Source organism: Triturus cristatus, chromosome 7, assembly GCF_964204655.1.
Source record: "Triturus cristatus chromosome 7, aTriCri1.1, whole genome shotgun sequence".
Lineage (NCBI taxonomy): Eukaryota > Metazoa > Chordata > Amphibia > Caudata > Salamandridae > Triturus > Triturus cristatus.
Genome location: NC_140590.1, coordinates 1509757362 through 1509829450, shown reverse-complemented (window position 1 = coordinate 1509829450; position 72089 = coordinate 1509757362).

Genomic DNA, 72089 nt, shown 5'->3' with positions numbered 1-72089 from the left:
AAAATCACATACCAGGAACGCCTTAAAAAGCCAAAAGGAGGACTCGCCATCATCTACAAGGTTAACATCAAATGTTCTACATCCAATGTGAAAAATACCCCCGACATGGAACACATGCACTTAAACCTTCAAATCACAACACACACCTAAAATTAATTACAAAATTACCATAATTAATTACCAATTAATTATATACATGTCTTCCCACCTTATTCCCCTATAAACCCACAAGCCGCTACGGAACTAAAAATGCAAAATTCAAATAAAAAAACAATGAATAACTACTAAAAAAATAACACATATATAAAAAATACAAACAATTCTTATACACAAAAACCTACAATACATACATATAAAATATATACTAAAATACATAACACTAATAAGCAAACAATATTTTAAACAACTATATTTTTGCAGATGATATTAAACACTTCGATATTTTTAAAATAAAATAATATTCCTTACCTTAAGTCGATATTCTTGAGCACGATATTCTTGCTGTCGATATTTCTGACTCACAATATTTGCAACTCGATATTTTTGATTCGATATTCTGTCTCTCCACCTAATCCCACCCTGTCCACTTCTACATGACTTTGCTAACACCATCAGATCCCAAGGCATAATCATCATATCCTATGTTGACGATACCCCACTCATCATATCCCTGATTGGCAAGATAAACACCACCAGAATCAACTTCACTAACTGAATGATCAAGGTAGCAGAATAGATGAGAACCAACTGCTTGAAGCTAAACTTCATCAAAATAGAACTGCTGGTGTTCAAGAACAAGTACTATCCGTAGGACTGCACCTGGTGGTCGACAGAGCTAGGAACTACACCAGACCCACTGGCCACTCCATAAACCTGGGAATCATGCTGGGCGGTAAACTTAACATGACAGCACAAGTGAACACAATTTGCTCCTTCTACTTTCACATCTTAAGCATGTTACGCAAACTCTTCAAATGGCTGCCACAGAACACCAGAAGTACCGTCTCATAAACACTCATCACTAGCAGGATTGACTAAAGCAACACATTCTACCCAGGGATCTCCAAATATTTTCTTCACAGACTCCAGACCTTCCAGAATACTGCAGCAAGACTCATACTCAATCTCCCACATCACACCTATTGCTCACCTCAGGGACAAACACAGCCAACTTAAACTCCTGAAGCATGCATACAAAGCCCTGCATAACATTGGACCAGCATACCTGAACAACCACATACAATGCCAGGCACCTACACTCAGCCACACCCTCATTTGAAGACACACCTCGCATCCACAGAGACAGAGCTGGAGGTCATCCATTTTCCTACATCGCATTCACAATATCCAATGACCTCCTTCAACACCCGCCACAATGTTAAATGGCTGTTTCATGCATTTCCCTGCACAACGTGGCAGGCACCACGCGGTGCCTGCCACAAATGTAGGGGGAACCATGGGTACCCCCCATGGGGGGAAATAGGCATTCAGATGGCAGAGGGACCGCCACCACACAGCTGGCAGTAGCAGTCCATCCACCATCATAATCACCCCCATTGTTTCAAGTTTTAAGTGCTGTTTTTAATATTGTTTTGTTAAATATCGTTATTTATAATATTGTTATTATGGGTCATTTATGATGTGTTTTTGTAGTATTTAATTAGAGTTGTAAATTCATTTTAGTTTTAATATGTAGTTTTAATTTATTTTATGTATTTTGAAAATATCAATAATATTGTTCTAGGTATTAAGTTGAATAATGAATCAAACAAAATATGTCAAGATGACGCTTGGATGCCAGGGAACGCACTCGCCCCCAGCAGGTCGTTCCACCTCTTGCTAATTTTCTCCTGTGTGCTCAGGTTGTTTGCTAAGGCATTCAGTCAGTCAACTATTCTGGTCCACATTTGCCTTTTCCAGAGATATGGGTGTTTTTTGACTTTTGTAGCTCTACTCTTATGATTTCATCCACCATGACTGCCTCCCTTATTAAAATGGGGATTTTTGTGCTGTGGCATTGTGCATAGAAATATGATGAAAATCTATTTAATTGAGCATAAGGATATAAATGAAAGAATATAAAGAGACAAGAAACAGGGACAAGAAACAAATTAACCTCACTTAACTGGAAAAAGTTCTGTTAGAAAATACGGTGCAGTGAAATCACAAAGGATCATGTTCTGAAATGGAATGTGTTTTATAGTGGGTATGCAGGTGCAAAGAATTAGCCAAAACACATCAGGTGTGTGATGTTAGCATCCAACCTACAGCCACAGGTATAGTCCAATGCTGAGCACGCCCGCAAAGTATTTACTCCATTGGCAACCTGCCGCTAGAACACTGCCATTACAATTGATCAATCTATGTTAGCTCGGCACAAACCCACCGGCCTTACGGCGGAGGTGTACTATTCTTTAGCATTGGAGTCTGCTGCAGTGGCAGCTGTAGACCAGCTTATGTGTCAGTGAATACTCTGTCAACGTAGATGGAGAGTCAACCAGAATATGACTAAATACGGTGGGTGGACCACTGACAGCTCGATGGACTAATTGAGACTACTGTTGGGGCAGGACTACAGTAGTACTGCCAAGATCTAAATCCGACCTTAAGTCCCAAGGTAAAGCTTCTAACAGCATCAAACCTGGTCCTTGCATCAGCCCAAGCTTGATCACTTCAGTCCCAAATCACACCTCGGTTACGGTCTACCCCCAAGAGTTGATCGCGGTTGGCACCTCGTGCTTTTTGGCACTCTCTTTAAAAAGTCACATCTCTGGTTCCCCTTATTGGGTAGTTTTCTCAGTTTATTAATGAAAATGTACTCTATTGTTCTCATAAGGTTTGCGATTTTTTTTGTGGTGTGTTTTGACTTTATTACTGTTTTGATACTGCATACATGCTTCACTAATTTCTGCAAGTTAAGCCTGTCTGCTCTGTGCCATAACTTCCAGGGAGTGGAGCCAAGGTTAATTTTGTGACTTTGAGGATTCACCTTGAAAAGCATTGCGATTGTTACTCACGGTGGGTAATCACCCCTCTTGACCCAAGTTCCTATATATTATATCCCTATTGGTACAGTATTGGTTAAGTTAATTGTACCCACATTCGTTTGAGGGTTTCTGCTGCATTATGCTCATCCATTGGGATTGGGTACAGTAATAAGTCAATGATTATGCCCCCGTGACAGACTGAGTGGAGGTGATACCCATTAGTAAGACTTATGTTGATGTTAGGCAGTTTCCTGCAGTATATTACATTTTGTTCCTCTGGTGCAGTATATGGGTAACAACTGTATTAATACTGTTTAGGCCACTAACTTCTGAACACATAGTTGCTTTTGTCAACTCCAATTAGCAGTTTAACTTAATAAATTGATTATTTTCTTTTTGTGACTCTGGTTGCCAATGATGGCATAGATTGCTAAGTATTTTCCAAGAATTCGCTATGCACATTAGGAATTTAGATAATTTCTATGAATGAATATCAAACGTTTGCAGTCCATCATGTATGATTATGGAGACAAATAATATAATTTAAATTATTTCAATGCTAAATTGTCCTGTGTATTGGAATATTGAAAAATTACAATGTATCCTAATTTATCATCTTATGTGATAAAGATATTTTACATCGAGTCCTCGAAATCATAAAGTTGTGGAAGTATCTCTTTTATGTCTCCTACATCGGGAATATTTGTTTTGAATAGAATCACTCGAGAAAGGCCATTCACCAGGCAAAGTACATTTTTGTAAATAATCTTCCTCAATAAACAAATTGTGGACACTGTGTTTCCCTTAAATGCAAGTTCTTTGAATAAATACTGTAGAAAATTAATTTAAAATGTTTAAGGTTTTCAAGATTGTATGCTGGATCCTAATAGAGTTGGGCAGTGTTTAACAGTGGATGACGTAACCATCAGTGGTTTTGCCATATTAAGATGCACATGAACCTAATCCTAGGGACATATTTACTCAAATGTAGCACCGTATTTGTGTCACAAAAGTGATGAAAATTCACGCAAAATCTTTTCTTCCTAATTTACTTTACATAGCTCGGCTTTGCATTATTTAACTACTTCAACCAGTGCTATCATGGAGAAATGCTTTTATTTCTCCTTTGTTTTCCAACTTTGCATATGTGCTGCAGTGTGCAGCACACACACAAGTTTTAAAGTTAGTCAAGCACAGTATTTTGTACTTGGAGGGTATGCTTCCAGTACCAAACCAATGCAAAACTGATGCAAACATCCTTGCAGTATGGAGCGTGGCGCATGGCAGCACATTTCTGCACCAGCGCTAGGGGGAGGGGAGGAGAGTGCAATTTTTCTGTAAATAAGGCGCTCTCCTGCTTCCTCCTTCTCACGCAGCACAGGCTGCTGCACTGCGCTGCATGATAATTTAGTGAATCTGGGCCTTAGTGTGCTGCCGGGAGGAAAACAGGTGAGTTTACTTTCTAAGCAAACATTGGCATATGAGACAGTTGCATTTTCATTGACACTCTGTTCCGTGCAGTTTGATTCAAGCGTAAGTGATTGGTTTGAGGGGCTTTCTCCACCTACTTTGTATTTTGGGTCTCAGTGAGCCGATGATCGCAGAAACACCGACCATTCCAGCACGTAAGAAGGTCATCTTTAGTTCAAATTCACATTTACTAAGCAATAACCTTTCAAAGGATGACATTCCAAATGGCCTATTGGTAGACAATTGCAGTACTATATACATCAGCTCCAAATGGCGGCTTCACGCTTTTGAACATTATCTACAATAATTCCTGTTTACTACCTTTGGAGTTTAGTCCTTGCAATGAGACACAATTTCTGAGCTGCTGATGTGACAATTTATTTGTGTGGCATTTTGGAACGTTGACCGTTGTATCTGGGCATGGCTGTGATGGTCATAATACAGATATTTACAGGCGGTCTGCTGTTGGACTCTCTGATATTTTTGAGTGTGTGAAAGCAACTTTCACTGCAGTCTGGGACTGTGGTCACCTCAGGGGATGGGAGGACAGATTTACAGACATTTCTAGATTGACATAACCTGTATTTGTCTGTGGCTTGTGCATTAGTAAGAAATCAGATGTGGCTTCTTGATGTGAAAACGCAATGCTCCACCTGCATGGCATGTTCAATTTGAGAGTGAACAAGAGGAGTACCAAACTGGAGTGCTCACTTCTCTCAGGGCCACTAATCAGATTGCCACTGTTGCTATTTTTGGCATAATAACTTCCAGAACACTTTGACCCATTATTTCATAATTTCAAGGTACTGTCATATATGTATATATATTCAAAATATCGTTTGTCAACCCATCATTGGTGCACTTTCCAAGTTCCCTGCAGACACAATTATTACAACTTAGGTTCCAAATAGGATTCTTGAGTGCAGATATTTGTTTAAGGGTGACAATGCCATTGACATAAATGTTGACTTAAATATATGCACTTTCTACAACTTTCCTCACTGGACGTAAAATTTGTTTGTGCTGCTGCACCTACGGCATGATAGAAGTCACTCTCTGATTCTGATAGGGCCAATAATGAACCTTTGAATAACAAGTTGTGTGAGATCTGGCCAGGGTTAATTCAGCAATTTTAAATAGTGCATCTAAAATAGGGAAGAAACCAACAGGAGCTATGCTGCAAGTGTATCAGGCCAAAAGCCTGGCGATAGCTTCTTATGGCAGTGAAATTTGGGGATACACTGTTGCAGAAACCTTACAGATAGCGGAAAATGATTTTTTGAAACGCTTACTATGTGTTTCCCGTGGCACATCTAATTTAGCAGTCCACGAGGAACTGGGGGTTCCCTATTTAAGTGACGCACTTGCTTTGCGACCCCTGATTTTTTTGGCTAAAATGTTGGTTAAATAAAGATCTTTCTCTCACCCACCTGATCCTAAGAGAATGCATGTCTCTGGACAACTCGGCTCGTATTCTGTTGCTGAGATATATTAAAAAAAACTTTGATGGGTTAGTGCGGGGGGACTTATTTGCCAACCCTGATGTTATTACAAAGAAGGATGTGGATTCGACCAAATTAGCCTTTTTGTCACTAAGGACTATGGAAAGGGAAGACAAGGAGGTGTTGAAACCTAGCGTGCGGACGTATATGATGCTTAAAACAACCCCCATGATGGAACCCTACCTCATGGTACTCTGTCCACACATGAGAAATTTTGGTTAACCAGGTTGCGGTTGAACCTTTTTTACCTTTTGCTCGCCAGACCCAAGGGTTTTAATAGAGGTCAAGAGCTAGCGCCCTGCGGCTGCCGCGGACAGTCTCTGCAGGATACGCTGCGCTTTCTGTTTTTATGTAAATGATATGAAATTCCACGTAAACGCTTTTTGGTTCCTATTTTAAAAAGAATGAATTTTAGACAGGCTCGTCCGGCACTTGTGTACCTGCAATTATTGAAAGAGGACTGTATATTTTTTATAGTAGGGTTTTTAAAAGCCACTGTTAAATCTAGGAGTTATATGGATGTGTAAAGAGTGTTTCCTCAGGCTTTTTTTTATTTATTTCATGTAATTTCAACTGCTGTATTGGTTGTTATCTTAACTTTTGCATTTTCATTTAAATTGTTTTATGTCAATAGAACTTTTATGGTTTGAAAGCAAAAACCGAATAAAGTTTTTCTGATTGATTGATTGAAGTTGTGTGAGAAAAACGTAGATTAATTGTGTTTTACCTGTGGACTCTGACTGATGAATGCAGCTGAAATCTCCTAATTAGAACACTATGGGGCTGAGGGAGAGAAGGGGAACAACTATCGAAATCTGCCCAGAATTGCTGATTTTCCCTTTAATTCACAATTTTTCAGGGAAACATTAGGACGTCATTTGTAAAGCCTGGTATTTATCAATGGCAGCTGGCACAGGTAACAGTGGTGGGGCGGGCGGGCTGGAGGGGGGGTCGACAGACGGCGGGTTAGTTAAAATTAAATGAAAAATAAATAAAACCACTTACCTTGTGCAGACCCCATCTCCGAGTCAGTGATGCGGTGAGCACAATGTAGTATTTTTATTTATTTTATTATTTTATTTTAACTAACCCGTCGTCTGTTGATTCCTCCCACCCCGCCTAACCACTGTTACCAGTGCCGGCCACCACTGGCATTTATGCATCCCCTGAGTTACCAAGGCTTTTGGTTTTGGTATCTTAAGGGGTATGGAATAATCACCAGAAACTCCTGGCAACCATGGAACCCATACAGTGGAAAGAGGTTAGTCAGGAAAATCTATTGTCTAGCACCTACACCTTTCAGAGATCACCGATGATGCCATTGCCAGGATGTGAGGTGGGGCAGACAATATATCAAAGAGCAGCTCAGAAAACCTCAGACAGTCACAAGGGTTGCACAGCTTTACATTAAGGTCAATAATATTGACCTACAATTACATCACCTCCATCACATCGATAACCATACTACTATAGGTTTTACCGCTACATCATCTACATAATCAAATTAACTGTTGTATTAATATATTACACCTACCAATACCTACCTTGCTATGTAGGATTATGATGATGTGGTGAATGCAAAATAATTAAGATGGTAGTTAAAGTTTTTTTTCTGACATTACAGGAATATTTAATGTTGTGTTTGTCATGAGAGCCAACTTCTGAATTACCTTGGATTTTGGGAGTTAAGCTATCGAATATTACTTTTGACCTCTGTGACATCACCAAAAGTGGTGGCACAGGACATGAAGTCACTAGTAGATAGTTATATGGCATTGAGGAGGCAGGAGGGCAGGTAGAACAGGAGTATTTAATCGTTAGGGCAGCACACAAAGTTTCTAAAACAACATTATTTACAAACATGTCACCGAAGCAATAAGCTTCAGTCATAAACTCCCCTGACACAAAAATACAGCATTTATTAGATGCTAGCATTTCCTGTATCAGATTTGTCAACGTTAGGCATAAGCTCACACAGAGAGTGCTGCTTTCTATTTCAATGCAGAATGTATTTCACCAGAAAAGTGCTGAATAAATGCATCAGCAATTGCTTTTACAGTCAACTTAATGACCTACTTTTTACATTCATGTAGGAGGGCAACAACATTCAGTCTAGTAACTGAGATAGATGAGAGCATAAATGGTAGTCGTGCTCACTTTGCAATGCTATAGTGACTTGTTGAAATGATGTAAAAATAATTCCCTTCTAAGCCTAGCTTCCATGAATTATTTCCTAAGTATAGTTTTTTTTGATAATGACCAATTTAACTACAGTATTATATTTTTTAAGAATAAAAGTGTCAGAAATACAATATGAATAATTTTTCTTGAAAATGTCAGAACTACAAAATCCTCAGGCAGTATACGAGACATGCAAAACAAAGACATAGAGTCCTTCCTTAATGTTTACATAGTTTATTGATAACATGTGAACATTTTACTGTAAGGTGCCACACCTTAGCAATGTCTGTAGGCCAATGAGGTACTTCCAAAAAGTCCTAGCTTTTTTTCACAGCAACCCTTGGATTGATAGGCATTTTGGGGCTAAACATATAATGTGACAACTGAAACTTTAAATCCGAGAATCCAAAGTCTTAGGGCCCGATTCACAAAAGTAATCTGAGACAAAATCCTAACTTTACGACTTTCGATATTCACAAAAGGCATTTACGAGTAGTAAAGTTAAGATTACCAACTTTACTACTCCTCAATTGAGGCAAAATCCTAACTTTTCTGACTTTCCTTTTTCACAAAAGGCATTTAGGAGTAGTAAACTTAGGATTTCCAACTGTACTACTCATAAACTGTGAGAAACCCTAACTTTATGACTTTCGGTATTCACAAAAGGTATTTAGGAGTAGTAAAGTTAAAATTCCTAGCTTTACTACTCCTAAACTGAGACAAAATCCCACTTTTACTGGGATATTCTCAAGAACATGCGATAATCATCACCAAAATAGGTTACAGCAATTTTTCATATCGCCGTCTATTGCGGGAAAATAACTCTGTGTTAACGTCGTACTCTCAACATGGTGGTAACATGCGATAGCTTCCCGATAACGCATCAAATGTCAGCGATAAAATTACTGGGACGGCGATAAAAATCGAAACCCGAACGTGAAAAAAGTTGCGATGGGCCCAACTGCGATAAAAAATTCAGTGATAAGCAGTGCCAGGCCTTCAAGTTCCACCAGTCAGATGGGAAAAATCACTATAAAAGCGGCAATAAAAAACACAAATGACTCCGAAGCCATCTTCATCATCATCGTCCCAGGTCTTCCCCACTGCCTGAGGTGACATTGTTGCATCAGCTGTCCACAGCACAAAACTCACTCATAAAGGGTCCATGAGTTGTGGTGCACTGAGTTAGTGGCATCTGAAGAGCTGAGCAGGGTATCAAGCTCATGATAGCATCCAAGACAGGTGTGAGCAACTTTGATTGGCTGGCTGGAAGACTCCTCCAACTCTGGCATTTGTTAGATGGAGGTGGTCCTGGCAGTGGTGGCGTGTGCGCAGCCAGCGATGATGGTGTGTCTTTGCAGGTCATGATTGGATTTCATATGTGTGAGCCCTGCTGACCACAGTGTAGGCCGGAGGCAGCGGTCAGCAAGGACCCACAGCCACGTGGTGTTGACTTGAGCTGCACAGGGTTAGTGGCACCGGATGAGCTCAGCCTGTGCGCAGCCAGCGATGATGGCGTGTCCTAGCAGGTCATGATTGGATTTGATATGTGTCAGCCCTGTTGACCGAAGTGTAGGCCGGAGGCAGCGGTCAGCAAGAGCCCACAGCCACGTGGTGATGACTTGAGCAGCACCGAGTTAGTGGCACCTGATGAGCTCAGCGTGTGATCAGCCAGCGATGATGGCGTGTCCTTGCAGGTCATGATTGGATTTGATATGTGTGAGCCCTGCTGACCGCAGTGTAGGCCGGAGGCATCGGTCAGCAAGGGCCCACAGCCACATGGCATTGACTTGAGCTGCACAGAGTTAGTGGCACCAGAAGTGCTCAGCAGATGTGCAGCCTGCGGTGATGCATCGTCCGGGTGGGCCGCACTGGAAGCAAAGTCTGTTGCCTACTGGACTTTGCCATAAATAAATCAAGACTAGATTTGAATTGGGGGACCAACTGACCGCAGTGTAGGCTGAAGGCTGTAGTCAGCACACACATAACTCCGCGTTGCTGTGCCGCTGTGTGCGCTGGGGGCCTGTGTTGCAGAGTCCAGCAATCGGCTGAGGAGGCTGGAGGCCACGGCGACCGACTCGTGGCAGGGTGAGGGGCGCTGCCCTGGCAGATGCGTTTGCCATCCCGGAAGTGAACCACGCCCAGAGCCCCGGCCTATTAATTCACACTCCTACGCTGGACTGGCGTACGCGGGACCAGCCCACTCTGCTTATGCTTACAGGGGGGGACGACAAAGCTACATGACCAAGGTCTTCCCCACTGCCTAAGGTAACAGGGTTGTGTCCACTGTCCACAACACTACAAACACCAGCAGTATATGTCCACATGGACATGTCTGTGCTCTGCATACTGAAGTCTGTCCAGCATATCACCGCCACACTTGGCATGGTGTACATTCTTATTCATGGGTGACTTGTCTCCTTCCCACATACTTGGTTCCCACCTCTCCCCACATTCTGCAATTGTGTGGCTGATGGGCCATGTCGTTTTCAGAAGGTCAGCTGTCTTGTTCTGTGCTATCTCGGTGGTAGTCTCGGAGGGTCCGGGGGGGGGCCTGGGGGTGGTGGCGGTGGATGTTGTGGCCCTCTTTGGTCTTTGAGCTGCATGATCAGTAGCTCCATGACATATGTTGGTCTTCAGATGTGGCTCTCGGCTGGGCTCCCTTTCATACTGCAGGTTGTCCTTCCGCTTAACACCAGTAAAAGGCAGGTGTTAAATCCCTGTTGCTAACGCGCCTTATAGCCAGTTTTTGCATCGTAACCCAGATCAGGCTGGTCATTGAGAATATCGCAAAGTGGTGTTTTCGTGTGCTTTTGCACGGGAACGCCTACTCTGCATATTATTAGCGTTAGTTGTCGCTCTCATCCGTGGTGATGTTTTTTTCGGCAGCTAGCGCTGGAATACTGGTGATATCGGCAGTTTGCACCAGCTTGAGAATAGGGAGATAAATCTATTGCCACTTTTGCGGCACTAAAGTGCCATTAAATCGTCGATAAGTCCTTGAGAATATGCCCCTTAGAGGGTTAAAAGGTTGCCGTTCCTGATTGTGTATGTCAGAATTGGAATTTTCCTCCAGCAAATGTGTATTTTGTGTACCCATGCTACACTGCAACAAAAGTGTATTTGGTTATTTCCTCAAAAGGCGAGGCTGGGAACTCTGTGATCTACAGCTCTGGTCCCATAAGCTTCAGGGATCTACAATACAACATGACATACACATCTTAAAAAAAATCATTTTAAAAACAATAGTGAAACTTTACATATGTTGTAGAGACAATGGACCTTATTACATCGAGTGGCCCTGGGGTGCAATTGATGCGTGTGCCCATTTTCTGCCATCATGGAGAATTAAGGTATCGCAGAAGGAGCTGCAAATGACTGTCCAGCCCTTCTGTATTACAGATCGAGCTAGTGCTACATGTGTACCATCGTAATCTTAAGGGGGCGATCCCTCATTTGCATGGTATGAGGTCCCTTGCAATTGAGGAAACTCTCTTGCACCCTCTCCTTGTTACATACAAGGGTAAAGGCAAAGTAGCTGTCAGAGGGCCCTCTAACTTTCCACCATAAAAAGGTGGCTCACAGCCATTGCGGGTGAGTCCCATGAACCCAAGATAATGACTGCCCCTGCCTGCAGGGGTTCTCAGCCACCTTTTGATGGGCAGGGTGTGTTTCAGCCACAAAGTAAAAGACGGAGAGGCTGTTTCAAACAACAAATCCATATTTCACTGATTCTCAACCCCCAGGCAGGTACAGGTCTGTGGCAGCCCTGGGGAGGCATAATAACTATGTTATCGCTCATTAACCAGGTCACCTATCACATGAATAGTTTTCCATAGATGGTGTTAAAAGGGTCACATAACAAATAAGTGTTTTTATTTCTCCTCATAAAATCAGCTGGCACCGTTTTTATTTGTCAGAGGCAAATTTGTAGTTCTTGATCTTAGCTTTTTAAACAAGTGAAGTACAGTGAGAATATTCAGCCACTTAAAAGAAACTTCATTTGTCCAAAGGTTTGCATGGGTGCATGGGTGAAAGTGAACCAAATTCCACGAGGGGAAAGGACACAACTCTTTTCCAACTGGTACTGATGCAAAACCCGTGATCAAAGCAATTACAAGAATTCCTTATTCTAGTTTGATGAGACTGATAGGCATGGTGAATAAACAGCTATGCTTACAGTTAAATCTGGCTTGTCACTGACTACATGTGGGAAATGGAACACATCCTGGATTTGGATCACATTGGAAAAAGTAGATTCAGGTTGCATTTAAATAACTAAGTAGGTCATACTAAACAAAGATGAATTGATAACAAACATTTATTTCAACGTATGGCAGAATAATTATCTTTGGGCAACGTTAATAACTTCCTGATAAATTACAGTGTTCCACATATTGAATCAACAGTAACAAGAAACCAAATTCTACATTCCCTAAGAAAATTCCCTAACTTGAAGAAGTTCAGAAGAAGCCTTTAAAAAATATGTTTAATGCAATGCTTCACATTGTGCTTCTTCCCCCTTCCCGGATCTATTTAATGGTGGCTGCGGTACGTACCCATTGAGCAGGAACCTAGGCTCAGCTCCCCACCCAATACCTGTGACTGGACTGCTCCTCTGCAGCTGCATTTGCTTTTCCTTCTGCACTTCTCCTTTGTTTTCTTTTTTGCATTTTCCTTTGCCTCTTGGAGCTTCTGCTTTCTTTCCCCACTTTTTCTAGCGCCTTTTGAGCTCTCAGCTCTTTTTCCCCACTTTCTCTGTGCTTCTTTGAGCCCTGAACTCTTTTCTCTATGGCTCATGAGCTTCTGATTGTTTTCCCCTTTTTTCTCTGTGTCTCTTGGGCTTCTGTTCTTTTGCCCTGCTTCTCTTTGCACCTTTCTGTGCTTCTAACCTGCCTTTGTGCCTTTGTCTTTTTCAACCCTTTTTGTCTTTTTAAGTACTTTTCTGCATGTTCTAGCCCATAATTGGACTCTTTGTCACTCTCCCCTCCCTTCTCGTGTGTCTCTTCCCATCTCTCCCCGCTCCTTACCTGTTCCTCCTGCTCCTCAATCACCTTCCTGTCTCTTCTTCCCACATCCTGCAGCAGTGTTCCCCCTCCCACAATATCATTAACGGCAGCTGTGGTACGTTCTCATTGAGCAGGTGGCTAGGCTCAGCTCCCCACCCAACTACGCGTGACTGGACTGGTCCTCTGCTCCTGTACTCGCTTCTCCTTGTGCCTCTTGAGACCTTTGCACTTCTCCCTCGTTTTCTTTTTCACATTTTCCTCTGCCTCTTGGAGCTTCTACTTTCTTCCCCTGCTATTTATTGCGCCTTTTCAAGTTCTCTGCTCTCTTCCTCTGCTTTATCTGTGTTTCTTTGAGCACTCTAAACTTTTCTCCCCTTTTATCTGTGCCTCTGGAGCTTGTGCTAATTTTCCAACATTTTTCTGTCCCTCTTGAGCTTCTCCTCATTGTCCCCCTTTTTCTCTGTGCCTCTTGAGCTTCTGTTCTCCTCACAACATGCATGAAAGGTGGAACGAGTATTGCACCTCAACTGTGATAGATGAAATGTATATACAAGTGGTAACATTTCAAGAGACAATATATGTTCTGTGCATCGGTTTCCAAGTCAATGGCTTTATTCCTCACCACACTTTAAGGACAGACATGGCTTCTGCTTCTATCATTATATATAGAAACTTTAATTGCCTGCATATCTATGACATATGTACAATATAGAAATGGAGGCTGTTTCCCTTCTTTTTAGCCTGGATGAAATCGTAGGGACATTTCCACCAAACAATGTGTTGACTAAAGCTCTGAAGAGGTCACACAATCAGGGAATAAACCCATCATTTGAGAGCACTACGGATGAGAACCCTTGGGGTAAGACGTGGATGTGACGGCTATATTAGTGCCCGAAACCTATTAAACACCCACTGAATGAATCCACTCAGCAAACATGGCACTGAGATCTGGAATATCCGTACCAAAATCTCTTTAGACTCCTTTTCCTGATGGAAACTTGGGTCAGCCCCACGTCGACACCTGACATTGCCGAGAATACCCAATGGGCTACAAGATCATATGAAAGTACCGCCTTTACAAGCCAAGAGGAGGACTCATCATCATCCACAAGGATAACTTCAAATATTCTACATCCAAAGCAAAAAATACCCCGACATGGAAAACATGCACTTCAAACTGTAAAGCAGTGAGAGCATCACCCTGAAGGGTCCCTTACCCACCGACCATCTGTACCGTGTGCCAAATTCAGCATCCTCATCACAGACTTCATCACCTCCTTCACCATCAACTGCAGGGACTTCATACTTCTCATTGACTTCAATTTCCACATGGAGGTCTGAACAACCCCCTGCTCCAAAGCACCCCTCCTGGGACTCACTCATCTTATCACGGACCCAACACATATCGCAGGACACACATTGGACCCACTCCTTGCCACCAGCGCAGGAGCACATACAAGCCACTACACCACTGTAAAAATAGAATTTGTGCTGGGGAATCTTTGAGGTATTGTAGGATCCTATCTCTTCTACCCCTCGTGCGAAGCCCGTTAACATTCCATGATAGTATCTACGTCGTCTGTGTCATCTTCATACATCATCTTTCCAATGTGCATGCAGACCGTCATACTGTAACTCATCTACTTTCTGTCTATTTGATGTGTCTTAGGAAAGTTGTTGTAGTTTTTTCCCACATGCTCCCCACCCAGTGCCCCCTACCCCCCCCCGAGAACCCCTCCCTACTTCCTACTGAACCTAACACAGGTCACATTTTCTTCCCAGCCCCTTGTTGCAGACCGCCACCTATATTTACATGAATTGGAACACCACTCTCTATACCCGCTCACTTTATCTACTACTCCTTCATTACTTGTGTTATATGTCAGTCTCTGTGTACCTCCCTACCATTCTTAATTACTTTAAGGAGATCATCGGCCTTTCAGAAAGTGCATTTTGTTGTTATGCATGACGCTGAGTGCAGCTAGAAATTTTTGCTGTACCGAGGCTCCTGTTTTCCGGAAGTCCTCGGGACGCTTTCCAAGTTCCCATTGCTTGTCTAGGGTGAAGCGGGCCAGGTCTGACCTATTTTCAAAGGAGAATTCCTTCCCCCTTAGCGTTTTCATTTTCAGTAAACCCAGGAGTATTTTTTCTTTCAGGGTGTATGTTTGGAAGTTGAGGAGGATTTTCCGTGGCTTCGCTCTATTCGGATTTCTCCTAAATAGATCTCTGTGTATGCCCTGGATGTCCTGTTCTATTACTGCATTGCTTTCTTCTATCTGGAGGGTGTCCTTTATTAATGAAGCCACAAATGATTTCAAGTTTTCCCCCTCTCATCCCTCGGGAATATTCAGTATATGCAAGTTGTTTTTTCCTAGAATTATTTTCCAACTGTTCCACCTTCTCCTGCAGTTCCTGCTCCACCCTCTGCAGTGCTACTATCTCCTTCTTACTGTCATTTAGGTCTGCCCTTAGCTCGCCAACACTAGTTTCCAGTGTCTGTGTTCTCGCTGCCAGGGAGTCTGTTTTTTTCTCTAGGACCTCGCAAAGGTTGCATATCTCGCTCTGGTTTGCCTCCGATACCGCAAAACCTTTTCTGACATCTCCAGAGAGTGAGGGACTGCGAGGCTCTGCGGCTGTGAAACCAGCTACAGCTGCGGCCTCTTCCCGGACACTCCCCCTGCTTGCCTTCAAATAGACGACTCAGGGCCCCCGCTTCGCGGGAGCCGTTCGTGCCTTGTGGAAACTCTGTTTATTGAACTCTGTGACTGCCCTGGGTGTGAGGGACTGCGAGGCTCTGCGGCTGTGAAACCAGCTACAGCTGCGGCCTCTTCCCGGACACTCCCCCTGCTTGCCTTCAAATAGACGACTCACGGCCCCCGCTTCGCGGGAGCCATTCGTGCCTTGTGGAAACTCTGTTTATTGAACTCTGTGACTGCCCTGGGTGTGAGGGACTGCGAGGCTCTGCGGCTGTGAAACCAGCTACAGCTGCGGCCTCTTCCCGGACACTCCCCTTTTAGCAGGTTACTACCTATATATTCTGAGACCACTGACGCGGCGCGGGACGCGGCGCGGGACGTGCGCCGGGCGAAGCCCGGGCCAAGGGCGGGCCCGTTCTAGCCCGTTACAGGCCGAGCAAGACCGGACCGGGCCACCTTTCTAACGTTTCCAATTCTGATGTTGTATGTACTGGACGTCGTTGTTGCCTTGTAAATAACGGCTGTATAATAATTGTTGTAATTATATGTCATTATCCATGGCGACTACACAAGGGAGTAGGAGCAAGGTGATCAAGGATGTTACTAATATTACTGGCCCATTAGATAATTTTATTGTAAGAGCAAATTCTGTTATCGATCAAGGAATTGCTCTTATGGAACGAAGAGTGTCACAAGACCTATTATTAGCAAAGCGTTCCTCTATGGGCCTTTATGCGACAGCTAAAACTCCAGACAACACAAGTAACAAAGTACCCCTTCCCTTAGTACATACGGATATACATAGTATCCCTAATGTAGTAGATTTGTCTTTTTCAATGACGGAATGCATATCCTCCTCGCAATTAGAGAGGTCCCCGATTCTTGCACAGGAGCCTTTGGTACTAGAACGACGGTTGCAAGATTCAATCAATAGTCAGACGAGGAGAGAGAAAGAGGGTGCAATACCAAAGACATCTAAATACCCCAAGAGAAAGTATAGGAAAAATGAACCTAAAGTAAAAAAGTCCAGGAATCCAAAAGAAACTATTGCAACTGGGGATAACGTGATAGGCGAACCTCCCATTAGAAGGATAGAACGAACTGATCAACAGCTAAAAGATGGCTCTATGCAAAATCGTCCTAATGCGGATAGTGTGTTATTGGATTTGTCGAGTGCTGTTATTTCTTCACCGATGTCTATAAACTCTGAGCCTTTGAAGGCTGACTATAAGTTAATTGAATACATAAGGGAGCTTTTTAAAATATATCTTACCCCGGTAGAAACTAGACTGAAGAAGATTGAGATGCAGTTAATAGATTTGGCTGCCTTCTATAAGATCTCGACTAATACTGAGCCATTAAAGGCTGTGGATGGGATACCAACAAGTGCAAAAAATGTATTAGTGGGATCTCCAATAGTTAAATCACTCACCCACGCTACAAAAGTAAATAGTTTGGCATCTGTTAATACAGAGAACTATATAACAGAACAAATTAACCATCCTCCTGGAAATAAAACTCAAGGGCTAAACACACAGAAAGATTCTAATAGGGGCCTTAAACCGGGAAACATAGTTATTGATTTGCCCCCAGAAGCATCTCCCTACTTGGTGATTTTAACGGGGGTCCCTGAACTGAAAGAGGATAAAGAAGAACCTTTTGGATCCTTGAAAAATAAGGTTCAATACTGGCTTAATGCAAATAGACCACTCCCTCCGGATAGGACGAGTAAGATCTTAATGGTCCGCAGGGTTTCCTGGGTGGGGGCAGAAAGAAAAACAACACAGGGTGATTGTGTCCTGGTCAATTTTGAGGACCCGGAAACGGTTGACTATATTTGCTCTTGGGGGAATCAGTTTATAAACGAGAGTATTGAAACTAAACGATTATCTTTTTTTTATCCTCCTAGATCTCACCCCTATTTACCCAATGATTCTAATTGGGTTACTGTAAAATCCCGTGATAGAAGAGCAGCCACAAGGGATTGGGGAAGGCAAGTTAATAGGGATCCAATCTATAGTGACATCTGGAGAGGATTACCTACCTCTAATCGATACAGTAGTTTAGAGACGGTGGATTGACTCCATCGGACTGGACCCAGTTTTCCTGTGCATTGTCTTAGTTTCAATAAAATGTATAAAACTTTAAATTACCCGCCAAATGACCCCCAAAGGGATGTTAATGAGTGTAGGATAAAAAACTTGTTAGACCCCCCAACAACATCGAAAACTCCAGTTGAGGATTTTGACAAACAAGAGTCTGAAAAAATTACACATTTTGTCATTGGTATAAAAAGTGTTTTATCCCCGAAAGTTGTTCATCCCACAGTACAGACTGACGTGGAGCACAACTCTCCTTTGGTGGAAACACATTTGTGTGTGGTTTGCTCTTCTGATGAGGAGTTAGATATTGAACGCAACATTCCTTTGTTGGAACTAAAATTGTGTGTAGAATGTTCCCATGACGAGGAGCGTCATCGAGACGCCGTAAGGGGAGAGATGGCTCTTTTATCCTGGAATATAGCAGGCTTAGCAAATAAGGTAAATGATCCCATATTTTGTGACCTAATTGAGAAGTATGACATTATTTGTCTGCAGGAGTGTTGGGAACAGGTTGAGATTCACCTTGCAGGGTACCGTTCGTATTTCACCCCTGCAACCCAGTCCAGGAGAGGTAGAAATTCGGGGGGGCTTTGTACTTATATTTCCAATATGGTCAATTTGGCAATAAAGCAACAGAATACAGGGGGGCATAATTGTTACCAGGTCCTCTGTTTAACTGCAGGAGGAAACCGACTTATTTTAATAAATTTATATAATAACATCCCGAAGGAAGACCTGAACAAAGTATTTGAAGACTTAAATAATTCAATATCCTGTGCTATTGGTCTGGAACAAAATGATATTTGTATCATTCTGACGGGGGATTTTAATTGTCATTTGTGCCCTTATAATAATTCTGGTATATGTGGAATGGTTAATTTAATTGTCGACCCATGTACACATTTTGAGCACACCGTGCTGGGAAATATGTTTAATAGCTTAATCTTTGAATGGGACTTGGGATTTGCAAATGAACTGTGTACACCTCAGGTTCATTTCCAACCCACTTTCAATGGGCGTGGTCTAGAGTCTGTTATAGATTACACTATGGTTAGCACTACTCACAACCGTAAAGTCCTGTTGTGTAAAACATTGGACATTGCAATGAGTGACCACTTCCCGATTAGCTCAATCTTTGATATTGATAGGAGTACTAGATCTGTCCCAAACGTAGCGGAAAACCTTTCCCGCCATGCTATTTCATTGGCAAGACAAAACGGATATGCTATAAAATGGAACAAGGTCGATCCTTCAAACTTTCTCCAGAACCTGATACTGGATCAATATAATAATGTCAGGATTTGTCTGGAGGATCATCCTGACCCCAGTTTGACTATTTGTGCCTTTGACCAGATCACGTCATTCATTGCCAAAAACTTAACAGGAACACTACGAGACAAGGCCTGCCAAAAAACAATTGGATGGTTCAACTCGGATTGTTCCAAAGCACATTCTAACTTACAGCAGATTTTAAAGAAAACACCCAAAAACATGCTAGAAGTTAGAGCCGCCAGGGCAGCTTATAAAATATCGATAAAGAAACGGAAGCGGGACCTCAAGGAGAATGCGTGGAATGCATTAGTAAAGGCAAGCTCCTTGAGAGATAACATTGCGTTTTGGAGAGCAGTAAATGCCCCCTTTTTCGTAGAAAGGAATTCTGATAAGCTGGATCTTGCGATAGAAGAATCAACCTGGGTGGATTACTTTACTGAACTCTATAAAAAAGATGTTTTGCTCAGTATAGCCTCTAAACCCTTAATCCAGCAGGTTGTCATTGAACCCACTGCTTCTGTTTTATTCCCTTTGGGGATTGTTTTCTCTGCTTCTGAAGTAGAATTGGCCCTACAGGAAAGTGCAAGAAACAAAGCCCCCGGGCCTGATGGGGTACCCACAGATATATATAAAGATACTGTTTCTTTATGGGCCCCACTGCTGACTAACGTGCTAAATAGTTTTAACATTAAGGGATTCCCACCGACCTGGCAGGAAGCCATTGTGGTGCCTATTTTTAAAAATGAAGATCGAACTGATCCAAAATGTTATAGGCCCATCTCCCTACTTGATTCACTGATGAAAGTGGCAGGTAGAATTATTTTAAACAGATTGCACACTTGGGCAGAGGAATATGATGTTATTTCTAAGTTCCAGTACGGTTTCAAGGCTGGTCTAGGTACTGTTGAACAAGGGCTCAACTTGGCCTTAATAACTGGCAAATACATGATGGCAAAAAAGGGCAACCTTTTTATGACCTTCGTTGACCTTAGTTCAGCATTTGATTGCCTGGACCATGACGTACTATGGGACACTTTAATAGGCCTGGGCATAGATTTAAACATCCTTAATTTTATTAAAGCACTATACAGAGAGGCAGGGGCTCAGGTGCGTTTCGGTAACAAAGGGGAGTGTACTCACAAGTTTCCAATTATGAAAGGTGTCAGACAGGGTTGTATTTTGGCACCTTTTCTTTTTAATTTGTACATAAATGAAGTGGCAGATTTTTTAGCTAAACAAGAGTTAGACTATCCTCAAATTGACGGCACCGCAGTTCCCATTTTACTATATGCGGACGACGCGGTTATCATGGCCAGAACCCAGTTGGGCCTTCAAAAGGCTTTAACCAGTTTTTCTTTCTTTATGAGTTCTAGGGGTTTAAAAATAAACATAGGGAAAACCTTTTCCATGTGCTGCTCATCAAAGAATAAACTTTCCTGTAAGACTTTTATCGACAAGTCTAAGATAGAACTTACTAGTACTTTCTCATATTTGGGGATTGTTTTTAATCAAAAAGGTACTTGGAAAGCAGCAATTAGGGCTAGGAATCTTGCTTTTTCCCGTACTTTAGGAGCAATAAGACAGTTTGCCAATAAACTAGGGGGCAGGCCTGTACGTATTTTAATGGACATTTACAAGTCTAAATGTATATCAACTGCTCTATACGGATCTGGCATATGGGGTATAGCAGATTCTCAGGAAATCCTAGTAAAAGAAAACACCTTCCTGCGCTATTTGTTAGCGGTCCCCAAATCGACCTCTACATATATATGTCATAGGGAATTGGATTTGGTCTATATTTCGGATCTCATTAAAATTAATCCATTACTCCTATGGCATAAGATATGGACTTCAGAGGCAACTGCTTTCAATAGAACCGTTTTGAGTGATTGCCTTAAACTAGAGAGGTGGAAAGACATCCATTGGATTTCTTATGTAAAGGAGTTTACGACTAATATGGGGCATCAAGCTTTTTTTGATAATCCCTCCTCGCTATCCCTGATCTCCAGAAAGGCTTTTAAGATAAGCTGACTTGCTTTCCTGGAGAACAAACGATGGCTTGAGGAGAGGACTAAGACATCTGTAATTCAATACAACTTACTTGTGCAGGGCCCTGGTTTGCAGCTTTATCTGTCTCCTGACTATCCCTGTTATGACAGAATGCTGCTATCGCGACAGAGAACTGGCACATATTATAGGTTGATAACATTCCCAGTTAGTAATGATTGGTCCTTAAATTTAATTAAGTGTCCCTGTGATGATCTTGCTTTGCAATCCTCAATACATTGTGTTCTATTCTGCAAGTATTACGCTTGGGGAAGAAAGAAATATCTGATTCCGCTTCTTAAGATCTGGGGCCTAAGACAGTGCAGATCTGCGTATTTAAAGTTACTCCTATTAGAAGATGAAATAACTATTAGTGCTGTATCCAAGTTTTTAAAATTTGCAATTCGATGTAGATTAACCTTGGATTAATTTTTAGTGTTTGCTTTTATGTCTGTTAGCCCCTTTTTTCTGATGTACATAACTTGTATGTAGTTCGATTTATTTTTTAACTATGTTTATTTGATTGTGCTTTTATGATTTTAACTCTAAAATCGAATAAAGCTATCTTTGACTTTGACTTTGACTTTGAGTGAGGCAAACATATCCTCTAGAGAACTACCCCCAGCTCGGTACCAATGACACCAGCGTCTTTTTCCGGGTTGCCGCAGTTTTTGGGGGGCCCTTCTGAAGAGGGAGTACCCCTGTCGCTATTAAGCGCATTTCCGTCCTTGCAGGCCTCCCCTTTCTCACTTTCTCACCTGCCACCCCTCCTGATGTGCATTCTATTCGTGGTTCCATTGAATGGGCAGTCTCCCCCTGGTCAAACATTTCTGGATTCCTAGATTGCCTCTCCATGTCCTTTCCTTACCTTTAAGGGTAACTACAGGTGGGAAAACCTTAAAAAAGGTCAGCAGGGAAGGGGTAACTTTAATTTTGTGACTTAGAATCTCACTCCTGTTTTTTCCACCCTTCTGTATTTTCATGGTCCACTTCTTCCTTGGTTCTGGGTTCCTCCGTGCTAGATTTGAGAAAAAGAGGGATAATATAACTTTTTTCAAGCGAGGGGGGCAGTTGTTCCCAGGTTCAAAGCTATCTCTGTTGGTGTAACAATAGGTCCTTCTACCGACCTGCAGCCTTGCTCCTGCTGCCTCCACACTAGCACATTAGGCCTTGAAAACTCAAGACAGTCTTCCCCTATGGCAGCCTTACCAGATTTCTCTTCAGCTTTCCTCCTGCTACCACGGGGACCCACTCCTTTTTTGTCCCTCGATGCAGAGAATACTGATGAGACCGCAAAGGGAAGCCTGCTATAATTTCTCTGAAAAAGAACAGTAAAGCAGAGCCAATTACCTGCTTTTGGAGTGCACTTTACATGGCACAGAAAAGTAAAACTGAGTCACTTCCCTGCTTTTGTAGTGCACGTTTCATGGCACAAAACATTAAAACAAGTCACTTCCCTGATTATCGATTGCCCTTTATATTGAAAAACATGAAACTAGCATAATATCTTCAGAGGCCGCCACCAGGAGTGTTTGGACGAAATACTGAAATAAAAATATCATGATACATAAATATTGTGTTAAGAATAACGTAATGTCAAAATAAGATGAACAGGAATATATCAGGTAAGAATATCATTTAAGTTTTTAGTGCTGTTTTTAAAAAATGTTTTGTTAAATATTGTTGTTTATAATATTGTTATTATGGATTATTTATTATGTGTTTTTGTAGTATTTAATTATTTTTGTATATTAATTTTAGCATTAATATTTAGTTTTAATGTATTTGATGTGGTTATAACATAATATAAATATTGTTCTAGGTATTAATTAGAATAATGTAGTAAACAAAACACATGTTATTATGTTATAGGAGTTAAATGTTGCATTTATGTGAAATAAAAAAAGGCAAAATAGTTGTTAAATTATTTGGAATTTAACCATATGGATATACATTTGCACATACATTTTAAGATGTAATTAACTGTTGTGATGTTTATAAAAATTGTATATAATGATATAATTATCTAGTTATTTTATAGTTATAAAAATACATATATTTCTTTATTCGATAGTTTTATGGTTTACAAGTAGACATTTTTATTTAGTGAATTTATTTAGTAATTTATACATTTTTACATTCTATTTTTAATTTTGTATAACACTTCAAATATCAAATAAAATAATATAATGAAATGTATGTTTTAGTGGCAGAAATATTGAAGAATTATATATTAATTCTGCTCTCCTCAGGCCTTATTACACAAAGTGTCCTGTGGAGCAAGGGGTGTGTGCGCCTGCTTTCTGTACCTTGTTAACATGGGGCTTTCACATATTAAACCACCTTGTCACTGAAGAAAAAATGTGAACATTCAATTATACACATAATCACACGTAATATTCGCATGTAGATATGTGGATATCATCCTAAAGAAGTTCTTGACTCCTCAACCACCACTGACGTTCCAAGCTACCGAATTTTCATAACCCTTCTTTTGTTCCACCTTCCACCATTCGGCAAAAAACACGTCCCCCTTGATATCAACTACTCTCTTTGGAACTCACCACCTCAACATTTTCCATGGCTTGTTCCTTGTGAAGCACACAATTAACACTTTTTCCTATCAGGGCTGATATCACAATCATACAAGATACCCTGTCTTCTAGTAACATGAAAGGAGTTTCTAATGTCATTGAATGTTGAGTCACTCTATAACTCCATAACATTCTCCTTACTTCCCATTTCCAATCTAATCAACGTTGCACAGGCAACTTCACACATTCACCCAAAACCCTAATAAAGCACCCAACAAAACGATTCCTGAGTGGTTGGTAAAATGCTGTCTTACAATATTTAAGAACCCCATCAGAACAGAACTAGGATCCATTATTGTTCACAATTTATCTAGGACAACATCTCTTTGGAAAAGTCCCTCACAAAAATGTATCAAATTAGATAATTTAACTTCCTACTTTATCTGGCCACTTTGAATGGTAATCACTACCACATTCTGTCTTCCATCTCATCCAGGACATCCAAAGGGACCACATATGTCCATTGCTAGTTTGTCCCATTGTTTTTTTGGAAACATTAAAGGTACTAAGTTGATTCTCTGACTATATGTGACTTGTCTTTGCATGTGCATGCCACACAACCACACACAGATCTGTTGATCTCCCTTTTCATTCCTGGCCACCAAATATCCTTGCAAGTTCTTCATTTCTTAGCCAAAACACCAAAATATCCCTTATGGAAGTCACCAACCACCCGCAGAAGTTCACAGATACCACCAAATCTGTCAAACCTTCATACGAATCCAAATAAGACAGATAACTAGCTCCACGTGTTTGAAGTCTCCTGAACAGGGTTGAATGCTCATCTTGTTCCCAATCACCTCTGTGATTTCACTGATAAGAGGCTGCATGCACTCCTCTTCTGAAATATCAGACTTTCTATTCCTCCTTAGCAATGGCTTCATGACATGCACCCTCAATGTCCGCTACAATCCATTCTTCATCATCCACCGTTCTCCAGTGCCTTTTAAGGCAATTGGGACAAGCAATTGGCTTTTACATTTCTTACACCTGACATATAGTTGATGTTGAAGGAATACTCTGGCAAGGGAAATATCAATTTTGCTATGCAGGGTGATGCTCTCCTTACCACTTGTGTTAAAAACACATGCACTAAAGACTTGTGATTCATATGTAATTCAAACCTTGTGCCCCAAACGTTTGTCCTGAAGTACTGCACACCTCTCCAGCAAGCCAGAGCTTTCCTTTCTACAGGGAATAAGTGTATTCTGCTCCTCTTAACGTTCTTCATGCAAGGCCAGCACTCTTTCTTTCCCACTCTCATATTGCATAACTAAAGAGCTCAGACTATATGAACTGGGGTCTGTAAGAATGATTGTTTATCACCTGCATCAAATTGCTTCAAAATCATAGCCTTTGCTAAGTTTTCTTCTACCATGGCAAAAGCTTGTTGACAATCCTCAAGCCATACAAACTTGACATTTTTCTTTGTCAAAGCTGTTAGCAGTAGTACACAATCTGCAAAATGATCCACAAGATTAGCATAGTACTCCGCCAAGCCCAAGAAGGAGTACAACAGGTCTTTATGACTTGTGGAAGGTGTCTTTTTACTTCAACTAGTTAAAATTTTGGTTTAACCCCATCACATAACAAAGTATCTCCTAGATACTCCACCTTTGAAATACCAAACTTATATTTCTCTACACTCACAGTAAGTCCAGCATCTGGCAGTCTAGCTAGAGTTTTATATAATATATCCTCATGCTCCTCTTCCGTCAGTCTCCACACTAACACATCATCTTGAAAGAAAAGGATGTTTCTTAAATCGCTCAAAACATAAAGGGCCTTTTTACAATGGCTGATCCCACCCGACATATTATAATATGACCGCCATGTGGGCAGTCAGAGACATGCATTTTACTATTGCGGCTTGCGTTGTGGCCCGGAAAAGATGGTGCCTGGCACATGGTGCATTGATTTTTGGGTGACAACCCCTAGCCACAATCCAGTGGCCCATGGGGGACGAAGGACCTGCTTGGGGCCCCCAAAGTCCCTTTCCATCTGCCTTTACATGGCAGTGGGACAGCCATGTAAAGACTGGGGGAAAGGGACATCATAATCCCTACTGCGATGCCTCTTCAGACACTGCCTCCACTGTAGGGATTACAATCCGACCCCAATAGGCTCCCTGAGCCTGTCAGAGGTGGCGGTCTTTCCCCACTCCCTGGGCGCTCTGAGCACTGGTATTGTAATCCGAGGGTTGGACTGCTGCCCTATATGTTGGGCAGACTGCCACCGACGGCCTGTCAGTAGTGGTCTGTCCGACATTTTAATGAGGGTCAAATTGTTGGAACACAGCCAACACAAAGGGAAGTCAAAGGGCATACACCCAAATTGTAGGTACCCTCAAGTGTTATAAATGAGGGACGATGCTTCGAACCAGGGTATAGGTACACCTGATAGTAGACGCTTGAAAGATATCATGAGGAAAATACATTTTTAGAGAGTAGTAGTTCCTTTATTTTCACAATTAGTTGACTACTTAATGTCTGTCTTTTTAAAATAAGTCAAACATTGTATCTTTCCTATAATCTATTCTGTTAGCACTGTTTTTGTTTTCCTCTATATTAAAGTTTTCTGTTTCTTTATGGACTGCATCATTCAGGTGTCCTGTCTAAAACTGGTCACAGAATATATTTTCAGCCAGTAAAGAATTTTACAAACTGACCTATCGATCAATAGGTCAATTAGTACAATTTCAAATCTTAGTGGGTCTCATTGTGAAGTACCTAAGTAAAATAATGAGATAGGTCGTGACTTGCAACTGACTATGATTGAAAGCCATCTGAGGGGGGTTGTTTGCTAGGATCAGCAAATCACCATGCTGCTTAATAAACATTTTTTAAAGGTGGCTTGTTTAACTTAAAGGAACCAGGACTATGTCAAGAAAACTTTACTTCTTTTCTAAAGTTTGATTGAGAGTTAGTGGTGATCCGCTAGACCACTGACTACTTTCCTACAATTTTTTTTTAATTCACAAACGGCAGGGGGCCCAAGGGCATCCCTTGCCTTTTACAAATGCACCACCACCCCACCACAGAGGTTCAATGTTTTGTGAATGGACTTTGGTTGCAAAACATTGATACTTAGCATCAGTGGTGGGTGGAATGCTTCGTTCCATCCCCAGAATTTGAGAAATTTGGTGTCTCCTCATTGCTCTTGCAATGCTGAGCTCTGGCCAAATTCCACCAATTGTTTTTCTGCAAGGCTAAAAAATGCAGGCTGGCAAGTGAGATTAGGCATTCCCTAGGGCAATTTTCTAACATAGGCAGTTGTGGGCCATCGTGAGTATTCATATTTAGACGGCTGCTTCTCGAATATATATGCTGCTGCTCAAGTAGATTTACTACTTGAGCTGCACCAAAATCAGCTCAAATCAACATGCGCTTTTATTGCACCACATGGACTTGGAGAAATGCCCTTGTGATCATTTATTCACCCAGAACACCATCCCCATTTTTTGTTCTGTAAATATTATTCAGATCTGAAAAAATGTTTAATAAAGCCATTGTTAAGATCTTTGTCGACCAGCTTTTTTGATTTTAATAATCCCTTCCAAGTTTGTATAAATGTGTTGTCTTGTCACGTTATTTATGGGCTATCAACCGCAGAAAGATTTTATAGCCAATTTTTGTAATTATATAAAGCAATCGCATTTTTACCAGTTTTATCTGTATTGTACAAGTAGTTATTATGCTTTTTATATAGTGTCTTGTTAACGTGAACAGTGTATTTTTTTGTATGCTTTTATGATTTACAATGAGAAATGGAATAAAGCTTATTTTTGATTTGATTTGATTTGAACTGGGTACTAACTATAACTACCAACTGGCAACCGCCATATAATATATATCTATGAAGATAGAAATATGTTACAAATCAACGTATGTAGATTTGAAGTTAAGAATAGTAAAACTATCCTCACCTATATATACTTACCTTAACACTATTGTGGATATATTTTGGAAGTGTATTTAAAACTTGGAGTCAAATATTTACAATTTTGAGCTAAATGAACTAAGCAGTTTATCAGTCACAAACACTCCAATTTGGGTTACTAAATCAGAATTTTGAAGGGACATTTTCTTCCATACATGTACCTAATCCATACGCTGAGGTAGGTGTTGGCAGACCTCATGGGGTTTCACACCATGGAATCCCGTGGAGTTATACAAAAACTTCACAAGATCCTTTTTTTTCATTTTTTTTTTTTTTTTATTAAGCACATCCAAAACGTTTTACAGTGCACCATTGAAAACACAGAGAGATCAATAATACGCAAATCCAACATTAAAGTTGCCAAACAAATACAGCTTCCGTAAACACGTATCCGTTTTCTCCAAAATATAATAATGAAATACCCATTATCCCATATACATGTGGCTTCATCCTGCTCCAATTTTATCCTCTAACCACTCTGCAACATACCACCATATTTGCCTCCCTCTCTTTTTAGATCTTACTCCCCTGCAGGCATACAAAGCCTTTTCCTGATTATAAATACCAAGCAATCTTGCCAGCCACACCTGAAATGTTGGGGATTCCAGATCCTTCCAACGTGAGGCTAACAGGATCCTATATACCGCCATGCCAATAAAAACACAATAAGCCTGTTTATTGCTCAAACCCAAAGTACAGTCATAACCCAATATAAAAACCGTTGGGGTAAAATCTATACAGGTACCAAATAGTTGTTTATAAAACCTAAAAATATATTTTCTCAACAATTCAAGCTTGTCACAGTCGTGAAACGTGTTTCATATCAGCCGGCCCTTCCCCACACCTCGGACATCGATCATCCACCCGCATCCCCCACCCATATAATTTAGATGGTGTATGATACAAGCTGAATGGGGTTTTGTATGACTGGGCTTTCAAATTGGTACTTTTAATAACCTGAACGAGCATTGAAAGGCTCATACACACATCCACTTCCGGATCCACAAGTTTGCACGCCCACGACGCCTCTACCTTTTCCAGATCATCAGAAATTTTCTTCAGTAAAAGCGTATAAAGCCCTCTTATTCTAGATGATACCCTACCCATAACCTCCAGCATGGGGATCTTACTCCAATTAAACCTAGGCCGTATGCCTACTATATAACTCTTAATCTGGAGATATTTGATATAGTCCACTCCTGGCATACCGTAGACTCCTTGTAATTCACTAAACGATAGAGCCCACTCCTCATTGCCAATATCCCCGACCATTCTTGTTCCCCATTGCTCCCATCTTCCTTCGGCTCTATCAAGTGTTAATGCCGGAAATAATGGCGATGCCAAAGGGGGGTATAACGTTTTATCTTGGGGATGGCCATCAGTTTGATAACATACCTCCACACCTTCCCTACTCCTTGTATAGTTTTAAACCGCACCTTATTATAATATCCCCTCTCAGTTTGCCGAAGGCAAAGTCCAAGTGCCTCATTTCCCAGGATCAATTCATAACAAGATGGACTCCTCTCTTCTAAATCTCCAGGCCTAGATGGTGCAAACAGCGGGATCATCTGCTGTAGCAGTGCAGCATAATAATACAGCCTAATGTTTGGGGCTAAAAGCCCGCCTCTATCTAGAGGGAGTGATAATAATTTCAATGACCGCCTGACTTTCCCAAATTGCCAAATAAACCCTGAAAAAATAGACTCCACTCCTTTTAGGGTTACTTCCCCCATTGCCAATGGAATGGACCTAAACGATATAGCAATTTAGGCAGTACATTCATCTTCAAGTAATTACTCCGCCCTATAACCGTTAGATGAAGCTTATTGACTCGACGCAGATCTCCTGTTATTGATTCCAATAAAGGATCATAGTTTAATTTATTGATGATACCAATATCCGAGGCAATTCTTACCCCCAGATACACTGCCAAATCAACTCGCCTGGGATCAGTACAGACAGTTCTTTCCGAACAGACCACTACTGTCTTCCCCTTATTTAGTGAGTAGCCTGATAAGAGCCCATAGTCCTCAGCAATACGCTCCACCTCCTTAATTGCTTCTGCCGGATTTATTGCAATTACAGCTACATCGTCCGCGTATGCGAGAACTTTGGTCTCAAAGCTATTAGTCCTAACTGGGATGATTTTATCACTCCCCATAATCAGAGACAGCAGGGGGTCTATATAAAGGGCAAAAAGTATATGGGAACAGGGACACACCTGCCTAGTTCCCCTAGAGATAGATATGATCCCGGACTCCAACCCCATCGTTTGGATCCGAGCCTTTGGTTTAAAATACATGGCTCTGATTGTCCTAATTATATTTGGGCCAAATCCCTTGAGCTGAAGAACACCCCATAGGAAAGCCCAAGACACCCTGTCAAATGTCTTCTCGGCATCCAGAATGATCATAGCCATCGGACCCCCCGTGACAGCCATGATGTCAAATAGGCCTATTGCCCTACGGATATGATCCGTAGTATCACGCCCTGGAATAAACCCATGCTGCCACGGGGAGACCAATGAAGCTACAACCCTCCTGAGCCTATTAGCTATAATTTTAGAATAGATCTTGTTATCCAAATGTATTAATGATATAGGCCAATATATAGACAGGGTGTCCACAGGCTTCCCTTTCTTAGCAAAAACTATTATGTCAGTATCCTGCCATGTAGCTGGAGGAATTCCACTATGCTGTATTCCCTTAAACAGGTCAAGCATCATTGGTGTGGTGATTTTATCCAATAATTTATAAATCTCCATTGATTTCCTATCTGGCCCTGGTGCTTTCCCTACGGCAAGTACTTTTAATGCTAGGTCAATCTCCCCCCGCGTGATTTCTGTTTCTAACTCGGCTCTTACATTAGTGCACAGAGGTTCCCCAAAATGTTCTTTAGATATTTTGGTCAGAAGGTACTCCAAATCAAGTATATTCTCCCCAGGAACTGGACCCTTATAGAGTTTTTGGTAATACTTCTGAAATTCCTCCATAATACTAACCGGGTCCGTATATTGATGATCATCCTGTTTTATTACCCTAATTGAGTTTTGGGTAACCTTCTGCCGTGTACGCAGTGCAAGCATTCTGCCTACTGCCTCCCCATTCTCATATAGTTTATCATTCCTGGTTTGAAATCTTTCAGCTGCCTCTTTGGCTAACCAGCTATTGGCTTCAGCTTTAACTACAATTATTTGTTGCAGTGTGCTGGAAACATCCCCACCTTCCTTAATGAGCTCTACATGCTTCTCCTCAGCCTTAGCCAATCTCTCCATCAATTCCTTCTTGTTAATCTCTTGCATCTTCCGTTCCCTACCCACAAAACTCACTGTCTCCCCCCATAGGGCCGCCTTGAATGAATCCCAGACAATATTTCTGCCCGTACTGTACCTATTGAAGTAAAAAAATTCTTGAGCCCAGGATTTCATATGCTCAATATAGTAGCCATTAGCAAGAAGCCGTCTATCGAATGACCACCTATTATATCTCCTGCCAAGCCCCTCCACTTCCAAGCTAATTACCAAGGGGTTGTGGTCCGATATTAACTTAGGATGCTTCAAGATATTTAGCTTAGTTATCAGCCCCTTACCCCCAAAGCAGTAGTCTATGCGCACATATTTCTTATGGGGGCAAGAAAAATAGGTGTAGCCAGGATCCTGTGGGTATTTATATCTCCAAACATCCACCAACCCAAGACTCTCTTGTAGTGAAGACAATGCTCTGAAAACCCTAGGCTTCCTACCCTTATACCCAGTTCTCGATGTTCCAAGTGCCCCCCCAATGCTGGATCTATTGATATATTAAAATCCCCACATATGATTTCCAGCTCCTCCAGGGTCTCGGGATCATCCTGGTTAGAAGCATAGATTGTGCATAGGGTTATTCCTAACTTTAACTCCACTATTGCCCATCTTCCCTTTGTATCGGATAGTCTTCTTTTACATTCCCCCACCGATTTCTTTGCTAAAATAGCGACCCCTTCCTGGTGTTAGAGCCCTGGGATGAACAGACCACCGTACTATACCCTGTTATATCCAACAAGCCACACTTCCCCCAAGAGATATGCGTCTCTTGCAGACATATTATATCAAACCCACAAGATCTAATATAATTCCCCAAGCGTCCTCTTTTAGTTCTATCATTTAGCCCTGCCACATTGATAGAACAGATCTTTAACCTACCCATACGCCTTACTTTTTTTCCGCCCTATTTGTTTGGTCCTCTTTCTATCCTCCTCTCTAACCCCTGCTATATGACTAAAAAGATTAACGATAACAGGATCATTTCTCTTCATTGTTTTTTCCCAAACATTCAAGATTACGTTGAATTTAATCCTTTTAGAACCCCATCTGGCAAAACATGGATGTGCTATTTTCCCCTTCTTACCCCAGCCCACCCCCCTTTACCCCCCTACAGCCCCTCCGCACCCGCACCCTCCCCGTCCCCACCCCCCTCCCTGAACATCCCCAAAAATAGGAGCACAGACTAAGTCTGTTGCTTGATGATCGCAGTGTGCATGTGTATGTGAGCCTCATCTAATTCAACTAAAAAAAAAAAAAAAAAATCCCCCCCTTTACCCAGTCTTCCTTTGCTGAAGCTCTGTGAAACCTTTGCCTTTGCCTCTTTAAACACCCCCTAGTTTTTTTTTTTCACCTTTATGGAATCTACCCTTTCCCCCACCTTTCCCCCACCCTCAGCAGCAACATACCGCAACATCCCAAATAAAATAAGCTCGATAGACTCCAGCCTGCCCTGAAAATGTTTCTATCTCATTACATTAACATTACAATTGCTGGCAATTCCTACAAGCTATCTAGATAATCCTTCGCTTTTATCTCTGAGGTGAAAAAATGGGCCTGCCCTCCAAAAACGACCTTAAGGCACGCAGGATTATTCAAGTATGCTTGTGCCTGTTTATCTAGAAATGGCTTGATCAATTGGCGAAGGCGCCATCGTCTTTCAACGGTGGCGTGGCAGTAATCGGGTCGAGCGAAATAGGAAACCTCCCCCCTCACTCTCTTGGCCTCTCACGAGATCCTATGGAGTTCCACCAATGGGAAGAAACTATGCATGTCATGCTGCTCACGCTGTAAATTAGCACCAGTAGTGCAAGCAGTGCTGAAAAATCCACATAACCCAGTCTGTTAATATATAAGTTAAACAGAAAGGGAGCAAGAACACAAACTTGCTGGACCCCCCTCCCTATGCTGAATGGCTGTGAACATTGCCCACTCAAGCCCTGCTAGCCGAATATAACTCTCTAAGGAAGTTGTCTGCTGAAGGGTTGTACATGATGTTCCATAGTTTGTCATGCACAACACAGTCAAATGCAGAAGTTAAATCTACAAATGCAAGAAACGTTTTGCCTTGTTCAGTGCATGTATAATCCCCAATTAAGAAATTCACATTTAATGCCTGCTCGATGGTCCCTACACCTGGACAGAATCCATATTGTAACTGTAGGTCTGACAAATGATTCAGCCGAATCCTACAATCTACTCCAAAGAATACGGCCAGCCACCTTAACCAAAGAATGTAATAGGGAGATTTGTCTGTATTGGGTTGTTAGGGTCTTTTTTCTTATATATAGAGACAATAAGGGATTCTTTCCCAAGTATTTAAAAAAACAGCACTACAACAGGCTCTTGAGAGAAGAGTCAGAAGGGGGCCCCCATAAATCTATGTTAGATTAATAAAGGTCAACAGGAATACCATCTGGACCCAGTGCTTTGCCTCCTTTACTCACTTTTAAAGCAATAGTGACCTTCTCAAGGGTAAATGTTGGATAACTGTATTCATGGGAAAAAACCTTTTTTGAAGAATCTGACAACAATACCGAAAAAAGAAGATCGGCTGGACTCTCTGCATAGTTTGAATAAACTTTTCTATATTGAGCCACCCATTCAGTCTCAGTGATAGCGATCTCAAGACGAGGGTTATCCGCATCTCTTAGAAAAAGAAAATTAATTAATAGCCAGAAAGAATTTGAAGGTATAGCTAGAGCATGATATGTTTTAAATCCATTGAGGAGTATCAGTTCAACAGGCCATGTTTCCTGTAAGCAAACAATTTGAAACCTAGGCACAAAATCTAACCACTCTATAATATAAGACTTATTTCGTAACCCAGCCACATTCCAATATAAAACTTCCACAGGAATAAAGTTAGGGCTATCCAGGGTGCATTTGTCCTGCTTTACAATACAGGCAAGGGTTATGAATATTCGGAATAATCTTAGAGAGATTAGGGTAACCAATATGCCATCTCACCTTTTAGAGCACACGTACTATGGTTAGGGCCTTTATTTAAACCTTCACCCTTATCCTCCATTATCAGTGTGGTGGCCATCAGCCAGTCTACTCCATTAAGTAAGGATAGTCTGTCAAACTGGTTATAAGTCTGAATGGCATATAAGAGATGGCAAGGTTGCTCCTGACTGATGTGTACTGTCTGGTTATAAACTTTTCTCATAGTGATAAAAATACCCAAGCAGTAAAAATGTGATTTGGCGTGAGTTCATGGGTAGCAAATAGGCTCTGGTTAAGATGGTTTCAACGAAGTCTGGTATTTTGAAAGATGAAACCACACAGTCTCCCTGGAGGTGTTTGTGCCCTCTTCCAACCCGTGTAATTCTCCTCACCATCATTACATCAGCAAAAAGAGCTTCTCCTAACCCCAATATGTTGTTTATCCAGTATAATGATTTGTTTCTAAGTGAATCCCATGTTTTGTGTTCCAGCGTAGGTAATGTTGGGATGTTGGCCAGAATTTCCACGTAGGGTTTCACTGCAGGGGTTAAATCCAAGAAATCAGATATTTTTTAATGGAGGATTAGTGGCAGGTTCTCTAATGGGGAATCTGGCTGATGGCAGAACGGGGAGAGACTCACAGGTATTAGGACTCTTTGTGTCGGCAAGAGCACAAACTTGTGGACACTTTGGAATGAGAACGTACCCAGTGCTAGGCAATAGAATCTTAGCTCCTAGTTTCCATAAGACAAGCATTTTTGTTTTGACAAAAAAGTTGGCGCCGGTTGACAAAACTTCACAAGCTTTTCAAAACTAGTGCGCACCTGAATTCAGCTGCTGTGTGGAAAGTTATGGAGAGATCCATCAAACGGGGGACAACAAAATGGAGGTCCCAAAACATGTTTTCTACATGCAGTTTTCCATAGTGATTTTAGATATGACTGCAGCCCGAGCCGCTGAATGGAATTACACCATATATGGCACAAAGCTAGCTCTTGGTCCAGAAAGAGCCCTTTTTGTGATATGGTGCAAATCTGTTAATTAATGTTTGAGATAGTAAAGGAAAACAAGTAGGTATACCTAGGGATGCGAATCTGTTGCAGATCCATTGCAGTGCATCGCAAATCCATACGCCAGCAGCAATGACGTGATAGGCTGGCGTCAACCTGTGTAAAAAGCTGCAGCCGTCATTATATGTAATGGGCCATGGTCCCCGGGGGCCGAAAAAAATAAATACTAAGTACTAATAAGGGTCAGGGTAGAAATACCCTGACCCTATGGGTGCAATATAGAGTTCTCCGAAGGACCCCTTATGGGCAACAAGATGCCTCAGATTTGTGACTCTGCTGCGATGCTCAACGTGGCCACTCATTTACCACCACATAGAATTTGCACATTTTGCCACATTTAAAAAAAAAAACACTTACACACTCACTCAGGCACTTATGCACCTACTCACAGTCCCACTCAGGCACTCATGCACCCACTCACAAACCCACTCAGACACTTATGTACCCACTCACAGGCACTCACACACCCACTCAAAGGCCCACTCAAACATTCACACCCAAACTCACTTGCCCCCTCAGATATGCATGCATCCACTCACAGACCCTCTCAGACACTTTTGTGTTCACTCACATACCCATTCAGACACTCAAACACCCACTCAAACACCCACTCATGCACCCACTCAAAGACCCACTCAGACACTCACACATCCACTCACATACTTATGCACCAACTTACAGACCTATTCAGACACACATGCTCAGACACTGTCATATTCACTCACAGCCCCACTCAGATGCTTGCACACCTACTCACAGACTAAATCAGACACTGAAACACCCACTCATGGATCCACTCAGACACCCACACACCCACTCACAGTCCCACCCAAACATTCACACATCCAATCATAGATCCACTCAGATACTCATACACCCACTCACAGACCCAGTCAGGCACTCAAACACCTACTCACAGATACCCACTCATAGACCCAGTCAGACACTCACACAACCAGTCACAGACCCACTCAGATACACACACACACACTCACAGATCCACTTAGACACTCACACATCCTCAATACTTCTGACACACCCACCCATACACCCATAAAACATTTATACACCCATTCACAGACCCATATAGACACTCACACACCCAGTCACAAAGCCATACAGATGACAGCACCACTCACATACCAAATAAAAGACCCATACAGCCACTCACACATCCACTCAAACACCCATACAGCCACTCCCACCCCATTCACTGACCCATACAGCCACTCACACACCCACTCAAAACCCATACAGCCACTCACACTCACACTCACAGACCCATACAGCCACTCACACACACCCACAAACCCACTCACACACCCACTCACAGACCCATACAGCCACTCTCACCCACTCACAAACCCATACAGCCGCAGACACACCCTCACACAGACCCATATGGCCACTCACACACATGCTCTCAAAGCTTACAGGTTACAGTTAGGAACAAGGGTGGAAGGATTTGGCAGATTGGCCCAAGTGGACCTCTGTGGAGTTGCCTAAAAACTCTGTGGAATTCTGTTCCGCTCCACACCAACCTAGTCCACACCAAACTTACCTCCGCCAGTGGTCCTTCCTGACTCCAGGCTGCCTGCCTGCCTCCTTGGTGCAAGAGGATTCTTCTTCTTCTCCAATGGGCTGCATAATGGAAAACCCTTGCAGCAGGACTCACGAGGACTGCTCATGCATGGGCATGGAGAGTGGAGATGCATGCAGGTGTATGCACAGTCCTTGCGAGTCCTGCAGGAAGGGGTTTCCATTTTCCTGCCCACTCGAAGAGAAGAACAATCCTCCTGTGGCGAGGAGGCAGCCCGGGCACGGGCAATGCTTCGTGCCGAGATCCAGGTAAGGGGAGGTCTCGGACAGGGACTAGGGGTGGGTGGCAGGGGGGAAACTCCACCATGTGGCTGAGTCTTAGTTTTTTTGCAATCTTCGAACTCCCAGCAGAGTGCAGAGTTGGCAAAACTCCGCAAACTCAGCTGTCGGAGCAGAGTTCACCACACGGGGTTAATTACGAATGAAACATGTTTACAAAATCACTTAAGAAACAAAGGTTACAGGGACATTCTGGTTAGGAATCAACATTTAGGAAAACAGAGAAAATCACTGAAAAAATCAAAAAATACTAGGACATTATAGTTAGGAACTAGAATTTACAAAAACCTTGGAAATTCACTCCAAAAACCAAACGTTGCTGGGAAGTTATTGTTAAGCTCAGATCTCACACATGAAAAACCATAGAACATCAGCAGTTATAGTTACCTGAGCTACCAATAACGTATGCCCCTGCAATGCACTGCTTATAACATTACATATTACATCACTCATTACATGGTCACTGACATCACTGATGACATAACTGATAACATCTCAAATGACATTACTGATGACATCACTGATTACATCCCCTAGTGAGTGCAAGTGTTTTGTAAATGTTTCTGAGTCTTAAAGATATGTATTGAACTACTGCATAAGCTAACGTACTATTCTTTTTGTACTACTAATGAGTGATACTATATCTAGGATATGTCATCTGAGTGGCTGTGTGACTGTCTATATCCGTGTGTGAGCGGCTGTCTAAGTGGGTGTATGGGTGTATGAATGGGTATGTGAGTGGCTATATGGGTGAATAAGTGGGTGTGTGAGTGGTTGTATTGGTGAGTGAGTGGCTATGAGAGTGGGTGTATTGGTGAGTGAGTGGGTGTGTGAGTGGCTGCATGGGTGATGAGTGGTTATGTGAGTGGCTGTATGGTTGAATGAGTGGGTGTGTGAGTAGCCATATGGGTGACTGAGTTGCTCTGTGAGGTGCTTTATGGGTGAGTGACTAGGTGCGTAAGTACATGTATGAGTGAATGAGTGGCTGTTTGTGTGGATGTATAGGTAAGTGAATGGGTGTCTGAGTGCCTGTGTTGCACAGTAAGTGTCTATGTGAGTGACTGTATGGGTGAGCGAGTGGGCATGCAAGTGGTTATATGGATGTGTGAATGTGTATATAAGTGCTTGTGTGGGTGAGTGAATAGGTCTGTGAGTGGCTGTGTGGGTGAGTGAGTGGCTGTGTGAGTAACTGTATGGGTGAGCGATTGGCTGTGTGAGTGGCTGTTTGGGTGAGTGAGTGGGTGTCTAAGTTTATGGATGAGTGAGTGGGTGTGTGAGTGTCTCAATGGATGAGTGAGTAGGTGTGTGATTGGTTGTGTGGGTATGCGAGTGGGTGTATGAGAGGTTGTGTGGGGGTATAAGTTAGTGTGTGAGTGATTCTGTGGATGATGTCCTCCCACTTTTGCACCCCTCCACTGTATGCCTCTCAACTTTACACCACTCTACTATATGCTCCTATACTCTACTCCATTGTTTGATACAGTATTCCACTCAATGAAACATCACTCCACTCTACAACACACTAATCCACTCTACAGTATTCCACTTCAGTATGCGAGTGGGTGTATGAGAGGTTGTGTGAGGTATAGGTTAGTGTGTGAGTGATTCTGTGGATGATGTCATCCCACTTTTGCACCCCTTCTCTGTATGCCTCTCAACTTTACACCACTCCACTATATGCTCCTATACTCTACTCCATTGTTTGATACAGTACTCCACTCAACGAAACACCACTCCACTCTGCAACACACTAATCCACTCTACAGTACTCCACTTCAGAATACTCAAAGACATGCCACTCAACTGATAGACACGCTACTCCACTCTCTGAGACACCACTGCACTCTCAGACATGCCACTTCACTCTATGGCATTCCACTTTATGCCCCTCCACTCTAAGACACTCTAAAACATGCACCTCTATGACACGCCCCTCCATTATACTCTATGTCACTAGGCGTGGGTGGAGCTCATGGAGTTTCACTCTATGGAATTCCACAGAGTTACTGAAAAAATCTGCCAAATTCCATGCAGTTCCGCAAGCGGGTGTAGTATTGCTCGCCCACCTATCTATGTATGAAGCTCACAAGTATGCATATAAATCTGTTACCATCCTTATCTAAACAACACTCTGCAGCAGAGAGCAGAAATTTCGCAAGAGCCTACTCGACCCTCAGACAGTGAAGTGAGGGCGAAAAGTGTCTTGGCATGGAAGCCGGGTTTGTACTTAGTTTTCCTAATGGCAAAGTTGGCGCTGCCAATATAAAATAACTTATGCAGGAGGTTCATAAAAGTGAACATATGTTTAACATGAGATGCTAACTTTGGAGTGGCCCATCCTACCATTCCCTCTCCCCACTGCCACAACCTCCCAAAGTTGCCCAAAGACCTCCAAAATGCCCCAATCCACACTCTTCCCATACTGGTAGTCCATTATCCCTCCTCTGCTCCATCCAGTCACATTCCAGGCTCCGGGGTGAGGCAGTGCTGAGCTTCTCTCCTGCTCCCTCCCAAACTGTTGCCCTGGTGAGTGGTGACAGAGGATCAGGTATCCCGGGGCCCAGCAGCTGTTGTGTGTGTCTGTCTAACTGATGCGTCTGGGTCAGGCTGCCTGCTTCTCCTCCTTATCGGGTTTCACACTGTCCTGGTGAAAACCGGCTCCCTGCCCCAGAGGTTACTGGCTCTGGGGCTCAGCCTGCCCAATGCTCCCTGCCCCTAGCTCCCCGTCCTGGACTCCTGTCTCAGTCCTACAGGGATTGCACACTGCTGTGAGCATTCCATGCTGCCTCTCACTGGGTCATAGTGCTGCCTTCTGGGAAACCTGCATCTCATGAATTTCATCGGGCTGAGCTTCATGCGCGGGTAACTCCACTCATCGTTGGTAGGCATAGTTTTTGCTGAACTGAGTGGCAAAACTCCATCAACTTCTCTGGCAGAGTCTGCCCAACCCCTCCATGACATGCCACTACACTCTACCTTATGACATGCCAGCCCACTCTACGCCACTCCACTCTACTCTACTTTAGTCCGCTCTACAATGCACCACTCCACTCCTTTCTATGACATGCCACTCCACTATATGACACTTTAATCCACTCTACCCTATGCCACTCCACTCTACTCCACATCAGACCTCTCCAATCCACTCTATGCAACTCCATTCTACAACACTCTATACCACTCTACAGTACTCTACTACACTCTACAGAACTTCCTATATGCCACTTCAAGCCACTTGTTTGCACTCTATTCTATGACACACTACACCGCTATACTCCACTATACTCCACAACTCCACTGTACACTACTTCACTCTACACCATTCCAGTCTAATGACACACCATCCTATGACCTGCCACCCCCTCTTCTGTATGGCATGCAACTCCATTCCAGTCTATGCCACTCTATTCTCCAACACTCTACTCCACTCTTTGCCCTTCCACACTATGCCACTCTACTCCACTCTTTGTCCTTCCACACTATGCCACTCTACTCCACTCTATGATACTGTATAGCATTCCACTCCCCTTGACTCCATGACACACCACTCCACTGTATTGCACTCCATTCCCCTCCACGACATTTCACTCACTCTATGACACTCTAGGCAACTCCACTATATGACATGCTACTGTTCTCCAGAACACGCTGCTCTATGATATGTCACTCCAATGTACGCCAGTCCACTCCACTCTCCGACACTCCACGACACTCCATTCCACTGTCCAACGCTCCATGCCACTCCATCCTATGAGATTCTACTCCACTGCATGATATGCCACTTTACTCTATGACACACCGCTCCACTCTATGATACTCCACGCACTCTACACCACTCCATGCCCTTCCACTCTATGACACACCACTCTATAACACACCACTCCATAACACTCCACTCCACTTTACGCAACTCCACTTTACGCCACTCTACTCTACAAACCTCTGTTCAACTCTATGCCCCTCTACTCTATGCCAGTCTACTACCCTATTTAACATGCCACTCTATAACACGCCACTCTACTCTAATCGATGACATGATACCACTCCACTCTGAAACACTCAGCTCTATTCTCCACGACTCTACTCCACTCTACAACACTGTATGACACTTTACTCCACTCTATGACTCACCACTCCACTCTATTACACAACACTCTACTCTGACACTCCACTAACTCTACTACATTCCAGGCCAATCCACTCAATGACATGCTACTCCACTCTATGACTCTACTCCAATGTAAGTCACTCCAATCTACGCTCCTCTAGTCTAACACACTGAATAACATGCCACTCTATGAACAGCCACTCCACTCTACTTTACGACACACCTCTCCCCTCTAAGCCACTCAACTTTACTCCACGACATGCCACTCTATTCTACGACATACCTCTATACTCTAGACACACCACTCTGCACCATTCAACTCTACTGCAGTCCACCCTGTGCCAATTCATTTTATGCCCCTACACCATAACACACTCTATGACATGCCACTCTATGACATGCTACTCCACTTAATTGAACACTACTCCACTCTAACCCGCTCCAGTCTAATACACTCTACTCCTCTCTATGCCTCGCCACTTTATTCCACTCTATGACACTTTATGATTCCCCACTCCACTCTATACCACACTACTCTACTTTATGACAATCCTCTCCACTACACTCTAACACATCACTTCACTCAGTGACATTCCACGCCACTTCACTCTATGAGATGCTACTCCACTGTATGATACATGACTCCACTCTACAATATTCCACTCCTATCTATGCCTCTCCACTCTTCACCCTTCTACTCTAAAAAAACTCTACAATATGCCACTCTATAACACTCCACTTCACGATACGCCACTCTAGTCTACACCCCTTCACACTACAAACTTATTTTCCACTCTATACCCCTCCACTCTACACCTCTCTACTACACTGTATGCCACTCTATGACATGTCATTCCACTCTATGACATTCCATTCTACTCTATGACATGACACAACACTGTGATACTCCATGCCACTCCACTGTATGAGATACCACTCCACTCTACACCACTCAACTCTACGCCACTCCAGTCTATGCCACTCCACTCTATACCACTCCCCTCTATGCCACTCAACTCTATGACCCTCCTTTCTACACCACTCCACTGTATGCCCCTCCACTTTACTTCATTGTATGACATGCCACTCCACCTTATGAAACACCACTCCACTCTACGTACACCCAACTCCACTCTACGACACTCCACTCCACTGTGTGACACACCATGTCAATCCACTCTATGAAACACCACTCCACTCTACGTCAACCAACTCCACTCTACAACACTCCACTCCACTCTATGACACACCACTCCACTGTACAACACACCACTCCACTGTACAACACACCACTCCACTCCACTGCAATCTACAACATGCTATTCCACTCTATGGTGCTCCACATTATGCACCTCCACGTGTCAACACTCTCTGACATGCAACTCTAGGACATGCCACTCCACTATCCTCTGTGACATGCCACTACGCTCTACGCCACTACACTCAACTCTATGACAAGCCACCTCTCTATATCTCACCACTCTATGCCACTCAACGCCTCTCCACTCTACGCTATGACACTCTAAGCCACAACACTGTACGCCACGATACTCTACATCACAATACTTTACACCATGACACTCTATGATATAACACTTTACGACACTCCACTTTACTACACCACAATCAATGACACTCTCTTCCAGAGCACTCTGGGACACTCCACTTAATGACACTCCACTCGAGGACACTCCACGCAATTATTTGAACCACATTTTTATTTAAAAGAAATTAAAGTTATTATTTGCGTCCCACCCCAAACTTAATATAACTCACAATCCTCAATACCCAACTTGCTAGCCCAACTACATTAATTATAACTCAGCCCTCTTCCATGCACAGCTTTTACCCTTTAATATTCCATCACTTCTAACACATTAAATGATAGCATTCATAGCAACATTCATGACATCTGAAAAAACCTAAATCATGAGAACACAGTGAATTGTAGCAGGGCGAGTTATAGTTATTATAGTCTGGCTAGCGAGTTCACAGCACTGTGTACGGAAGTATGCAATTTTAAGTTTTGGACGGGTACAAATTATAACTTTATGCCAAAATATAACTTTAGAACTTCTAATGTTTTTGTAGTTTAAGTTGCTTTGCGTAGAAATAATGCATGAAGCCTTCCAAACTATAACTAATCTTTAACCTATATTTTTTGTGAGTGAATTTCAATGTTTAAAAAAAATATAAATGTGTTTCAAATTGTATAGTGGAGTGTCATCGTGTGAAGTGTCATTGACTAGATTGTTATGGAGTGCAGTGGAGGACAGTGTTGTAGAGTGTAGTATCATAGAATTGAGTGTCGTAGATTGGAGTGCCATACAATGTGGTAGAGTGGAGTAGCATAGAGTGGAGTGATGTAGAGTGTTGCGTGTCATGGTGAAGAATGTCATGGCATACAGCAAGAGGCATAGAGTGGAGTGGCATAGAGTAGGGTGGAGTGGTGTCGGAGTAGAGTGTAGTGGCATGTTATAGAGTAGAGTAGAGTGGCGTGTCATAGAGTGGTGTGCTGTAGAGTGTCTTTAAGTGGATGGGTGTAAAGAGGAGAGTCATAGTGTAGAGTGGCGTGTCGTAGAGGGGAGTGGCATTTTATAGAGTGGAGTTGTGTGTCATGTTGTACAGTGGAGTGGCATGTTGTACAGTGGACTGACATGGAGTATCATAGAGTGCAGTGAAGGGTCCTACAGTTGAGTGGCATGTTGTAGACTGGAGTGGCATACATTTAGTAGAGTGGCATGCCATCCAATAGAGTAGAGTGGATGGCCATACAGTTGAGTTTCATAGAGTGAAGTAGTGTACACTGCAGTGATGCAGAGTGGATTGACTGTAGTGGAATGTCATAGAGTGGAGTGGAATGGTGTATCAAAGAGTGTTGCAAAGTGTAGTAGAGTAGAGTGCCGTACAGTGGAGGGGCATGAACTGCAATAGAGGGTTGTAGAGTGGAGTGGTGTAGACTGGAGTGGCATGTTGTAGAGTACAGTGATGTCTCATTGAGTGGTGTGTTATAGAGTGTTTTAGTATGAAAGGGCGTAGAATGGAGTGGGATATTGTCAAGTGGAGTGGTTTGTCATAGAGGGGAGTGGCGTGTTGCTCAGTGTAGTGGCATCTTGTAGATTGGAATGGTGTGGAGTGTCACATAGAGTGGAGTGACATGTCATGGAGTAGAGTAGCATGGCATGTCTTGAGTAGAGTAGAGTGTCAAAGAGTGGAGTGGCATATCAAAGAGTGGAGTAAAGTGTTGTTGAGTGGTGTAGAGTGGAGAGGTGTACCGTAGTGTAGAGTGGCGTGTCATAGAATGGCGTGTCATAGAGTGTGTGAAGTGTAGGAAGCGTAGAGTGGAGTGACGTAGAGTAGAGTGGAGTGGTGTAAAGTGGAGTGGGGTTGACTGGAATGGCATGTCATAGAGTAGAGTGGAGTGGCATAGAGTGGAGAGACTTGTACTGTACATCGGAGTGGTGTGTCATAGAGTAGTATTGCGTGAAGTATTTTTGAGTGGAGTAGCGTACAGTGGAATGGGGTAGAGTACAGTGGCATGTTGTGGATTGGAATGAAATGTCAGAGAGTGGAGCAGGGCGTTGTAAAGTATAGTAGTGTGTCATAGAGCTGAGTGATGTGGAGTGACATAGAGTGTGGTGTTGTGGAGTGATGTGTCGCAGAGTGCCAGTGTTGTGTCATTCCCTTATTTCATTGTTTACAGTAGTACTTCCTAGATAGTTTGAAGGAAGTTCATTGATTCAGTAATCTTTTTTAAAAACATATAAAACATTAAATATACTTCTCCCTAACTCTAAATATTTTTCTAAAGTGCCACAATTCTTTCTGTACATTCCAAAAACAGTAATAAGTTATTTTTACAGTTGAATCCTAGAACAAACACAAAGTGTGGTGTAAACAATATGGCTGCCATTTTATTTTGTAAGTACTGTCATTAGCCAATAATATTGTATTTTTTCATCATCATGTATTGCATTATACTGCAAAATTTCCATGGTATACTGTCCCAATATATCACTAAATGTTTGCCCCTTATAACTTAAAAAATAATGGACCAAATGACATCAAATAACAAAAAAGGACCCTGAGAAGACAGAGCCCAGGTAAGTGGTTAAGTAGTTTAATAGTACTCGACCGCTGGCCTCCAAGTCAGGCAGCAACTGCCAAAAACAGAAACTTCCCAAACTCAATCCCACTTGTCACAGAACTCCAGAACAACCCAGTACACCCTGCTTTCTTATACAATGAAAATAAATGCATTTGATTATTCTAAACAACATACAACAAATGGAACGTTAAATACATAAAATAAAAATGTAACTTCAAGAGCATAAGAACCACATATACCACCAAGCGCATGGACACTACTATGCACTTGTCAGAGAAAGGTTATGAGTAAACAAATCCATGTATTCAAAATAATTTACATCACAAAATCTATGAACCTTGAGTGTTTGCTCTTGCACCTTTGACTACACTGGAAAAATGCTTCATTAGTATTTGATTTCTCACATGTGGAACCCGTTTCCCCAAACATGCCATAGAGTACCTCAGACATGGATTCAAGCACAACTGACACACTCAATGTATTCCACTCTTTCCCTTTCACCAATACCAACACATGGTCGTTGACTTCCTTTACACGAACTGGAGCAGAAAACCATGACAACACCTTGTGTAAATTTCCAAGTTTTTTCACTCTGTCCAGTTGCCTACCTTTATTGGAATGTGTCTGGTGTTTTTCCCTTGCTATACTCTACTTTGCCTGCACAGCCTCCCTAATGGTAACCACCCATTCCAGCCTACTTGAATCAATAATCTTCCTGACCATCCATTTATTTTTGAGGCAGCTATCCTTCTTCTCAACAAAGAGCATATCTTTTACAAACGATTCCCACTCCAACCCATTCATCATCACCAACTGATCTTTCAGGACACAGTTCATTCTTTCTACTAATCCTTTGCTCCATGGATGATATAGGAAAGTTATAAAATGTTTGGCCATCACTTCGGGGTGCCCTTCCCTGAGAAAAACCTCATGTAGAAAGTCTATGGCAATATGAGCACTAATGCTCTCTGCAAAATTTAATTTCATGCCATTTGGAAAAATAATCAAGTGAGACCAGTACAAATTTGGGTGTACTTCCTTTAACCCCAAACAGACCAGAGATATCAAAAGCCATCTTGTTGCAAAGGCACCTTGTCTACAGTTATGAGGGTTACAGGACTCAGATTATTGACTAGTTTCTTATTAGTGAGGGCGCACTGACAGAAATTCCTAACATAATGTTCTGTCTCCTTGTCTACACCAGGCCAACAGAAATCTTCATAAAGCCTATGCTTTATTGGACATATGCCAACGAGCCATTCAGCAGTTAAATACATTTTACTGCGAAGACCAGTAGGCACTAACAACCTATCAACCCTGTGTGAAACTCCATCAACAACCGATGATTCATCGGCAACCCTCCTATATGGAATAAGATTCTCTTGTACTAATTGAGAATCAGGCCATCCTTGATGCAAGTTTTTGACTGCTTCTATGTCATCATCCTCCATCAATACTTGCTTCCATTCTTATTCAGTCAATACTCCATTCATCACAACATCCACAGCATACATACCACACAACATTTTAAGGTCATCAACGGAGCATTCAGCAGAAGAACAGCCAGCACAGAGTGTGCTGGGACCTGGGAGAACCAGTAGCCACTTGCCACCAATGAAAGGACGGAGCCCAGGTAAGTAGTTAAGTAGGTTAATAGGACATGACCACAGGCTTCCCAGTCATGCAGAAACTGCCAACAACAGAACTTCCCCAAAAGATTCCACCCCAAGATTAAACCTTCCACTAAAACAAACCAACAGACCCTTTCCACACAATGGAACTATACCTTCGACTCGGGCCCCCTTCATACGCAATGTTTTAATGTATGTATGTAAAAACTTTATTTCGGCCGTTCAGGCCATAAAAGTGCAAAAAAAAAAATGATTCCCAAGTTTATACAACAATTACATTTTCATAGTGTATGCACGATTAAAAACACATACTACCAAGTTCAGTTTTAAAAAAAAAAAGAGCCGGACAATCATTAAATACACTTTAACAATAGACAGTTGATCCTCCCCTATAGATGCTTTAAAAGTCCTCTCCTAATATGCCACATGGCATTTAAAAACCGAGATACCGAGAATACAATTGGAGGATCAGTATCATATTTTAAAACTCTAAAAGCCTCGGCACAACGAATAAATCCTAAGTTTTTACATAATTGGGTTACCCAGCGTTTGCGGGGTAGCACATATGCCGGGCAGAAAAATAGTACATGCAGATCAGTTTCAGCCGTTAGTTTAAAACTAGGGCACACACTCGAATTCTCCGGAGCCCATGAACTAGTGTACTCTGCCAAAGGTAAATTCCCCCATCTAAATTGTGCGTACAGTTTCCTCGCCATAGGTGGCTGGATTGCATCCAGAAAGGGTTCCTTCATGTACACCTCCTTTACTTGCAAAAACTCCTTTGTCAACCTGCCCTCTTTAGCGTTCTCCTGTAAAGACAGCAGGTTGGATTACCTAAAATGTTTTACAAGGTCCACCCTAGAAATCATGGGACAGGATAGCTCAGGTGATGACCAAAGCTTTGGTCTCCCAAGCCTATTCGAAAGGCTTCTAATATGGGCCAACCAAGGTGTTTTACTAGGATTGAGTCTGGGGAGGAGCTCCTTCAACTCTTGTTTAAACACATTCAGCTCGGGAGTTACCCATAACCTCCGCCAAAATGTCAAGGGCCTGAGGGCAATCTCTTGATCGATTGGCCTCATACCCAAGTCCATGCGGAGGGGAACCAGTGGGGTGCTGCGTGGTAGACCTAAGAGCTGTCTCATGAAGTTATTTTCTAACTTCACAAAATCCATAGTAGAACTATGCCCCCAAAGCTCCGCCCCATATAATGTGGCCCCTCTTGCTTGAGCCTTGTATATCTCCACTACAGGGGCTGCTGGCTTGAAATCAGATGTTCTGAGCATTTTCATTATCCCCCCTACTGACTGGGTGAGCCTAAGCCGTGCTTTGGTCATCTGAGGGCCCCACCCGAATTGCTCGGACAATGTTATGCCCAGATAATCAAATGTCCTTACTTTGTCAAGGTGGATGTCATTGAGAGAGGGGTTTGGGCGTGTGCTCTTTGGAGGGTTGAAGACCATAAATTTGGTCTTAGATAAGTTTATCTCCAAACCTCTCATATTACAGAACTGTGCAAACCCATCCAGGATGCGTTGAATGCCTAGGAGTGACTTGGACAACAGCAAAGTGTCATCCGCAAACATCAACGCAGGTATTTTCCCGGTGGCCAGTTTTGGTGCATCAGTATCTTTTATATTGTTTAAAAAAGCAATAAGCCCATTTATGTAAAGACAAAATAATGTAGGGGCTAAAACGCAGCCCTGTCTTACCCCTTTTCTGACAGAGAAACGCGAGGAAAGTTCCCCATATTACCGCATCTAACGTGTGCATAGTTATCTGTGTGTAGCCTCACCAGCACATTGAGAAGGTATGATGGAATCCCAAGCTCACCAAGCACCTCCCACAGCTTCTTTCTAGGGACAAGATTGAAGGCGGACTTCAGTTCAATAAATATGAGATAGAGGCTGCCACCCTCCATACTCACTATTTTCCAGAAGAGTAGCTGTAATCTGAATATCTGGTCCACGGTGGACATACTTGATCTGAAGCCGGCCTGGTAGGGGCTCAAAATTCCCTGCTCCTCCATCCACCCCTGTATACAGATCAATAAGACCCTGCCCATCAGCTTTTGGGTGTTATCAATTTGACTGATGGGTCTATAATTGGTGGGTAGAAGAGGGCAACCCTTTTTAAGTATGGTTACTATCTCCGCACCCTTCCAAGTATCTGGGGGATTCATACCCTTCAAACTTGCATTAGTTTGTCAAGACCCGGAGCTTTATTGGGGTGTAAGCTAGTTAAAGTATTTCGAACCTCCATCAGCGAAATGTCCCCACCTCCCTCCTGACAATACTCCAAGATGTTACTCAAGATTTCTGGGCTTGGGGGACCTTCCGCCTCGCAATGATACAGGGACTCAAAATATGACTCCCATACTTCGGCTGCTATATTAGGCTCTATGGCTGCACATCCCCCCCTCCTCATCAGAGCTAACTAGCCTACAAAACAGTTTAAAATCCTTAACCTTCAGGGCAGTCCCCAAGGCCTCCCACCTTTCTGTTTCCCAATCTTTCTTTTCCTGGTGCAAGATTTTCCTATGCTTTATTCTGGCTAATTTAATATTTGGCCTATCTTTGGCTTTCACCATATTTACAAGCTCTTGTTTTGCTTTGCGGCATTTGCTATTATACCAGGAGCATTTAGGTCGATCTATTTCCCTCTTAGATGTTTCCGGGTAAAATACTTCTGCCAGCTTTAATACTAGCTCCTCATGGATTATTTTAGCTTTGTCTCTGTCCTCTACAGGTGTCTCCACCTGTCCCAACTCTCTCATTCTGTCTATTATAGGTATTGCAAGCTGGTACACCTTTGCCAGTTTGTGGGGAGATTGCTGGACACGATTCCATCTAACTTTCCTTCGGTTATTAGTGATTACTAAATCACCGGTGTTAGTCGCCGGGTTAGAACGGATGGCAGATACGCCCGGATTCCCCAGCTTCAATGTTACAATCAGGGCGTTGTGATCACTGTCCTGCCTCTGTTGTACATAGAAATCTTGAACTTTCTCCCAGGTTCTTGTTTCCACCATAATGTAGTCAATTAGCGAGGGGTGGCCATCGCGATTGAATGTAAATTTACCAGGGAGGTCAGACTTGGTCCTCCCATTGCATGCCCTCAATGAGTGGGACAGCGTAAATGAGTAGATTTGTAAGGCTAAAGGGGACCAGGCTTTAATTGGGGTGATCTGCGGTTCAGGAATTGACCAATACAGGTCTTCTTCTGATGGATCTTCCTGGAAATTGTCAGTTAAAGGTTCAAATTGACAATTAAAATCACCTCCTATAATCAACAGAATTGCTGGATCCAAGCTAGGAATATAGTGGCCAAGCTGGTCTATGGTGGCAGATTCTAGTCTATTGATTACAGGTCTAGAATAGACATTAATTAAGGCAATTTTCATCTTATCGGGGAATGACAGCAAGACGCATTGAATGTTGTTGTTAGGAGTTATCAACTGCTCTGCCTTGCACCCAAGATGTGTGCCCACCCAGATCGTGAGTCCACCAGACGTGCGCCCTCTCCCGCCCTTTGTGGCCAAGATATTAAATGGGGCAAACCCTACCCTATGGTGTTCTTCGCAAGCCCAGGTTTCTTGGAATATGCAAATGTCTTGATTATCCACAAAAGACCCCCAGTCAGGACATGGTAGTTTATTTTTGAGCCCTGCTAAATTCCACAAAAGAATTCGTAGCTCACTGCTCCTCAATCCTGCCCCTGTTGGTGCACCCCTGGAGGAAGAATGGGGGGAGGGATATACAGCCTGATGGACCTTATCTTACAAGTACTACACTTAATCCACCCCTATCAATACAACCCACATGGATATCAAGAGAGATATAAGTAGCCTCCTCACTCGGATGGCTACCCACTGTTTGTGTACTATGCCGGTGGTCCAATAGCGGACCTCTAACTCCATTCGCACCGCTCTCAATGCAGCCTTCTTCAATAGATCGATCGGGTTGCTGTTTCTCTCTAGTGCCGCCAATGAAATGGCTCACCCCTAGTCAGTCAACCTCCTCGAGATTTTCATATCTGTTACTTACTGCAATGTTATACAGAGGACGCCTGGAAGGGTTGCTCCACCTTCCTTCCATAAGGGGACCGGGGCCCACAGTGAGGAGTGACGGAAGTACACTGTCTCTCTGATCTGAGTTTAGTTGGGGATAAAAGTAATCCAGAGAGCGAAGGCTTATTCCTGTGGGTGTGTGATGGCCTGCATTGGGGGTGGATAGCAGTCTGCTTGCAGTATGAGGGTTGTTGAAGTTAATAACAACACACTCCCCTACTTCAGTCTTTCGGGCAGCGAACCATGATTATCTCCCCCGCCCGGGCATACACAAAATACTTGAACCTAGCGAGCCAGAATAAGCATTTGTTCCTAAGGTCAAGCTGAGATTCCTTAGAATTGTGTGCAATTAAAGGGATGCCTGTCATTATGGCTACATAGGGGCCACAGGCTGGGGGAAGATTTATACTAGGGAGGGAAGTCACCTTAATCTCACTAGGAGAATCCTGGGTCGGTTGCGCAATTTGTTTGCTAATAACCTCCCTACTCAAAGCCTTAGCCTTAACCCCTCCACTTACTGGTGGTTGGTGACGGAGTCGCCTCAGATTCTTGTATGCAAATGTCCGGAGTAAGGGATAGCCTCCTTTCCGTGCGCTCTATTTCTGTGGACACCACCCCGATAGCCCTCTGAAGCATTTTATCTATAGCAGTGTTTGGGGGCTCACCTGCTGTTTTATTTTTATTTACGACTGCCCTTTTTCCCATTTTCCCAATAGGTATCGTTACCACTCTTTTGCAAGAAGTACCTAATTTCCCCACTACCCAGATGTAACTAAACACCCTTAGGGGTTCATATAGGGCTCAAATTCAAAGAATAAACCACCTTTCTACACAGTTATACAGACGTGTTGCCCCGTTCGGCACCCAATTCCTTTACAACAAAGCCTTCCCTCCAAGGTGGTGCTTAAACAGTGGCACAGCAATAGTCCATGTAAGCGAAGGAACATGTAAATGTTCTTAGCTTTTGGATCAGAGTCATCAAGTTATTGTGGGCATATGATTTAGAGAAAGTCTTACCCCTCCATTTAACAGCAGAGTTGGGGAAATAACAGCGGCTCAGGTGGGTGGCCCTTCCCTGCCTCTTCCTGGCGCCGGCCGCGCGCGTGCCGCGTCGCGGGTTGCGTGGCACGCTTTTGAGCGCGAGACTGGCTCCTCCCTAGCTGGCGATGGTTTGTAGGACCTAGAGTCCCTGGCAGCAGCAGCAAAGTCTGTGAAACCCGCGTCGCGGGTGGCGTGGCTCGCTTTTGAGCGCAAGACTGGCTCCTCCCTTGCTGGCGGTGGTTTGTGGGACCCAGAGTCCCTGACAGCAGCAGCAAAGTCTATGAAACCTGCGTCACGGGTGGCGTTGCACGCTTTTGAGCGCGAGACTGGCTCCTCCCTAGCTGGCGATGGTTTGTGGGACCTGGAGTCCCTGGCAGGAGCAGCAAAGTCCGTGAAACCCTAGTAATCACACGCCGTGTTTAATAAATAAGATAAACAATGTTTTAATCAATAATGTAATTTCAGATGTTGACATGATGTTATCAGTGATGTCGTAGATCATGTTATCAATAATAAAATAGGTGGTGTAATAAGCACTGCATGGTGAGGGCAAGAGGTATAGTTCCTTATGATAACTATAGCCATGAATTTCAGTAGATTTGTTTATTTAAAATGGCATGTTTTCAGTGACATTTTTACAAGTTGCCTTATACCCTGAGAGGCCAGCCATGATGTTGAGCCCCACATCTTCACCAGCACCCAGGAATACTAGAGTGTCTCCAATGACTAGTTTGCTGGACTCCTGCTCAGAACTACAGGGACATAAAGAGGCTCTCACCCGTGTTATCATGCACCTGGACCCAGCCTGAGTGAGTCCTGAACACCCAAGAAGTGTCCCACCAGTCCTGGGCCCTTCGTTGTGGTGTTAAAAGTGCTGAGAGAGCCAGATCTTAAAACTGAGGACTCTCTGGGTCCATTAGTGGGATAAAAAACAGCTTTGAGAACCAGAAGGCCAGAACGTGCATTGCTGATCGGTTTGACTTTGGTGCTTCTCCGGCTACATTCTTCTCCGCAGCAGCAAATTGTTCTCAGCAGGCCTTTCACCAAAGGGGTATTTGACCCCGTGGAACTATCTTTGGCTATAGCCCTCTCCCTCGTCCCATTGAAGATTTTGGACTTCCATTTCGGAGACTAATTCTGAATGTAGAAAACTCCAGTGTGGCTTCAACCCAAGGCCAACAGACGATGACGCTATCTCTTTGGACACCTCCTGCAGCTTGGCCCCGCTGAACTTTTCTTTTTCAGACACTTTTTCTCTGAATTTCTTCTAAGTCTGAAGGGAATCGCTGACCATGCTCAATCCACTTCTTGTATGCAAACCACGTTCCATCGCTCATAGTTATGAATTTTTTATGTTTTTTGTAAAAACTAGTGTTTAAACGACCAAAGCTCCAACCATGAACGTCTAGTAGCACAAGATCAGGTCAAAGCTGAAAAATTTGGCTAACCGCAATGGAGAATTGAGAGCAGGCTGGAGCGGGGCAGGAGTAGCAAGCTGACCATGGTGGCCAGGTTTCTGTGGGTTGTTCTCCCACAGTATCACAGTAGGAGTGTTGGCTGAATATGATAAAAAAAATCCACAGAAATTCATGAAACAATCTAAGGTTAAATGACGTTATGTTTAGGTATGATAATTTGAGTTGGACATAATGTTCCAGAATTGGCAGAATTGTGGTCACTACATGTTACTCATCAACCAGGCGTTCTAGCCAAATCCTGCCAAACTTCGTGTGGCGGACTTTTTCTCCCACAAGGCTTCAGAATATAAGAGCTGGCAAGCGCGAATGAGATTTGGCATCCCCTAGCATGATCTTCTAATGTGGGCAGTTGCCGGCATTCACAAGCATTTGCGGACAGAGGGCCACAGTTTGAGTAGATTTGCTGACGCTCATTCACACTGGCACTAAGTTGTAATGCAAGCTGCATATTTACCGCCCATTGGCAGAATTTCACAGAAACTTCCTTCATGTTTCCTGGTTATTTTATTGTGGTCAAGTATGAGTGAGAGAGCGGAAAGGTGTGTCGTGTTAGCACAATCCCTAAGAGGTTCGAGAGTGTTGTGTTCTGTGGTTCCAATTCACTTGTTACTCTGGTAAGGTTAGGAGGAAAAGTGAGGCACTATAGCTAGTTAGAGTCAGACTCATAGATACTGAGGTGGTATGCTAACAGTCCTTACAATACTGATGTTCTATGATTCCAGGTATAGTTCTGTCCCAGAGCAGAATCACTGCAAGAAAGGTTGGGGCGAAGGTAGCCTATACCTTCAAGCCCTATGTGGGTGCATCTTCATGTATTGGGTGGGTTTTGCAAGGACGCAGTTACAGTTTGCTGTCCCTGTTACCTTGCTTGAGTTGGGTTAGTTTCTGATTATCCTAAGATGTAAAGACATTAGATCATAATGCACAGACTGTTGATAATTTGTCAATAATGTAAGGAATGAATAACATAGATGGTACATTATGTTCGTCAGTTATAAATTATATCAACTGTCATTAATGAATTGTATACACCCAAGTTAATTGTGCACAAGTTAAAGTTGGCAAAATTCACCTTCATATTTCTAGCTTATGTTTTGGAAGTTCCAGGGGTGGTACTAATTTCATCTTCAGAACATGATACCAGAGTTCTGTGACGTTGAACAGACATACACTAGACAGATGCAGAAATAAGCAAATGTAGCTGAGACAACTAACACACGATAAATCATAATTGCACATGCAAATCTGCAGATGTTCAAATGTTTTATATCTGCAGCACAGTCAGTCGGCCATAATAACTTTATTCGGTTGTTTTTCCAAACCATCAAAGTGTGCAAAAAAGATCCGTCATATCCCAATCTTAAAATTGTGTTACAGGAGACTAAAATTCATAGATTGACATTATAAATAAGCATACATTTTAAAAGAAGAATAAGAACAATAAGACAATCAAACTTCTGGTTAAAAGGTTGCACCATATAAAAATAAATAAAAATACAATCTAACATACAGGAAATAATTCATCAATTCCTATGGTTATAGCTAACACAGTCATGTTAATTCCATTATTACAACAATCCATTACTACCTAAGTTATGAGCTTCCGGCACTTAATCCAGAAGAAGAATAAAAAATGACTTACTTCAAAAACGATTGGGCCAGACTTGTCTGTTTTCAGGATTCTAAAGGCAACCCGATATTGTATGGCTCCATGGTTTAAGCAGATTGGTCGTATTCACCTCTACGGATCTGTTGATATTTGTTACTACAAAAAAGAATGTGTTCTTCAGATTTCTGCACTCTGCCACATGCAGGGCATAATTCTGGGAAATTTAGGAGTAGACTGCCCAGCCGAAATCTATGGCAAATCAATTGGGGCACCTAGATCAAGCATATTTCTCCATAACAGTTCCTGGGGCACCAAATCGAATGCAGCCCTCAGATCAACAAATGCAACATATACTTTTGTTTCGTTAGGAGCATGTATTTCCACGTGAGTAAGGTAAATCTGATCACATGTGCTTATCTTAAATTGGAAGCCCGCTTGGTAGTGAGCAGTGTTCCCTCTAGGGTGCACAGCGCACTTTAGTGACACAAGCGTGCAGTGTCTTGAGTGAAGCGTACACACATCCCGGGAGAGCATCTGCGCTGCCGCTTTTAAAACGCAAGAGCCGAGAAAGAGAGATGCTGCCCCCTTTTCCCTCCTCTGAACCCTGAAGCTGTGTGCTGCTCCGCGATGCCACCAGCCCCCCTGCTCTAGGACTGTATCACAACCAGTGCCAGCCAGGCTCCGTGCCAACGATGCCATAAATTGTGGTGTGCTCAAGAGGAAGACACCACCTCATCTTTGGTACAGAGAGGACAGACAACATCTCCTTGACCATAATAACGGTGATGCCCTGGTGACCTGCTCTGTCCAGAGCGTGCCCTTCCTGCAGCCAAGAACAAAGGGTTTGATGCCAAAGCCCCCTGTCCGGCTGAACACTGTCTCTCTGACCCGGGCTGACCTTTAAAAGCTGAACGCCCACTGTTAGACAACTCCCCGAAGAGGGGATTGTTCGATTTTTGCATAGTCACACCTCTTGAAAATGCCACATAGCAGGGCAGCCGCTATATAAAAGAATTCACATAAAAATAAATGTTTTGTGCGTGAAGTAGAGGTTAATACAGGCCAGGAGTGAGTGCCTGGAAGAGTTGTGCGATTTGTCCTAAATGTACTATAAAGTATCCCCCGTGTAGAGTCGTGGCACAGGGCCTAGAAATAATGCCACACCACACGTGGGTTACAGTAGTGGCTAGTGCAATGCCTACCATGCCCAGCACCCCGGGCTATTTGTTATCTTTGTAACGTGCCTTCCGTGTGGACGTCGGGTACGTCCACTGTGTGCACGCTCAAGGGGGGGGCTCATTAACTATCGCCAGGGACCCCCGTAACAGTGGTCGGGTCCAACTCTGGCAAACACTACATTTCTCCTTTACCCACAAATGTAAAAACTTTACAAACATGAGGCCTAGCGACAAAGCATCTTTAAAGTCTCAAACTCAGTCTCTGCAGGTTTCCTGAACAAACAAAAAAGAACAGTCTTTCTTGGTCTTGGCGGAGGTACAGCTCACTTCCGCATCGGGAGTCGACAGCGGGCCACAAAATCTCGGTACCTCTGGGATGGCTGCGGACATGGGCGTAGATGGTACCTGCTCTGGCTGTGCCCTTCTGGAGGGGTTGGAAACATGTCCTCTGAACAGTCTGTATCCGCCACGCCTGGGCGGCTCTGTGTCCTTTGCGACTCCAGATTTCCTTGGGCTGGTGTGGTCGAGGTGCTCTCTGCGTTCTCTGTTCTGCGTGGGGTCTTTCCTTCTGTGGCTGTCTCTTCTTCCGTGGCTTCTCGAGGACCCGGGGATGCCGCTGGGCGGTAGCCTTCTGGCTTGGGAAACTCTTCCTCTCCTTCATCTGGGACTTTCTTAAAGAATGACACATTTCTTGTGATCTCATCCTCGTTCCTGATCGCTGTGATCAGCGTTCCGTTGATCCTCGTGACCGACCAGGGGTCTAGCTTGAAGGGCAGGTGGAACTTTCCACCTGGGTGGCGGTCTCTCACGAGCACTCGGTCTCCAACTTGGATGGAGCTGTCGGCGGCTCTCCTCTTCTGGGATGCTTCGCGATTGGTTTTTGTTCTGTGTTCCATTGACCGGTTAGGCGGGGTTGGTGATGACGCCCACATGGGATGGTGTGGAATGGTATCTGTGACTGTTCTGCCAAAACAGAGGTGGCTTGGAGGAACCCCCGTGGTGCAGTGGGGCGTCAGCCTGTATTCGCGTAGAATTTGATAGAGGGCTAGCTCTATGCCCCGGCCGTCCGCCAGTGCGATCTGAATGGTCTTGTTTAGGGTTCTCATTAGCCTCTCGACTTCCCCGTTAGCTTGAGGCCACCTCGGGTTATGCGTCGGTGCTTGATACTGTGGGACTGCAGGTAATCCGCTAACTCAGCGCCATTGAAAGGGGGACCATTGACCGTGCGCAGTTCCCCAATGAGGCCATGGGTGGTGATTATCTTTTCCAGCTTGGGAACTACCTCGGAGGCGGCAGTCGAGGACAGGAACTCCACCTCAGGGTACCGTGAGAAGTCATCCACCACCACCAGCATGTACTTCCCCCAGGGAGACTGACGAAATCTGCGCTGGCTCGCACCTATGGAGACGTTGGTCCTTCCTCAGTGATTACTGGCGCCGGAGGGTTGGGTAATCTGGTCGCTAAACACACCGGACATCGCTGGATGATTGTTTCCACTATTTTATCGAGGCCGGGGAACCAGATCTTCCTCCGAAGGCGGTTCTTTGACTTTACTATGCTTTAGTGCGCGCCATGCGCCAGTAGGGCTGCCTGTTGGGTGAGACAGTCAGGTAGCACCAGACGGGAGCCTCTCAGGAGGCATCCTTCCTGAGATACGGACAGTTCGTTCCGGACTTGATAGAGCGCCTTAAGGGTCACTTAGGCACCAGGTGTGCGGAATGACGATGGGCTTTGGAGTGGCTTCCAGTTGCCTGACGTGACGGCTTGGATGGCGATCTGTAGGCAGTCATCATCTTTGGTGGCTCGCGCCACTTCCTCCAAGGAGATTGGCAGAGGCCGTGACCTTTCTACGATCATCCTGACATAGTCAGTGGCTGGGCGGGCGTGTCTCGACAAGAAGTCGGCTGGGTTTCGGGTGCCCGGTCGAAAATCCACGGTGAGCTGGAATTCCTGGAGCTGGAGCACCCATTTTTCGATCCAAGGAGGAGGACGTGAGGAGGAACCTTGGAACAGCGGGACTAGAGGTTTGTGATCTGTGATTACCACAAAAGGGTGCCCATACAGATAGATGTGGAAGTGCCGGCACCCCCACAGGATGGCGATGGCCTCTCGTTCAATCTGCGAGTACCGCTGTTCCGTTGGTGTAAGGGTTCTGCTTGCATATGCTGTGGGGGCCCATTCTCCGCATGCCTGTTGTTGGGTTAGCACGGCCCCTAGGCCTGTCGGGCTGGCATCCACCACGAGTTGTGATTCGTTTCGGGGATCGAAGTAGTGTGGAAATGTGGATTTTCCTGGTCAGTTATGTCCCCTATCTTGGACCCCAACGGTTCTATATGCATGTTACAAATGCATGTGTGTTCCCTCCAGTTCCAGTTTCCAAGACGCAAACATATGTGTGTCTACCGTCGACATGTTCCCTGTCAGATCCGCCATCAATGGGCTGGATATTCAATTCCTAAGTATGAAAAGCCACCGACTTTATATGGCTAAGGTACTCCATTTTTACAGTTCAGGCAAGTAGGCCCGATTCTTTCCTCAAAGCCTTTCCCTGCTCTCTGTCTCTGACAGTTTCAGCTTGAGCTCGCATCTGTATCCATGAACTTTGTCCTACTCCCTGTGCAGCTAACGGTGCCTGCCTCGGCCAGTTTTCGCCTGCCTGCCAAGAAGCTGTATTTCACCTTCGAATTATCTATTTTGCTCTTCAGCCGATGCATTCCTGTCTAGTGATTTAGGTAAACATTTCCTTTAGCTCACAAGCAAAGGACTCAGCCTTTCCGTCCTCCTGCAAGTGATTCATAGCCCTGTTGCCATGGAAAGTTTTCTGCCCCTCGCTTCTCATATAGGCACTTAGACGCTTGTACACGCACATACAGTTAGTATAGAATAGATTCTGTCCGAGAGTCCTTCCTTGTGGATAACATAGTTCTCTAAACATAGGATGTTAGATATGATTTGTGATTAGGTTGACATGACCCCCTAGACTTCTCGTCTCCACATGTAGAGCTAAATGTCAAGTCCCCTTCACCCCCTAGTTGCACGTCAATCACACGTCATGCTGCTGCGCACGCATCCATGTTAAGTATTATCGTATAGATCCACCTATGTAAGATAATGAGAGCCAATCATGTTTCTTTTTGCTCCTTATTACGCCTAGTTTCGATTACGTATCACTATGTTAATTTATCTTATCAATTGTTACGCCTTTTTGCACTTGTTTCATTGTAAATGTATGACCTATAAAAGTTACTTCTTGTCAATAAAGTATTGTACTTCACTTCCTGAACCCTCGTGGTGACGGAACCTGAAGGCCGCGACTCGAGTCGGCCATTTTGGATGGAATAAAGCCCATTTAGAAACCCTCTTATACCACGGATTCTGCCTCTTGTTATTCTGAGCTATTTTACTTTATTTTAAAGATTCCGTATGAAATTCAGTTTAGGTAAAAAGAATATTTACCACATAATGGCGCCCGAACAGGGACACTTTCTCATCTCACGCGCCGGCGGTGCGTTGCAGGCCCGGTCTCCTGCCACAGCTGGACGGACCATAAACGCGTACCAGCAGGATTTCCTGTAAGCTCCCTCCGGTCAAGCGGGGGCGACTGAGGCTGCGATCAACCCAGACGAGGCGGTGAGAAGTGCGAAGTATCCCGACCAGAGCCTAGCTGAGAGAGCAAGATCCGAGGTATACAGAAGCCCACCAGGTTTTTCGAAATCCCGATGTCCAGAGGGTCCGCTGTCCGCAGTCATCGAGTCCTGTCCATTCTCTGAGGCCTTCCGTTTCAAGGAGCTACTCGGTGAGTACCATCGCCGAGGAGGCGTGTTGACGCGCACATAGGTTGTGCCGGTCAAGACGGATTTGGGTACACAAATCCGGTCTGCACTGTTTAGCAGTGTATATGTACTGTTTAGCAGTATATCAAGTATTCCGAAGTATTTAGTTATTGTCAAGAATTCAGCGTGGTGATTAGTTAGGCAGACTGTCATCATTGTCGGTTATTGTTAAAATGTTTAATGTTCAATGTTTAAAGTGTTCAAATGTCTTGCATATTGTGGTATGAATGATTGTTCTTTGTTCGCTGTTCATTATTGTGTTTTTCGTATTAAGTGAATTCAAGAGTAAGTATCAGATCAGTTGTCAATATGCCGCTCTTCTCGAAGTTAAGACAGATTACTACCAGAAAAGGGGTGCTTGAAGAAGCAGTTCCTATTCCTCCTAGGGACACTCCAGGGCATTTTATGTACCACAAGCATGGCTTAGATGCCATATTGTTTCTTGATCTATGGGTAGATTATACCAAGGGATTGCCGGAAAGTCAAAGGTGGCCCGCAGCGGGAACCTGGGATGCAGAGTGCATCATGAAAGTGGAGGAAGAGTTATGGAAAAGAAAGGTCAGACAGTCACAGAAAGACGCTGTTGAGTTATGGCGTAAAGAATCTCATAGACGTACAGAAAAAGCACGTAGACAAGAAGAGAGGAGTAAAGAAAGTTCAAATAAAGTTCAAGAAAATCTATTAATTGAGGAAGGTATCCGAGTGAAGTCAGAACAAGTAAATAGACAAAGAAATGCTCTTATGAATGGTATGTATCCCCTTCTAGCCGAAGGACTACCAAAGGCTGTTCCAGGGATGCCAAAAGACTTGCCACCCCCGTTATTTCCAATTAAGGTACATCAAAAAGGGCATCCCAGAACCGCAGAAGATGTTTTTCTTTCCTCATATCTAGACGACACAGCTCCCGAGTATGCTAACGCCACACTACATAGACCGTCTGGCGGAGGGGTTCAACGTCAGGATCAGGTATCCGACCCCGTGCAACAGCAAGTCCCGATACAAGCTTCGGCAAGCACATCTGTCCCCGCAGTCGATTCTACAGTGGTATCGACACCCATAGTTGCTGTGTCACGTTCAACGAACCCATTCACACCCGACGCCCCAGATGGGGCCACGGGAGGTGCTAGCAATACCTTTACACCACCCAGAATAAATAAACTTGTCTTTCAAGAATCAGCGCATTCACGTACACCTAAATTTGTAAGTGAACGTACGCTTAAGGAACTCCTTGTAAATTGTAGATATGACCCGGTGGTTGGTAAAGAGGACGAAATGGTCCTGGCATCATTACGCATCAGGCGAGCCGCCGAGTATTTAGCAAGGTTACCAGGAATGACTACGCATCTAGATAACATATATCATTTTGTTCAAACAGGACGAGATCCAGGATGTATTAACAGAGCTATGGAATTCCAGAAAGTAGAGATACAGGGGGAACTGTTACGTTTCCTCATAAACTGTGTGATCAGAAATCAAGACCGTCCGGGGGTAGACCCGAATGCAATGCTTATTCTTTCAAGATGGAGCCAGAATATATCAGAAGGGAGACACGATAAGCAAAATTGTATAATAGCCATGTGCCGAAAAATCCGTAGAGAAATAGAGCGTATTCATGAAGAAAGATTGGGAACAGACGAGTTCGAGCAAGATGAAGTGTCCGAATCAGGGAATTCCGCAAGACAGTCAGAGACCATAGCCTATGTAGGCAGAGGAAGATCCTGTGATAATGCTAGATGTTTTTCTGATCCCATACACTCTGTATGCCCAAATAATAGCAGAACGTATCCGACGCCTGTAATAAATCTGAAGTCTCCTGAACATTTGTTTCAAGCCGCAGATAAAATACTACGAGAACGAAGGGGTTACCACCTCCTCGATTCCATGGATGAGCAAGAATTAGCCAGATCAGCTGTTCACTGGATTGACAGTCCTGAAAAATACGGTGATGAGACCGTAGCACACACGTTTTTTAATCTCAGTGCAGACGAACAACGTTTAGCTGGAATCTATATGATTCAGCAACTCCTTATACTATATAAGAGCCAACATGCTGACCCTGGTCCTTTACCTGATATATTAACGGAACTACTCACGAACAGATGGAGAGGTTCTAGTAACAAGCTAATTAAAGAGATATTAGTGTCACGTAAACAGTATGTCCTTTTTGTAAATCCGGATTCTCTCTCGCTGCCCCACAGAGAAAGAACGCCGTACTATATGGATAGACAAAATCCTTTACGAGAAGTGCACCCAATAAAAGGCGAAGACAATGAGTTTCACCGTGTATTTGTTTACACACCCATATCAAAAATGGAATTATTAGAAATGAAGAAAGTAGTACCTAGTCATGACAAAGACCCAGCGGGTTTCCACCGAGAAATTAAAGACATGTTACTAATGGGAGAGTACACCTTTCCTGATATTATGACGATATTAAAGGTGCTTTTGCCTGCTGGCATCTATGAAAAACTGAAAGAAAAAGAGTGGGAAGTGGGAGATCAAAAGATAGACTGGACAGCATTAGCAGAGGAAGAAAGGGCCCGAACTGCAGGTTCAGGGCTCGGGGATAAAGTTAAACTGTTACCAGGTTTACTAGTACAGGTACTGCCACGTCTATTAACTACAAAAAAGGAAGATTGGGGTGCAATCACAGCCTGCAAACAAAAGCAAGATGAAGACACAAGCGATTATTATGCTCGATTTGAAAAATGTTTTGGTATAAACAGTGGTATAAAAGCAAGTAGTGACTCATATCCACATTTATTTGTGACAAAATTAGTGGAAAATGCATTGCCTCCAGTGAAGAATAGAATATTGAAATTCGAGAGTACCTGGCAAAGTAACACTCCGTCACAAATGCTACAAATGTTACAGTATCATCATAATAGAATTAGGGATGAACAAGAACACGAGCATAGACGCATGAAGGATACAAAAATGAAAATGCTAGTTTCTCAAACAGTACCAGCAGAGGGTCACAAAAAGGGTGTGACACATTCTGGTGATTCTACAGCTCCTGTAAGAGGAACCTGCAATTACTGTAAACAACTAGGCCATTATGTACACGATTGTCCAGTCCTGAAACGTAATATAGCTACAGGTATTGCAAAAGAGAGACCACGATTAGTTAGACAAGATCAGAATGAACAAGGAGCTATGCAGCATGGACAGTCCATGCCAGTTCAGCAACAGTCCATGCCAGTTCAGCAACAGTCCATGCCAGCCTCACAGCAGCCCATACAGTTTGTGCCAGCTGCACCACCGTTGCCTGCTACTGCCACACAAACCACAACACGACAAATGTATCAGACTGCACAATATGAATATCCTGAGTATCAGCGTTACGCATGAACAAGCCTAGAGAGGGAAGTTGACTTACCGCTCATCGAGATTCCTGTAGATCAAGAAGGACCGTATGTACATAGTGAATTATTAGGTCAAGATAGAAAATTCTTACTCGATACAGGGGCAAGTCGAACAACTATAAAACGTAGTGAAGTTCCAGGGGCACCCCTCTCAGGCTCTCAAAATGTTTCCCTTGGTTTTTCAGGAAAACCTATTGTTAATGAAGTATCACAGCCTCTCCCACTTACGATAGGACCTTTGACACGAACTACAGATTTATTGCTTACTAAATCATGCCCAGAAAATCTGTTAGGAATTAAAACTCTGAAAGCACTAGGAGCCATAATATGTTGTTCTCCGGAAGGAGTAAGGTTGTTTCTACGTGATTTTAAAGGTCACTATGTGTCTAGGGACATGGATCCCCGACTACAGACTTTACCAGTACATCTATGGGCACAAGGCCCTACAGATGTTGGCTGCATGAACATTACACCATACCGAGTCACATTGAAAGCAGGAGTGGTACTACCACGAATGCGACAATACAAGTTACCGCATGATGCTGTAGTGGCTTTGCTGAAAATCATTGATGAGCTAATTGCCCAGGGAGTAGTTGTAGAAACAGACTCCAATGTATGTAATTCACCGATAATTCCGATTCTTAAACGAACTGATCCTACTGCCCCACCAGTATACCGATTGGTTATTGATTTGCGTGAACTAAACAAGTGCATTGTACCACAATTTCCTGTGGTCCCTGATATATCATCATTATTGACAGCAATTGATTCCGAAGCAACATTCTTTACTGTAATTGATCTCAAGAATGCCTTTTTCAGCGTCCCAATAGATCCGGAAAGCCAATATTTGTTCGGATTCAGTTTAAATGGGCGCAGCTTTAAATTCTCACGCGCTCCCCAAGGATTCACAGAAAGCCCCAGCATCTACAGCCAAGCACTGAAACGAGAACTTGACAGTATCCACATGCCAGTCAATACTGCACTGCTTCAATATGTCGATGATCTGCTGATCACCGCGAGAAGCGAACCTGAATGTGAAAAGGCTTCTCTGACAGTTTTACATTTTCTAGCCGACAAGGGGCACAAGGTGTCTCCTTCTAAGCTGCAATTCTGTGTCCAGCGAGTTATTTATCTTGGTCACTCGCTGTCCAAGGAGGGAAGGCAGCTTACACCCGACCGCATTCAGTTAATTGCTAACATGTCAATACCCCAGACACAAAAGGAAGTGCGGGCTTTTATAGGCCTCACTTCATATTGTAGGCAGTGGATCCCTCAGTACGCATTTCTAGCAAAACCACTCATTCAGCTAACCACACAGGAGGCAGCCACATCGACTGTTCTCCCTTGGACTCAGGAACATACACAAGCTTTTGAAAGCCTAAAGGAAGCTTTATGTCAAGCACCTGTTTTAGCAACACCATGTTATAGCAAACATTTTACACTCTTTGTTACAGAACGTGAAGGTACTGCCTTGTCAGTACTCACTCAGGATCAAGCAGGATCACGCAAGCCATGTGCTTATTTTTCCAGTACATTAGATCCCGTAACTCAGGCTTTGCCTGCATGCCTGAAATCAGTGGCGGCGACAGCTTTAGCAATCAGACAAAGCGATGCCATAGTATTAGGACATCCATTGACAGTACAAGTACCACATGCAGTAGAGGTTCTTGTGAACCGAACACAAACACAACACTTGACCATAGCAAGACTTACCGGTTATGAACTGACATTGTTTCAACCACACATAGAGATCCGACGGTGTAATACATTGAATCCTGCTACACTATTACCTATAATTGGAACAGACCCACTAGCTCATGATTGTGTTGAAATCATTGAAATAAAGACGAAACCTAGACAAGACTTGACAGACGTTCCATTGTTAGATCCAGACCTGACGTTGTATGTAGACGGATCGTGCATGAGAACAAGTACAGGAGATTTAGTGGCCGCGTATGCAGTCACAACAGACACTGAAGTTATTGAGACAAATTGTATAGATACTTTGTCAGCCCAAGCAGCAGAACTTATTGCTCTAACACAAGCCTGTATTCAAGCCACAAATAAGAAAGTTAATGTATACACTGACTCACGTTATGCATTCGGAGTTGTACACGACTTCGGCGTACTGTGGCGAGAGAGAGGTTATTTAACCTCCCATGGTGCCCGCATTCAGCACGGACTCCTCATTCATGCCTTGTTAGACGCAATACATCTACCCACTGCTATATCGATTATGAAATGTAAAGCACACACGAAGGTTACTGATATCATTTCTCAAGGCAATGATTTAGCTGACAGAACAGCTAAACAGACTGCTCAGAATCGCACATTAGACATGACAAAGCCAATAGTTCAGACACCAACACAGTGTATGACAATTAAGGATCCCGCACTTGACGTAATTGACATACAGACACATGCTACTGCAGAAGAATTAAAGAAATGGACTGAACTAGGAGGGATCCAGACAGATCAGGGATGGATGACGAAGGAGAAATCTGTATGGTTTCTTCCTGACTCTATGGTCCAAGCCATTATAGCTACAATTCACAGCCCGGCGCATTTAGGAGAAAAAGCTATGCTAGATAGCATTCAACACATTTGGTTCAATAAACATTTACGAGCAGCAGCTAAACAAAAGGTCCGTACCTGTATGATATGTTGTCAGTTCAACCCGGGAAAAAGTGTTCCCGTAGAACAGGGTGGATTCCAGACTCCTGATCATCCTTTTGAAGTGCTCCAAATGGATTATATCCAGATGGAACGATGTCGAGGATTCAAATATGTTCTTGTAGTTGTCTGCGCTCTCTCCCGATGGACTGAGGCGTACCCAGTATCAGATTACACGGCCCCGACTACTGCCAAACAGTTAGTTCGAGAATTCTTCCCACGGTACGGGCTACCACGTGTTGTATATTCAGATAACGGCCAGCCTTTCTCATCCGAATTAATGAAACATGTCTCACTTTTGTTGGGATATCAGTGGAAATTCCACTGTGTCCGACACCCCGAGGCAGCAGGTCTCGTGGAACGACATAATCAAATTTTGAAAATCAGATTGTCTAAAATATGTAAGGAGAAAGGTGTTGACTGGATAGTAGCCTTACCAGTTGCACTATTTTACATAAGAATGGTAGCACACTCTCGAACAGGGCTATCCCCGTATGAGGTGATCTTCGGAAGGCCACCAAATATGTGGGGGACGCCTGTACCACGTAAAATAACTGATGTTAATTGTAATATGCTGACAGATTACCTGGCTTCCTTGATGTCTGCACTACAATCTTGTCGTTCACAGGTAGCTGCAGCTTTTCCTGACAACACTGAGGTGAAACCCCATGACGTTGCTCCGGGGGATCTGGTGTTTGTGAGGAATTTCGATCGGAAAACCCAATTGGAGCCCAGGTGGAAAACACCGAAGCTAGTCCTGCTGACCACAAGAACAGCCGTGAAAGTGGAGGGCCGCAAAGGATGGATACATTCCAGCCACGTTAAGAAATTTCATGGACTATCCTCGGATATAGACACTGTGCCCTGCACTCCCTCACAGACTGATTCAAAACTTCCCTTTGTTGAAAGGAATGACTCTCAGAACTATAAATTAAAACTTAGGCCCAAACAGTCGAGCAATTTGATTGTTTAAGTCCTCTCCAAGGTGAAGCGGTTGAATTGTCTCTGACATGTATCCCTTGGACCTGAGTAGAGAAAATACCAGAGAAATGTTGAAACGACAGGCGTATTGTAAATCACTGCGTAGCTACTGTGTGAGGACATTATTAATTCTGTTTTTATTGAGTGTTTTAATAATCATTACGAGTGTGATTTTGCACATATATCATCCTATTTCTAGACATGTTTATAATATTACTGCTGAACATTCTTTTAGTGACCTACCGCCACATGAATTATCTTATAGACTTGCGCTGCGCAATAACACCTTCATTAGTATGTTACATCATTCCCATCAGACTAGTAATGCCACCAATTGTTGGGTGTGTGGCCGACTCCCTCCCTATCAGAATAACAAAGGAGTTCTGCCTTTCTTTCCACATCCGTTCACACACAATGGCTCCTGTGGAGCATGGTTTAGTTTACTAAATTCCATAGACCCAGACACAGCAGTTTATCAACAACATTGGATATGGGGAAATCTGAATCTAGTTTTATTCAAAGTCTGTCACCCTAATAAGGAGGGTCACCCCAGTAGAACAGGAACTGATTTAGAAAATGAAGTGTATAAATTAGGTAATTTTACGCCTAATCTCATGATTTTGAACGTCAAATCCGAAGTTGAATTAATTCTGCCCACTATGTCAGTATTTCTAGTTAAGGGTGAATTATGTGTGAGAAAAGTTGGTTCCATACACATGGGCCATAGCAAATGCGTTACTACAGTAGAATATAGTGATCAAGGGAAATCTTCATTTAGAGCTTCTCGCCATTCTTACTTTATATGTGGTCAGACGGCATATATGTGTCTGCCTCTAGATTGGGATGGTACCTGTTACATAGCATTCCTTTTGCCACCTGTTTTCCTAGCTCCCCCTGATTATTATCGAAATGTTCATTTAGTACACAAAAGAGAGCGTAGAGATCTCCCAGTTGTCGATTATACTGAGACGGCATGGGACAAGTATGTAGATTTCAATAAAGGTATCTTTCCCTATATAGGTACAATATCAAATAGTAAGCTGATACGCAGACTCACCAAGACTCTTGAAGCTGTAGTAAACGAGACTATAGCCGCCCTAGGCAATCTGACAGAGGAACAATCAGTGATGAGAATTGTTGTTCTCCAGAATCGTCTTGTCCTTGACGTCATCCTGGCCGATAGGGGCGGAGCTTGCAGGGTCATCGGATCCAGCTGCTGCATATTCATACCAGAAAATTCACCATCTGTATATAAAGCTATAACACGCCTTCATAAGATTGTAAGCCAGATACACGAGAATCCAGGCACCTGGACTTGGTCCGGTTGGTTTTGGAGTGTATTATCTACCTTTGGATGGAGGGTCCTATCCTTCCTAGGTATTGGCCTTCTCATACTATTCAGTTGCTGTCTATGTCTACAATGTGGACCAGCGATCTGTGGTCTGTGTGCCACATCGTGTATTCCACCACCAAGATTTCATTCAAGATCACGGAAGAAGAAAGAAGAGCAAATGATGCTATATGAACAGATCAATGGATTGATGAAGATTGATATCTCTTGAAGGGCAAGTAGGGGACAAGGAGGGAATGTGGAAATGTGGATTTTCCTGGTCAGTTATGTCCCCTATCTTGGACCCCAACGGTTCTATATGCATGTTACAAATGCATGTGTGTTCCCTCCAGTTCCAGTTTCCAAGACGCAAACATATGTGTGTCTACCGTCGACATGTTCCCTGTCAGATCCGCCATCAATGGGCTGGATATTCAATTCCTAAGTATGAAAAGCCACCGACTTTATATGGCTAAGGTACTCCATTTTTACAGTTCAGGCAAGTAGGCCCGATTCTTTCCTCAAAGCCTTTCCCTGCTCTCTGTCTCTGACAGTTTCAGCTTGAGCTCGCATCTGTATCCATGAACTTTGTCCTACTCCCTGTGCAGCTAACGGTGCCTGCCTCGGCCAGTTTTCGCCTGCCTGCCAAGAAGCTGTATTTCACCTTCGAATTATCTATTTTGCTCTTCAGCCGATGCATTCCTGTCTAGTGATTTAGGTAAACATTTCCTTTAGCTCACAAGCAAAGGACTCAGCCTTTCCGTCCTCCTGCAAGTGATTCATAGCCCTGTTGCCATGGAAAGTTTTCTGCCCCTCGCTTCTCATATAGGCACTTAGACGCTTGTACACGCACATACAGTTAGTATAGAATAGATTCTGTCCGAGAGTCCTTCCTTGTGGATAACATAGTTCTCTAAACATAGGATGTTAGATATGATTTGTGATTAGGTTGACATGACCCCCTAGACTTCTCGTCTCCACATGTAGAGCTAAATGTCAAGTCCCCTTCACCCCCTAGTTGCACGTCAATCACACGTCATGCTGCTGCGCACGCATCCATGTTAAGTATTATCGTATAGATCCACCTATGTAAGATAATGAGAGCCAATCATGTTTCTTTTTGCTCCTTATTACGCCTAGTTTCGATTACGTATCACTATGTTAATTTATCTTATCAATTGTTACGCCTTTTTGCACTTGTTTCATTGTAAATGTATGACCTATAAAAGTTACTTCTTGTCAATAAAGTATTGTACTTCACTTCCTGAACCCTCGTGGTGACGGAACCTGAAGGCCGCGACTCGAGTCGGCCATTTTGGATGGAATAAAGCCCATTTAGAAACCCTCTTATACCACGGATTCTGCCTCTTGTTATTCTGAGCTATTTTACTTTATTTTAAAGATTCCGTATGAAATTCAGTTTAGGTAAAAGGAATATTTACCACAGTAGGCTAAAGTTGTGTCAGCTTAAAGTGCCGCCTTGGTCTTCCGGAAGGACTCTTGCTGTTCCGGACTCCACTCCCACGTGGCAGCCGATTTTGTGAGGTCACGGAGGGGGCCGGTGAGGTGAGACAGATCCTTGATGAACCTCCCGTAGCAGGTGACCATCCCGAGGAAGCTGCGAACTGCTGTCACCGACGTGGAGGCGGGGGCCACATGAATGTCCTTGACCTTTTCTGGGTCCGGGCCTCCTCCTTGGTCGGAAAAGCTTTAGCCATAGAAACTAATGTCCTTTCGTAGGAAGTCGCATTTTTCTCGGTGGAGGCTCAACCCTTGCTCTTGAAGCCGGGTAAACACTGCCTGGAGGCGTTGGATGTGTTCGTCCAAGGTTGGTGCGTGGACCAAAATGTCGTCACTGACATTTAAGATGCCGTCGAGCCCTTGCAGGACGTTCTGGATGATATTTTGAAACACCTCCGCTGCACTCGATATTCCAAAGTTGAGCCTGGTGTACCGCCAGAGGCCAGTGTGCGTGGAGAAAGTGGTAATCGGGCGTGAATCAGGGTGTAGGGGAATCTGGTGGTATCCAGACCTCAGGTCCATCTTTGAGAACCACTTTGAGCCAGACAGCTCTCCGACTATTTCGTCTATGGTTGGTGTCAGGTGACGCTCGCGCTTGATAGCGAGGTTGGGGATGCGCATGTCCACGCAGATCCGCATGGCGTCTGGCTGTTTCAGCTTCTTGACCACCACGATGGGTGACACCCACGGGGTGGGCCCGCTTACCGTTTCAATGATTCCAGCCCGCAGCTCCGCTTCAACCTTGGGTCGTAGGTGGAACGCAATGCGTCGGTGACGGAGTGCTACCGGGGCGGCCGATTTGTCTATGTGGAGGTGGATGGCGGGTCCCTTCAAACAGCCGATCCCTTCGAACAGTGACGTGTGTTTTAGAACTAGATGGTCGAGGCTGCGGGCTTGGACTGTGAGTGCGAAATGGATCAGCCCGAGGTCTTGGGCTGTTCGGCAACCAAGCAGGAATACCGATCCTTCTTGCGACACATAGATTTTGGTTTGCAAGCAAGTGGCGTCGTGGGACAGATCCGTCCAGAACATCCCGCACAGGCAGAGCGGGCGACTGGTGCCATAGGCGTATACTTGTACCCTCGTGGGATGGAGTGCCGGGGCATTTCTTAGTGTCCGGTATACGCTGGCGGCCATCAGGTTGATTGATGCGCCTGTGTCGATCAAGGCCGCCACTGCTTGGTCTCGCACGTTGACCATGCACATGGGTTCTGCGGATGGTGTAGCTGCCAGGGTGTGAAGCACTCGCACGACATGGACAGAGGCTGCATCCGCTTCATCATCGTCCATGTCACTGCTGGTAGATGTGCTGGGTAGCGGCTCTAACTGCCTTACCCTTCTGGGTGGGCCACTCTATTTCTTCTTGGGTGCCGACAGACATACACTTGCGAAGCGGTTGGCTTTCCCACACGCGCTGCATACTTTGCCTTGTGCCGGGCATGCTCCTCTGTGGGGTGTCGCGCCTCCGCACCACGCGCAGGCGCGGCAGGGAGGGGGGCTGGAGCCAGTCTTGGGTTTCTTCGCCGGGGTTGCTTCGTGTGGTTCTCGGCGGCATCGGTCTTGAGGGCGCACACTGGCTCTGTCTTGATTGCGACCGCCGGCTTTTGCTCCATGTGCGCTGCTCTAGCCTTAGATAACTCCTTTGACCGCCCTAGTACGAGGATGTCGTGCATGGGCGTGTTGTCCGCCTCCAACACTCTCTCGTGCAGCTTCGAGGACGCACAGCCCTGGATGAATTGGGCGCGGATTTCGTCCTCCACATCGGGGAGGGTGCACCTGCTGGCTAGCTTCTTCAACCTTGCGTAAAAGACGTCTACCGACTCTTCCAGGAGTTGGCGGGCTTGGCGGAGTAGGAATCGTTCATAGTCGGCGCTAGCGAACGGTTCAAAGTACGCCGTAATGGCGTCGCGCAACGTGGCATATGTTCTGGGCGGGCCAGCCTCGGTTACGTCCTTCGATATGTTGTGGATAGCTTCTCCTCCTAGGTGTAAAAGCATGGCACGCGGCCGCTCAGCCGCGATTTGTGCCGCCACAAAGTAGTTCTCCAGCCGTTCCACCCACTTCTTCCACCGTGCGGCTTGCGATGGGGGGGGGTGCCGGTGACAGCAAATGGCTCCAGGGGGGGTACGTGGGCCATGGCCGTTGAGGATGGGCGCAGCAGGAGGGAGGGC